The sequence below is a fragment of the Populus nigra genome, chromosome 13 (assembly GCF_951802175.1).
Source record: "Populus nigra chromosome 13, ddPopNigr1.1, whole genome shotgun sequence".
NCBI classification, from domain to species: domain Eukaryota; kingdom Viridiplantae; phylum Streptophyta; class Magnoliopsida; order Malpighiales; family Salicaceae; genus Populus; species Populus nigra.
In genome coordinates this window covers 7,637,367-7,709,455 of record NC_084864.1, presented here as the reverse complement: position 1 = coordinate 7,709,455, position 72,089 = coordinate 7,637,367, and the positions used below count along the sequence as shown (strand labels likewise).

Below are 72,089 nucleotides of genomic sequence, written 5' to 3'. Positions count from 1 at the left end.
TATATATATATATATATATATATTCCTTTGGGTGTTTACATTCTCCCCTCCTAAATATGAATTTCGTCCTCGAAATTTAAGAAGTTTTCACACTCCATACCTGGTAGATCAAATAAAGTGGGGTACTTTTTTCTCATCTCAGCCTCCCTCTCCCAAGTTTCCTCTTCTACTTGAGCATTTCGCCATAAGATTCTAACAATGGGGATCTTTTTGCTCCGCAACTCCTTCACTTCTTGATCTAGTATCCGTATGGGCCTCAATTCCAATGTTAAGTCTTCCTTGACCTCTACTGGGACCTGGGGTAGAACTCGGGCGGGGTCTACGTTAGCCTTCCTTAACAAGGAGACATGGAACACATCATGGACCCTGGCTAACTGTGGGGGCAATTCCACCTTGTAGGCTACTGGTCCAACTCGTTGTAAGATTTTGAAGGGTCCAATGAATCGGGGAGTTAACTTCCCTTTCAATCCAAATCGTAACAAGTTCTTCCATGGGGCTACCTTCAGGAACACCTGGTCCCCCGTACTGAACTCGAGAGGTCTTCTCCTCACATCGGCATACTTCTTCTGTCTATCCTGTGCGGCTTTGATACGATCCCTGATAATTCTCACTTTCTCCGTGGTGACTTGAACTAACTCTGCGCCATATAACTTCCGGTCCCCAATTTCTTCCCAACATAAAGGAGTTCTACACCTCCTACCATACAAAGCTTCATATGGGGCCATCCCTATTGTGGCTTGGTGACTATTGTTATAAGTGAACTCCACCAATGCCATGTGTTCCTCCCAGTTTCCTCCAAATGCTAGCACACATGCCCGTAATAGGTCTTCCAAGACTTGAATGACTCTTTCCGATTGGCCATCCGTTTGGGGGTGAAACGCAGTGCTCATGTCCAATCTTGTTCCCAAGGCATGTTGTATGCTCGGCCAAAGTCGAGAGGTGAACCTAGGATCTCGATCCGATACAATGGACACCGGAATCCCATGAAGTCGTACCACCTTATTTATGTAGATCTTGGCAAGCTTGTCCACCGAGTCGGTCATCTTTACAGGCAAGAATAGTGCGGATTTCGTCAACCGATCTACAATGACCCATATCGCATCATTTCCTTTTCTCCCCTTGGGAAATCCTGACACGAAATCCATGGTGATCATCTCCCACTTCCATTCTGGAATTTGTAATGGCTGTAATGGTCCCGCAGGCCTTTGGTGTTCAACCTTGACTTGTTGACATATCCCACACTTTGACACATACTCAGCTATTTCCCTTTTCATATTAGGCCACCAATATAGGTGTTTCAGGTCTCGGTACATTTTAGTGCTGCCAGGATGTATGGAGAATTTGGACTCATGTGCTTCTTGCAGAACCATACGTTTGACTGTTTCGTCATCAGGCACATACAACCGTTGTCCCATCATCAAGGATCCATCCTCCGCTACTCGGAATTTCATTTCTACCCCGGCCTCCACATTCTTCCTAATCTTGGATCCCACCTTGTCATGGAATTGGGCATGTAGTATCTGTTCTCGATACGTTGGTCGCACCAATAATTGGGCTACTAACCCACCTCTTGCATCAATTCCCAAATCTGCACCCAACTCTTTTAATTCTGCCAATTGTCGCTCCTTTCCTACTGTTAAGCTTCCCAAGGAGGCTTTATTTTTGCGACTGAGGGCATCTGCCACCACATTTGCTTTCCCCGGGTGGTATTCTATGGTGCAATCATAATCCTTAATGAGCTCTATCCACCTTCTTTGCCGCATGTTCAACTCCTTTTGCGACATCAGATACTTCAGGCTCTTATGATCAGTAAAAATTTGGGTTCGAGACCCATACAAATAGTGTCTCCATATCCTCAAGGCAAAAACTACAGCTGCCAACTCCAGGTCGTGCACCGGGTAGTTCACCTCATGAGTCTTTAGTTGCCTTGATGCATAGGCGATCACCTTCCCATGTTGCATCAGAACACACCCCAATCCCTTCCCCGAGGCATCACTATATACCACAAAACCCTCAGTCCCTGAGGGGAGAGTTAAGACTGGAGCAGTGGTGAGCCTCCTCTTCAATTCTTGGAAGCTAGCCTCACATTCTTCCGACCACACCCACTTCTTATCCTTCCTAGTTAGCTGGGTCAAAGGGGTTGCAATCAGGGAAAAACCTTCGATAAATCTCCGATAGTATCCTGCAAGTCCCAGGAAACTACGTATTTCAGTGACTGAAGTCGGTCTTTCCCATTTCAAGACTGCTTCGACTTTTTGAGGGTCGACAAAAACACCTTCAGCTGAAATGACATGTCCCAAAAACGTCACCCTTTTCAGCCAAAATTCACATTTACTCAATTTTGCATATAACTGGTGATCTCTCAAGGTTTGTAAGGTTTGTCTCAAGTGTTCTTCGTGTTCCTTGAAAGAATTCGAGTACACCAGTATATCATCAATGAATACCACCACAAACTTATCCAGGTATGGTTGGAAAACCCGATTCATCAAATCCATGAAGAGAGCTGGGGCGTTCGTCAACCCGAATGGTAACACCAAAAATTCATAGTGTCCGTAACGAGTTCTAAATGCGGTCTTTGCTACATCCGCTTCTTTAATCTTCATCTGATAGTACCCTGATCTCAGATCTATCTTCGAGAATGCCCTCGCTCCCTTTAATTGGTCGAACAAATCATCTATCCGAGGTAACGGATACTTGTTTTTCATTGTTATTTTGTTCAACTGTCGATAGTCAATACAAAGCCTATGGGTTCCATCTTTCTTTCTTACAAATAGGACCGGTGCTCCCCAAGGAGAATTACTGGGTCGTATGAACCCCTTGTCTAATAATTCCTGTAATTGAGTCTTTAACTCGTTCAGTTCTGCTGGAGCCATCCGATACGGTTGTTGGGCTATGGGTGGGACTCCAGGAAAAGTGTCTATAGACACCTCTACCTCTCGCTCCGGGGGTAGTCCTGGTAGTTCTTCTGGAAACACATCTGGGAAATCCTTCACCACAAGAATATCCTTCAATCGTGGACCTTCATCATCAGAGTTTAAGATGTATGCGAGGTATCCCATACATCCCTTTCTTAACAGTTTTTGGGCTGTTACCACCGATATTAGAGCATTCAGTTTGGGAAATCTCTCTCCTTCAAAAGTCATTTTCTCGCCCTTAGGTGTTTGGAAAGTAACAGTTTTAGCATAACAGTCTATTAGTGCCTTGTATTTACTCAACCAATCCATGCCTAGTATTATGTCAAAATCATGCAGCTCTAAGGGAATCAAGTCTACTTCTGTTTCATACCCGGATAAACTAACCCCCACATCCACATATACAATATTTGTTTCAACCATGTTTCCCATTGGAGTTCCAATTACAAACCCCTTCTCTACTATTTCTACTTCCTTTCTCAATTTAGTGATACTTCTCTTAGCAATGAACGAGTGGGAGGCACCCGGATCAAACAATACATGCATATTAAAATCATTCAACAGTAGTGTACCTGCCACCACATCCGATGCAGCCTTGGCCTCCTCCTGTGTCAGGTGGAAGACCCTCCCTGGGGTCCGATCATTTTGTGCCCTCGGCTTCCCTCGACTGGAGTTTGCCCCTGATTGAGAAGATCTCACTGGCCTATTAACGGTGACTGACTGCTGGTGGCTCTGACTGGGCTGTCTATAGCTCTGTACTTGTCCGGTGTTCCTTTTGGGGCAGTCCCTCTTGTAATGACCTTTCCCACCACAGTAATGACACCCTTGGCTAAGATACTGGCAGTTCCTCCACCTATGACCCTCTCCTCTGCACACAAAGCATCGCCCAGGGGAAACTGAGCAGTCCCCAGGGTGTTTTTGTCCACATTTTTCACAAAAAGGATAGTCAACTCCCCTGCGGTCACCGGTCCCAGTTGAAGAGTTTGCCCTCAAGTGAGACTGTCCCGCCATCATTCTCCCACTTGACTGTTGGTGAGGCGGTAATATCAAACTCCCCTTCTTTCCGTGCTGCTCAAACACTCCACTTTTTCCTTTCTTCGGGTGCAGTGGTCTGCCGCTGAAATAGTCCCCATCTCTCTTTTTGCTTATACTCTGATACCCCCCTTGGCTTTCTCCAATACATGCCTCCAGAGCTTGTGCAGCCTCAATCAACTCCCTCACCGATTTAAATCGCAAGGCGATCAATCCTTGTCTCAAATCCTGTCGTAAACCATCTCTCAACTTTTCAATCATATGTTCCTCTGTCGGCACATAATGTGGGGCGAACAATGAGAGGTCATGGAATCTCCTTTCGTACTCCAATACTGACATATCACCCTGTCTTAATGCCAAGAACTCTTGTTCTTTCACCTTGCGATGATACTTGGAATAAAACTGATTCTCAAACTCTGTCTTGAAATCACTCCAAGTTAGGGTCTCAGTCGCACGCCTCAGCTGAACTGTTTCCCACCATGTCATGGCCCTATCAGATAGTAACTGGGATGCACAATTTACCCTCAAACCCTCGGGTATGCTTATTTGAATCATTGTCTTTTCTACCTTCCTGATCCATCTTCCAGCTATCTCTGCATCTTGTTCCCCCATATACGGTTCACAGCCCATTTCCCTCATACTCTTGACTAGTCGCACCAGTGGTACCACATTATCCATGGTCATGCTGGTCGTAGGGGCTGCTGGTGGATTCTGAGTGGTAGGGGTTGTTTGTGCTGCTGAATTAGCCATGCCTTCCATCACTGCTTTAACTATTTGTACAAGGAGTCCTGCATCTACATATTGTGGGGGCACACTAGTTGGAACAGTAGATGGCTGTGCTTCTGGTCTTTCTCGCTACTCCATTGCGACTGAGGGTGTTCCCTCTGTCTGATGAGGCCTCGGGCCTTCTCCTGCCATCGTATCTTCCCCCTGCAAGGTTTCGGGCGGTATTATCGGAGCATGAGATGCCGTATCATCTAGATCTTCGTCTTGCCAACCTTGGGCACCTCGGTTCATGCCCCTCCTTTCTAAGGAGGGTGGCTCAGTTTGTGTCCCTTGTCGGGTGCGTACCATCCTGAAATTCATCGCAACAACACATTTATTAATGATCCTCAGGATCCATACCAAGGGCTCTGATACCAACTGTAACAACTCGGATTTCTAAGCCCAACAATAGTAATTTTTTTTTTTTTTTATATATTTAATACACCTGGTGCCGGTAATCAAAGAACTTGAATCCTTACATCATCAAAATACAACCCATACAATCAACAGTTCATTCAAAAGCGAATCTTACACAAACACATAATATTAGTGTTGCATGATTTGAAATTCATATTAAAAATATATATACATGGACATGAGTTTGCATTCTTATACTACTAATAGCCATCACAAAATTTTAAACAAAAAGGGTCTAATAAAAGTTATACATTCAGAACATTGATCCCTACAAAATACATTGTGAGTTCGAATGCATCTACTTAATTCTTTGCAAAAGTAGGTTCCCATGTATCGGGTATCCTAGACATCTTGTTGGTGTGACGTCCCTGCAGCAGTACAAAACATTTAAGAGAAAACAAATACTTAATAATAATAATAATATTGGTAACTAACGGCCTAGCAATTAAATAAGCATTAACATTTATAATTTCTTCATGTATTTGATGTAACAATTAGTAGTACATATAGATACACAAGTTCGAAATCATCCCTTTTTAACCCGGCCATCCATTCGGACGCCATTAGCCAAAGCTAATCACTCTTTTGTCCCCGCCATCCGTTCGGATGCCATTAGCCGAAGCTAATCACTCTTTTGTCCCGGCCATCCGTTCGGATGCCATTAGCCGAAGCTAATCACTCTTTTGTCCCGGCCATCCATTCGGATGCCATTAGCCGAAGCTAATCACTCTTTGTCCCGGCCATCCGTTTGGATGCCATTAGCCGAAGCTAATCACTCTTTTATCAACAATTAAGCGTTCGACAATTTAATATCGGTTCTAACAATATGGTAGTACTCAAGTTAAAATGTTCTAAGGATCAACGTATGAAAAAGAAAGGTGCAAGTCACCTACCTGTTCCACCTGTGGGTCGTTCCTGTCTTGATGATGGTCCAATCCCGACTGCACCACCTGAGACATCAATGGTCACAAATCAGCACAGTTGTATTTATTTTATTTTTGAATCACATTCATCATCACACTTATTTCAATAGTTCACATGTTCACATTAAAGTGTTCCCTATTTTACACCATCATATCATGAAATTGTTATTAGCATTTAAGTCATTCCTGCCTAGGAGGCTTATTGTAGGAATCGGCAGCGAGAACCGGTTCGCTGCGGGCTGCCCAATTCGGCAACGAGAACTGGTTCGCTGCGGGCTGCCAGTTCGGCAGCAAGAACTGCACCGCTGTTGGCGCCACAGTTTCGCTGCACAACGCACAACTCGGCAGCGGATATCACTTCGCTGCAGGAGGTTCAGCTGCGGCAGCGAAACAGAATTTCGCTGCGCAACACACAACTCGGCAGCGAATATTAATTCGCTGCAGCAGGTTCAGTTGCGGCAGCGAAACAGAATTTCGCTGCGCAACCCATAATCGGGAGCATCAATTTCAGCACAATCATCACAGTAGAACACCTTAATTCCAGCAACAAACATCACAGCAGAACACATTAATTCCAGCAACAATCATCACAGCAGAACACATTAATTCCAGCAATAACATCACAGCAGAACACATTAATTCCAGCAACAACATCACAGCAGAACACATTAATTCCAGCAACAATCATCACAGCAGAACACATTAATTCCCCCTAGTTAAAGCCGACCCTCTACCATGATTTGTTAGATGTTCTGAAATTGACTTTATTTCACTTTTGTTTGCTTGTTCTCTTGGTTAATTTCAGCTTCCTTCACAGCTGGCTTAGGTCTTAGATCAATTCTTTTCTTAGGGTTTTTTTTTTTTCTTCTTCTTTATTTTCGTTTTTTGATCTTACGGGGGAGAGGAAGAGAGTTTCATGACCCATACCTTCTGAATTTAACTAAGTTTGAGGAAGGTTTGACACTATTCAGCTGCTGGTTCTCCTTCTTCTTTTTTTTTTTTTCCGGCTCTCCTTTGCCTCTCCTCTATGCAGCTGCCCACTCCTCTCTCAAGGTCTCATCTCTCCCTCACAAGTTCACAAAGTAATCTCTACTGGTCTGATTTACGTTTCTGTTGTGAAAGGGGAAGGGAAGAACGGCATGCAGCTGCTGAATTTGGAAGGAGATGGGTCATTCTCTCTCCCCTCTTTGTATTTATACTACCCATCCAATGAAATGGGTTGTTTGGGGGTTGGTTTAGGTGTGTCCTTATCCTTGTTTGGTTTATCTAAAACCAGTTTTACCCCTCCCTCCCAGCTCTGCGTCACTGTTCATTGAGAAATCGGTAGCGAAAACTGCATCGCTGCCGATTTCTGCATCGGCAGCAAAAACTGCATCGCTGCCGATTTCTGCATCGGCAGCAAAAACTGTGTCGCTGCCGAAACTGTGTCGCTGCCGATTTCTGCATCGGCAGCAAAAACTGTGTCGCTGCCGAAACTGTGTCGCTGCCGATTTCTGCATCGGCAGCAAAAACTGTGTCGCTGCCGATCCAGAATCGGCAGCGGAACTGCGTCGCTGCCGATCCAGAATCGGCAGCGGAACTGCGTCGCTGCCGATCCAGAATCGGCAGCGGAACTGCGTCGCTGCCGATTTCTGCATCAGCAGCGAAAACTGCATCCATCATCATCCCTCTCTCTCTAAATATATATTTATATATATATATATATATATATATATATATATATATATATATATATTTTCCTTTGGGTGTTTACAGATGTGCATCACTATTGATAAAACTAATGTTCATAATCCTTACCAGCACCCATTAAAGAAATGCTAATAAGAGCATCGCACAGTCACAGTATAAAGAGACATAAAAAGTCTAAAAACAAACTATCATTGCCAGCAAAACATGTAACAGCCTTATTAGCAGCCTAGGAAAGCACGGAAAAGATCTAGGAAAATATAACAGGCATGGATGGAAGGATAGTGGCAGAATCCTAGATTGTTATCCCAATCAATGGTGGCCAAAGTTTGACTTTCTGAACTAAAATAAAATTATGCCTCATGATAGAACAACTAATTCAAAAGAAATTCTGGAGCATTGTGGGAGAAGCTTTGTAAAGATAAAGATAAGCTTATATGTTAGAAGAAGAAAAAAACAAATATAAAATTCAGGATCCTTCTTCTTTCGTAATAAGATGTGGACCATTATTTACACTCCATACCTCAGAAAAGAAAAAGAAGTAGGTTATGAAGTATTACCGGGATGTGATTGTCGGAATTATCAACACAATCTCAACAAAAGCAGATAAAACATGATGCCCTGCACCTTCCTGTTGAATAACAACAATCATTAGAATACAAACTTAAAACGGTGACATTGAGAAACTACCTCAATCTCATAGATATTCAAACCATGTAGCTTACATGGAACATACCTATGCTCGACCAAATCATAAGCCTGCCGGAAATTTCTCACTTCAAATCACTGCAAAAGGATGTGCTTTTACAATTGTCAATATTGGCAACAGAATGATCTATACTCTTGTCATGGTATATAAGAATTTTCATCAAACAAGCAAAGGTTAGTGTTTCTATTATCAAATGAAACTACTTTCTATTATCAATTGAAACTACTTGCCGAAGTTCGGACCTTGTAAACCTTACTAAATCCTCCTTGCCCAAGAAGGTTTAAAAGGGCATATTGATGATTTAAAATCTGAAAATTATTAAAACTTGAATCATCCTCATCTCGTATCCTTTTCAATTCACGTATAAGACGTCCCTCTTCCAGTTTATAGCCGTCTCTCTCATGCAAAATTGTCTCTTCCTCCTACAGATAATCAACAATTCAATAACAAGGGATGCATGTATAATGGAGCACTTGCAACTTTTGCAATACTTGCAAAATGCAGCATCTCCATAAAGAATGACTTACACGCTACACGTTCACTAGACAAGATTTAGAAATCTCATCCTGGATGAGAAAATCTTCTTCATGTGCTCCAGATTCTGCATTTGTACCATCACCTTTGCCTTCATAGTAACAAAAACTAATGTTAATACTCAAAATGTATCTTAATAAATCACAAATAGCAGATAGACATTGTAAAAGCATGAGGAATAATTCGTTTCTTTTTATTTACTCATTTTTCAGTGACAAGTAATATTATTTTTCTAGGGTTTGAGGCCAAGACACATCAGTGCAACATCAATCTATCACCTCTAGTGCAACAAGTGGCAATAATAAACGATAATAAACTATTTTCTTCCAAAAAGTCACCCACCTCAATTAGCAACAAATATACAGAAACTTTTGGGGCAATGTATTACCATACACCCATTAGCATATAGGCATGCATGACAGCAAGCAAGAGGCCTATCAGAAAGCAGATCATAAATATGGAAGTAGCTTGGAAGGCCACAAAAGCTTCATGTGAAACAGAACAAATACCTGTTAAGGATAAGTACAGTTGCTTCTCACAAGGTTGAGATATCTTACCTCGATGCGATCTGTTCTAAATTTAATAAGCTCCTCTTTAAGATCTTTTATTTCTTAGTTCAGCTGGGATAGTTCATGTTTTTCCTGTGGTGTTAAGTGATCAATGAGCTCTGTGCCCACCTCACCTTGTTTCGTGGTCACAGTGGCTTTAAGCTCACTATTTGATTAGTGACATCTACAAGAGATTTTTCCTATAAATAGGACCCAACGACAGAGGAATAAGAACACTTGTGGTCTTAGCTTATCAAATTCAACAATAAGTTCACTTTTCTTTTTCACCATGATCTACAAAAGCAGAAAAGTCTAGTCAAACTATGCCCTTTCAATAAGCCTGACCAAAATAGAAAGAGAAAAGGATACATGCTTCTTGTAGCTTGTTTCTCTATGCTTTATGACTATTGAATCCTTCATGAGACTAGAAAATAACGATTTCAGCTCTGCAGCTCTCAACGTAGGCATTTCGCTCTTTGAAGTCTGCATTCAGCCTATAATTTTCTTCCTGAAGTAGATGACTTATTTAAAATCAAAAAATCAGAATATAAAGGAAATGGCAAGAGAGGCACGAGGACTTGCAACAATAGAGTTAAGAAGTTCAATTGCATACTCATACCAAGTAGCAAAACATACTTATCTAATTTCAATTAATCCATACATTTACACATAAACCTTGAAGACAGCTCATCATAAAACTAGAAATTTTCAAAGGGGTCTTGTTTTTAGTATAATGGTGGGCATCTACTAGTTACTGCTATAGACCTTGAATAAATCCCGAACATTTGTAGCTAGTACAACATCTGGAAAAGGTAAAAAACTTATCATCGAAGTGTCCAGTTAATGTGGAAAATAAAAATCAATTATTTCTCATAACAAGATGGTTCCGGTTCCTTGGACTAAAACGAAAAATCACCCAACAACAAGTGAAGGAAAGAAAACCTAGAAATCCACAAAAGCTTCCTTGAATCTACGACGAAAGTAGAAGAGTTCATATCCACAAGAGTAAGGAAACCTGTATAAATTGCAAAAAATCAAATTTCACTCGACTATGTGTGTCCATTCAGGTCCCCCAAATCCTCCACTAGGTCAAATCAAAGAAGGTATAAAATCCCCTAACATATTAATTTAAGTAACAAAATACACAAATAATTCTTAAATAATGATGTTTTAATTACTTATTTGCAAATTCTCCATCTACTAGACTGTGTTTTATTATTACCGACCATGTTAGCTGTATAAATTAGTTTATTGACAGTAGAGGACAAAAACCTAAAGTGAGGCCCTTTCAGCTGAAATTATAGCTTAGGTAGTAATATGTAGAAAATTTTAGTTGAGGAGATACCTTACATTTTAGCATAGCATCATCCTGAAAGCAAAGCACATGTTAAATAAAAGCATTCAACATTTTTTATCCCCAAAAAATAATTAGCATTTTTCTCTTTGCTACAGTTTGATACCTTGGCTTGGATATGTTCTGAAATTCTCTCTAGCACGTCTTTCACATCAGGCTCAAGCTCAGTCTATTTTTTTATGGCTTATGTTTATCGTTGAAGTAAAGATACATAAATCATAATCTCACATTAAAAACAATAAGTACAACAGAAGACATTTAACCATTAAAATCCAGTACCGTAGTACCTTGTCACTTGCCTCAAGTTCAGCTTGCCGTGTCTGAAGTTCCTCCTGTTTCCTAGTGAGATTTACATGTTGATCTAGTGCCTCCTTGTTTACATGGCTGAACTGTTGAAATGCTCATTGCACCAATGAAGCATTTTATGCAACTCTTTCAAACTCCTCTTATACCTATAAGTTCCAATAAAACAGAGCATGTCATTTTTGAAAAGATGAATGCTTAAGTGGAACCATGTAAACATGACCTATCTCAGTAAGTATCGAGTACATGTGGGGGAAGACCAAAACATCATCTTCTAGGATTTCAGCAAGGATAACGGCTGGAAAATCAGACAGGATAAATTAATTTAAAACATTGATTACAAGCCATAATAGTTTAATAATACATTAAAAGACAAGAACAAAAAACTGAAGCTTAGACTAGTCATTTATCACATAAAGAAACAATAAAGCATATTCACAGTTCAGAGTTGTGTTGTGACTTCAGCATTGAGTCTATCCATCCTGTCAGAAACACCTGGAAGAACAGCTAGTCAAAAAAATATTTTTATAGTGAAATATTAAAATCAAGTTTCTAAAAACAACTCAAAGCACACTTTAGAGTTAGTGTTATGACTTCAGCCAATGAGTTAACATCATTTAGTTCCTTCCCCTACAATTAAGAACCATGTAACATCTCAGATTTAGCAAAGGATATTAGGGCTTCCAAATTTTGTTTTTGTTATTTCAGATTAGTTGTGAAATTAGTCTCTAGCTCTCTGTTTTCTCATTTTAGTCTGTGATGGAAACTGCACAATCATGAGATTTCTTACCTCAATGTGATTTGTTCTACATAATTATGTTCATAAACTTCAACTTTGAGCATCGATAATCATAAAAGCCCCCCCGTCATAACGACTTTCTTCCTTACTTAATCACCTGATCATTAGTAACTTGTTAAGGCATCATAAACATGTAGAAGGATCATCATGTATAAGGCATCATAAACATGTTCTTACCTCAAGAACATGTCGGTCAAATAATTTAAGTTACATACAAATATCATATCAAAGAAAAAGTGTTTTACTTCGCAAATCATATAAATTTCCTAGTAGCATTGTGGTTGGGGTGGACACCAGAAGCGTACATGCAGGTACTTTATAGCTTACATTTATTGTTGGTACCAATCAACCAAAATTATCAAATTAAAACTTTTTCTCAGAACTATCCATCCTTGGATTCCAAAAGCAATAACTACAGAGCTTCTCACACCAAAAACTTTCAACCCAAATTTGCACACCAAGCTAATGAAAACATCAGCAATCAATTAACAAAACACGTAGAGAAATAACCTTCTAGAACAAAATAACACAAGTAATTACTCATGTCCATAAACTTCAACTTTGAGCATCGATAGTCATAAAAACCCCCCGTCATATCAACTTTCTTCCTTACTTAATCACCTGATCATTAGTAACTTGTTAAGGCATCATAAACATGTATAAGAATCATCATGTAAAAAATAACATATAAGATTTTTATCCTAACCATCCACAGTTATGCAGTCCAAACCATTAGTTTGTGGACACATCCAAATCTCAACAGATTACAGCTTAGGTAAATACTTAGGAGAATAAGAAGAATAATCAACGATATATGCATGCAGACCATTACAGGAGTCATATCAACTTCATCAGCAATTTAGCTCATGCAAATTTTCAAAAAGCACACACATTTATAGACAAGTCCTTGGGTATAAACAATGCTCCACTAGCATTCAAGAACATGCCAGTCAAATAATTTAAGTTACTTACAAATATCACATCAAGTAAAAAGTGTTTTGCTTCGCAGATCATATAAATTTCCTAGTAGCATTGTGGTTGGGGGTGCACACCAGAAACGTATATGCAGGTACTTTATAACGTACTTTTATTGTTGGTACCACTCAACCACAATTATCAAATAAAAACTCTCACAACTATCCATTCTTGGATTCCAAAAGCAATCACTACAAAGCTTCTCATGCCAAAAACTTTCAACCCAAATTTGCACACCAAGCTAATGAAAACATCAACAATCAATTAACAAAACATGTTGAGAAATGACCATCTGGAACAAAATAGCAGAAGTAATTACTCAGTTTTCACTTGTGTAGACCAACATACAAATTATTAACAACTCGACTCGAACCAATGTTTTTGTTGGATCTCCTATTTCAGTTAGAACAAGCACGGTGGAGAACTAACCTGCGCTAGTCGTGGGGAAAAATTGGGAGAAAACTTCAACTTTTTTAATAAAGGGACCACATCAGAACCATGTGGATAGATAAGTTACACGAGGAGACTTGTATACAAATTATGAACAGCAAAACTTGAATCAATGTTTCTACTAGATCAATACTATTTCAATTAGATCAAGCATGGTGGACTATCCTATGCAAATACTGGGGTAAAATTGGGAGAAACTTCAACTTTTTTAATAAAGGTACCACATCAAAACCATATAGATAAGTTACACACGGATACTTTATCCTTACCTGTTTAGTGGGATAAAAGTGGCTTGTCCCCATTTCAAAGCATTAAGGTGCATAATTATCTGAGTACATCATTCAAACGATAAAGTGACCATGGCAGAAGGTCAAGAAACTGCTACTGATTATGCCATATCGTCTAGCAGATTGGGAACACAACTCTAAGAGAGAATACTTAACACAATCTAATAGACTAGGTAAATTACTTGCGAGATGTCACGGGTTGTTATAGGAATGATGCAAGAAGTCAAGTGAGGATTACTTGAACTAATCTAAGAAGCCGAGCAGACAAAGAACCTAGTATAAATGGTTAAAGAAAAATCTACAGTGTTTAGGTCAAAATGTGCAACCATATGGAGAAGCTTTCTATTAAGATGTCTTAACAATTGAAAAGGCTAGAGCACACAACATTCAGATCAATAATCATGGTTGCTATCCGAGTACATAAGTGACTAAAAGTGTTGTAACAAACTGAGCTATGAGGAATAGAAGCAGAAGAGCTGAATGGGGTTACTACAGGTAAACAGTGGTGGAACGGTACGAATGGCACTCAGGTCACCAGCTGATCCCAAACTCATCATTTGGCCTTAACTACTCAAATGCACTCAGGTCATATATTCTCTCAAGATAAAAATCAAATAAATCAATGGTTGCATGTAGAAAGTGACTCAATGAAAATGTAAATGAAACAACACAATTGTGCAGAAATCATCCATCATAAAGGCATCTCTTATAGAAATTAACTAGTTACATGACCCGCGCGATGCCGCGGGTCAATGGTTTTTGCATAAAAAATATCAAAAAAAATTAAGATCTAAAAGTATTAGGTCTTTTTGCAAAGGTATACCCAAGAGTCTTGGGCGTGGCTGCAACGCCTGACCCAAGACAAATATTTATAATATTAATAATAACATTAAACTTGCATGACCCAAGTTTAAGTGGGTCTGACTGCAATACCAGACCCAATAGTCTTGGATGTGGGTCTGGCTGTTCGTGTCATAAAAGTGTGATAATTAAATAGATTAATTAAAAAGAAAAAAAACAAAGAAAAAAAACCAAAATGAAGTAAAAAATTAATGAAGAAAAAGAAAAAAATCTGAATTAACAGGGTTAACCCTTCAAACCAGGTTAACCCGTCAAACCTTGGATTCGTGTCGTAAAAGTTTGATAACTAAATAGAAAAAAAATTGACGAGGTAACTCGTCAAACCCGGGATCCGTGTCATGAAAGTTTGATAACTAAATAGAAAAAAATTGAACATTAACAAACTAAACTAAATGAAAAAAATTAACTAAAAAGGAAAAAAACAAACAAAAAAGCATCAGCCTTTTCACTGTGGACTCCAGTGTGCACTCCATAGTTAAAGGCATAAAAACAGCAAAAAAACAAAAAGAAAAAATAAAAGCATCGGTCGATAACTAAATAGAAAAAATTTTAATATTGATAAACTAAATTAAATAAAAAGAAACAATCCACAAGAAAAAAAACTTATAAGAAGAAAAAAACTAATGAAGAAAGAAACAAATCTAAATTAACTGGGTTAACCCGTGAAACCTAAAATCCGTGTCATGAAAGTCTGATAAATAAATAGAGAAAAAATTAATATCAACAAACTAAATAAAAAAATTAATTAAAAAGAAAAAAAAAGCATCAGCCTTTTTTCACCGTGGGCTGCACTGTGCAGTCTACAGTGAAAGGAATAAAAAAAAGCAAAAAAAAAAACTAAAGGCTTCAGCCTTTTCATTGTGGACTGCATACAATATTAAAAGATGAAATCAAAAGAACAAAACTAATGAGGAAAAAGAAAAAAAATCCGATTCAACCGGGTTAACGTGTCAAACCTGGAATTCGTGTCATGAAAGTGTAATAACTAAATAGAAAAAAAAAATTTATTATTAATGAAATAAATTAAAAAGGAAGATTAATTAAAAAGGAAAAAAGCAAAGAAAAAAAACATACAGGAAGAAAAAAACTAACGAAGAAAAATAAAAAAAATCTGAATAAATTGGGTTAACCCGTCAAACCTGAAATCTATGTCATGAAAGTCTGATAATTAAATAAAAAATATTTAATATTAACAAACTAAATAAAAAAAAGATGAGGAAAAATAAAAAAATCTGAATCAACCGGGTTAACCCGCCAAATCAGGTTAACCTGTCAAACCTCAAATTCATGTCATGAAAGTGTTATAACTAAATATAAAAAGATTTATTATTAATGAAAAAAATTAAAAAAATATTAATTAAAAAGGAAAAAGCAAAGAGAAAAAAAACATACAAGAAGAAAAAAACTAATAAAAAAAATTAAAAAAAAACTGAATAAACTGGATTAACCCGTCAAACCCGGGATCCGTGTCATGAAAATCTGATAACTAAATAAAAATAATTAACATTAACAAACTAAACTAAACAAAAAAAGTTCATCAAAAGAAAAAACCACAAAGAAAAAAGCAAAAAAAAAAAAAAACCATAGACATGGAAAACGAAAAAAAAAACCAAAAAAAATAAAAACAGAAAAAGAAGAAAGAAAAAGAAGAAGACTGCTCAGTGTTTCACTATGGACTTCCACAGTGAAACACTGAGCAGTTTTAGTTTATTGTTAATTCATCTGACAAGGCAGATAGGGAACCCATTCAACCCACCATGCATATTTAAGTAGCAAAACAGTCATTGCATGAACAGAATGGAAACCAGTTTTGTTAAAAATAAAGGCAGTCACCAAATCAATCATATTCTCAACTGCTTTCTCCAGTAGGTGTAGTCAAGTTGCAGCAGCAACAATTTTATCCTGATTGAATAATGCTCATAATCCTTACCAGCATCCATTACAGAAACGCTAATAAAGGTATTGCACAGTCACAGTATGTAGAGAGACATCAAAATTTAAAAACAAACTATCATTGCTAGCAAAACACGTAACAGCCTTATTGGCAGCCTAGGAAAGCACGAAAAAGATCTGGGAAAAAATTATGGGCAGCAGCATTTGTTAACACAACACATGGGCATAAAGGGCAAATATGTGAATGATGTGCATCACTATTGATAAAACTAATGTTCATAATCCTTACCAGCACCCATTAAAGAAATGCTAATAAGAGCATCGCACAGTCACAGTATAAAGAGACATCAAAAGTCTAAAAACAAACTATCATTGCCAGCAAAACATGTAACAGCCTTATTAGCAGCCTAGGAAAGCACGGAAAAGATCTAGGAAAATATAACAGGCATGGATGGAAGGATAGTGGCAGAATCCTAGATTGTTATCCCAATCAATGGTGGCCAAAGTTTGACTTTCTGAACTAAAATAAAATTATGCCTCATGATAGAACAACTAATTCAAAAGAAATTCTGGAGCATTGTGGGAGAAGCTTTGTAAAGATAAAGATAAGCTTATATGTTAGAAGAAGAAAAAAACAAATATAAAATTCAGGATCCTTCTTCTTTCTTAATAAGATGTGGACCATTATTTACACTCCATACCTCAGAAAAGAAAAAGAAGTAGGTTATGAAGTATTACCGGGATGTGATTGTCGGAATTATCAACACAATCTCAACAAAAGCAGATAAAACATGATGCCCTGCACCTTCCTGTTGAATAACAACAATCATTAGAATACAAACTTAAAACGGTGACATTGAGAAACTACCTCAATCTCATAGATATTCAAACCATGTAGCTTACATGGAACATACCTATGCTCGACCAAATCATAAGCCTGCCGGAAATTTCTCACTTCAAATCACTGCAAAAGGATGTGCTTTTACAATTGTCAATATTGGCAACAGAATGATCTATACTCTTGTCATGGTATATAAGAATTTTCATCAAACAAGCAAAGGTTAGTGTTTCTATTATCAAATGAAACTACTTTCTATTATCAATTGAAACTACTTGCCGAAGTTCGGACCTTGTAAACCTCACTAAATCCTCCTTGCCCAAGAAGGTTTAAAAGGGCATATTGATGATTTAAAATCTGAAAATTATTAAAACTTGAATCATCCTCATCTCGTATCCTTTTCAATTCACGTATAAGACGTCCCTCTTCCAGTTTATAGCCGTCTCTCTCATGCAAAATTGTCTCTTCCTCCTACAGATAATCAACAATTCAATAACAAGGGATGCATGTATAATGGAGCACTTGCAACTTTTGCAATACTTGCAAAATGCAGCATCTCCATAAAGAATGACTTACACGCTACACGTTCACTAGACAAGATTTAGAAATCTCATCCTGGATGAGAAAATCTTCTTCATGTGCTCCAGATTCTGCATTTGTACCATCACCTTTGCCTTCATAGTAACAAAAACTAATGTTAATACTCAAAATGTATCTTAATAAATCACAAATAGCAGATAGACATTGTAAAAGCATGAGGAATAATTCGTTTCTTTTTATTTACTCATTTTTCAGTGACAAGTAATATTATTTTTCTAGGGTTTGAGGCCAAGACACATCAGTGCAACATCAATCTATCACCTCTAGTGCAACAGGTGGCAATAATAAACGATAATAAACTATTTTCTTCCAAAAAGTCACCCACCTCAATTAGCAACAAATATACAGAAACTTTTGGGGCAATGTATTACCATACACCCATTAGCATATAGGCATGCATGACAGCAAGCAAGAGGCCTATCAGAAAGCAGATCATAAATATGGAAGTAGCTTGGAAGGCCACAAAAGCTTCATGTGAAACAGAACAAATACCTGTTAAGGATAAGTACAGTTGCTTCTCACAAGGTTGAGATATCTTACCTCGATGCGATCTGTTCTAAATTTAATAAGCTCCTCTTTAAGATCTTTTATTTCTTAGTTCAGCTGGGATAGTTCATGTTTTTCCTGTGGTGTTAAGTGATCAATGAGCTCTGTGCCCACCTCACCTTGTTTCGTGGTCACAGTGGCTTTAAGCTCACTATTTGATTAGTGACATCTACAAGAGATTTTTCCTATAAATAGGACCCAACGACAGAGGAATAAGAACACTTGTGGTCTTAGCTTATCAAATTCAACAATAAGTTCACTTTTCTTTTTCACCATGATCTACAAAAGCAGAAAAGTCTAGTCAAACTATGCCCTTTCAATAAGCCTGACCAAAATAGAAAGAGAAAAGGATACATGCTTCTTGTAGCTTGTTTCTCTATGCTTTATGACTATTGAATCCTTCATGAGACTAGAAAATAACGATTTCAGCTCTGCAGCTCTCAACGTAGGCATTTCGCTCTTTGAAGTCTGCATTCAGCCTATAATTTTCTTCCTGAAGTAGATGACTTATTTAAAATCAAAAAATCAGAATATAAAGGAAATGGCAAGAGAGGCACGAGGACTTGCAACAATAGAGTTAAGAAGTTCAATTGCATACTCATACCAAGTAGCAAAACATACTTATCTAATTTCAATTAATCCATACATTTACACATAAACCTTGAAGACAGCTCATCATAAAACTAGAAATTTTCAAAGGGGTCTTGTTTTTAGTATAATGGTGGGCATCTACTAGTTACTGCTATAGACCTTGAATAAATCCCGAACATTTGTAGCTAGTACAACATCTGGAAAAGGTAAAAAACTTATCATCGAAGTGTCCAGTTAATGTGGAAAATAAAAATCAATTATTTCTCATAACAAGATGGTTCCGGTTCCTTGGACTAAAACGAAAAATCACCCAACAACAAGTGAAGGAAAGAAAACCTAGAAATCCACAGAAGCTTCCTTGAATCTACGACGAAAGTAGAAGAGTTCATATCCACAAGAGTAAGGAAACCTGTATAAATTGCAAAAAATCAAATTTCACTCGACTATGTGTGTCCATTCAGGTCCCCCAAATCCTCCACTAGGTCAAATCAAAGAAGGTATAAAATCCCCTAACATATTAATTTAAGTAACAAAATACACAAATAATTCTTAAATAATGATGTTTTAATTACTTATTTGCAAATTCTCCATCTACTAGACTGTGTTTTATTATTACCGACCATGTTAGCTGTATAAATTAGTTTATTGACAGTAGAGGACAAAAACCTAAAGTGAGGCCCTTTCAGCTGAAATTATAGCTTAGGTAGTAATATGTAGAAAATTTTAGTTGAGGAGATACCTTACATTTTAGCATAGCATCATCCTGAAAGCAAAGCACATGTTAAATAAAAGCATTCAACATTTTTTATCCCCAAAAAATAATTAGCATTTTTCTCTTTGCTACAGTTTGATACCTTGGCTTGGATATGTTCTGAAATTCTCTCTAGCACGTCTTTCACATCAGGCTCAAGCTCAGTCTATTTTTTTATGGCTTATGTTTATCGTTGAAGTAAAGATACATAAATCATAATCTCACATTAAAAACAATAAGTACAACAGAAGACATTTAACCATTAAAATCCAGTACCGTAGTACCTTGTCACTTGCCTCAAGTTCAGCTTGCCGTGTCTGAAGTTCCTCCTGTTTCCTAGTGAGATTTACATGTTGATCTAGTGCCTCCTTGTTTACATGGCTGAACTGTTGAAATGCTCATTGCACCAATGAAGCATTTTATGCAACTCTTTCAAACTCCTCTTATACCTATAAGTTCCAATAAAACAGAGCATGTCATTTTTGAAAAGATGAATGCTTAAGTGGAACCATGTAAACATGACCTATCTCAGTAAGTATCGAGTACATGTGGGGGAAGACCAAAACATCATCTTCTAGGATTTCAGCAAGGATAACGGCTGGAAAATCAGACAGGATAAATTAATTTAAAACATTGATTACAAGCCATAATAGTTTAATAATACATTAAAAGACAAGAACAAAAAACTGAAGCTTAGACTAGTCATTTATCACATAAAGAAACAATAAAGCATATTCACAGTTCAGAGTTGTGTTGTGACTTCAGCATTGAGTCTATCCATCCTGTCAGAAACACCTGGAAGAACAGCTAGTCAAAAAAATATTTTTATAGTGAAATATTAAAATCAAGTTTCTAAAAACAACTCAAAGCACACTTTAGAGTTAGTGTTATGACTTCAGCCAATGAGTTAACATCATTTAGTTCCTTCCCCTACAATTAAGAACCATGTAACATCTCAGATTTAGCAAAGGATATTAGGGCTTCCAAATTTTGTTTTTGTTATTTCAGATTAGTTGTGAAATTAGTCTCTAGCTCTCTGTTTTCTCATTTTAGTCTGTGATGGAAACTGCACAATCATGAGATTTCTTACCTCAATGTGATTTGTTCTACATAATTATGTTCATAAACTTCAACTTTGAGCATCGATAATCATAAAAGCCCCCCCGTCATAACGACTTTCTTCCTTACTTAATCACCTGATCATTAGTAACTTGTTAAGGCATCATAAACATGTAGAAGGATCATCATGTATAAGGCATCATAAACATGTTCTTACCTCAAGAACATGTCGGTCAAATAATTTAAGTTACATACAAATATCATATCAAAGAAAAAGTGTTTTACTTCGCAAATCATATAAATTTCCTAGTAGCATTGTGGTTGGGGTGGACACCAGAAGCGTACATGCAGGTACTTTATAGCTTACATTTATTGTTGGTACCAATCAACCAAAATTATCAAATTAAAACTTTTTCTCAGAACTATCCATCCTTGGATTCCAAAAGCAATAACTACAGAGCTTCTCACACCAAAAACTTTCAACCCAAATTTGCACACCAAGCTAATGAAAACATCAGCAATCAATTAACAAAACACGTAGAGAAATAACCTTCTAGAACAAAATAACACAAGTAATTACTCATGTCCATAAACTTCAACTTTGAGCATCGATAGTCATAAAAACCCCCCGTCATATCAACTTTCTTCCTTACTTAATCACCTGATCATTAGTAACTTGTTAAGGCATCATAAACATGTATAAGAATCATCATGTAAAAAATGACATATAAGATTTTTATCCTAACCATCCACAGTTATGCAGTCCAAACCATTAGTTTGTGGACACATCCAAATCTCAACAGATTACAGCTTAGGTAAATACTTAGGAGAATAAGAAGAATAATCAACGATATATGCATGCAGACCATTACAGGAGTCATATCAACTTCATCAGCAATTTAGCTCATGCAAATTTTCAAAAAGCACACACATTTATAGACAAGTCCTTGGGTATAAACAATGCTCCACTAGCATTCAAGAACATGCCAGTCAAATAATTTAAGTTACTTACAAATATCACATCAAGTAAAAAGTGTTTTGCTTCGCAGATCATATAAATTTCCTAGTAGCATTGTGGTTGGGGGTGCACACCAGAAACGTATATGCAGGTACTTTATAACGTACTTTTATTGTTGGTACCACTCAACCACAATTATCAAATAAAAACTCTCACAACTATCCATTCTTGGATTCCAAAAGCAATCACTACAAAGCTTCTCATGCCAAAAACTTTCAACCCAAATTTGCACACCAAGCTAATGAAAACATCAACAATCAATTAACAAAACATGTTGAGAAATGACCATCTGGAACAAAATAGCAGAAGTAATTACTCAGTTTTCACTTGTGTAGACCAACATACAAATTATTAACAACTCGACTCGAACCAATGTTTTTGTTGGATCTCCTATTTCAGTTAGAACAAGCACGGTGGAGAACTAACCTGCGCTAGTCGTGGGGAAAAATTGGGAGAAAACTTCAACTTTTTTAATAAAGGGACCACATCAGAACCATGTGGATAGATAAGTTACACGAGGAGACTTGTATACAAATTATGAACAGCAAAACTTGAATCAATGTTTCTACTAGATCAATACTATTTCAATTAGATCAAGCATGGTGGACTATCCTATGCAAATACTGGGGTAAAATTGGGAGAAACTTCAACTTTTTTAATAAAGGTACCACATCAAAACCATATAGATAAGTTACACACGGATACTTTATCCTTACCTGTTTAGTGGGATAAAAGTGGCTTGTCCCCATTTCAAAGCATTAAGGTGCATAATTATCTGAGTACATCATTCAAACGATAAAGTGACCATGGCAGAAGGTCAAGAAACTGCTACTGATTATGCCATATCGTCTAGCAGATTGGGAACACAACTCTAAGAGAGAATACTTAACACAATCTAATAGACTAGGTAAATTACTTGCGAGATGTCACGGGTTGTTATAGGAATGATGCAAGAAGTCAAGTGAGGATTACTTGAACTAATCTAAGAAGCCGAGCAGACAAAGAACCTAGTATAAATGGTTAAAGAAAAATCTACAGTGTTTAGGTCAAAATGTGCAACCATATGGAGAAGCTTTCTATTAAGATGTCTTAACAATTGAAAAGGCTAGAGCACACAACATTCAGATCAATAATCATGGTTGCTATCCGAGTACATAAGTGACTAAAAGTGTTGTAACAAACTGAGCTATGAGGAATAGAAGCAGAAGAGCTGAATGGGGTTACTACAGGTAAACAGTGGTGGAACGGTACGAATGGCACTCAGGTCACCAGCTGATCCCAAACTCATCATTTGGCCTTAACTACTCAAATGCACTCAGGTCATATATTCTCTCAAGATAAAAATCAAATAAATCAATGGTTGCATGTAGAAAGTGACTCAATGAAAATGTAAATGAAACAACACAATTGTGCAGAAATCATCCATCATAAAGGCATCTCTTATAGAAATTAACTAGTTACATGACCCGCGCGATGCCGCGGGTCAATGGTTTTTGCATAAAAAATATCAAAAAAAATTAAGATCTAAAAGTATTAGGTCTTTTTGCAAAGGTATACCCAAGAGTCTTGGGCGTGGCTGCAACGCCTGACCCAAGACAAATATTTATAATATTAATAATAACATTAAACTTGCATGACCCAAGTTTAAGTGGGTCTGACAGCAATACCAGACCCAATAGTCTTGGATGTGGGTCTGGCTGTTCGTGTCATAAAAGTGTGATAATTAAATAGATTAATTAAAAAGAAAAAAAACCAAAATGAAGTAAAAAATTAATGAAGAAAAAGAAAAAAATCTGAATTAACAGGGTTAACCCTTCAAACCAGGTTAACCCGTCAAACCTTGGATTCGTGTCGTAAAAGTTTGATAACTAAATAGAAAAAAAAATTGACGAGGTAACTCGTCAAACCCGGGATCCGTGTCATGAAAGTTTGATAACTAAATAGAAAAAAATTGAACATTAACAAACTAAACTAAATGAAAAAAATTAACTAAAAAGAAAAAAAACAAACAAAAAAGCATCAGCCTTTTCACTGTGGACTCCAGTGTGCACTCCATAGTTAAAGGCATAAAAACAGCAAAAAAACAAAAAGAAAAAATAAAAGCATCGGTCGATAACTAAATAGAAAAAATTTTAATATTGATAAACTAAATTAAATAAAAAAATATTAAATAAAAAGAAACAATCCACAAGAAAAAAAACTTATAAGAAGAAAAAAACTAATGAAGAAAGAGAAACAAATCTAAATTAACTGGGTTAACCCGTGAAACCTGAAATCCGTGTCATGAAAGTCTGATAAATAAATAGAGAAAAAATTAATATCAACAAACTAAATAAAAAAATTAATTAAAAAGAAAAAAAAAGCATCAGCCTTTTTTCACCGTGGGCTGCACTGTGCAGTCTACAGTGAAAGGAATAAAAAAAAGCAAAAAAAAAAACTAAAGGCTTCAGCCTTTTCATTGTGGACTGCATACAATATTAAAAGATGAAATCAAAAGAACAAAACTAATGAGGAAAAAGAAAAAAAATCCGATTCAACCGGGTTAACGTGTCAAACCTGGAATTCGTGTCATGAAAGTGTAATAACTAAATAGAAAAAAAAATTTATTATTAATGAAATAAATTAAAAAGGAAGATTAATTAAAAAGGAAAAAAGCAAAGAAAAAAAACATACAGGAAGAAAAAAACTAACGAAGAAAAATAAAAAAAATCTGAATAAATTGGGTTAACCCGTCAAACCTGAAATCTATGTCATGAAAGTCTGATAATTAAATAGAAAATATTTAATATTAACAAACTAAATAAAAAAAAGATGAGGAAAAATAAAAAAATCTGAATCAACCGGGTTAACCCGCCAAATCAGGTTAACCTGTCAAACCTCAAATTCATGTCATGAAAGTGTTATAACTAAATATAAAAAGATTTATTATTAATGAAAAAAATTAAAAAAAGATTAATTAAAAAGGAAAAAGCAAAGAGAAAAAAAACATACAAGAAGAAAAAAACTAATAAAAAAAAATTAAAAAAAAACTGAATAAACTGGATTAACCCGTCAAACCCGGGATCCGTGTCATGAAAATCTGATAACTAAATAAAAATAATTAACATTAACAAACTAAATTAAACAAAAAAAGTTCATCAAAAGAAAAAACCACAAAGAAAAAAGCAAAAAAAAAAAAACCATAGACATGGAAAACGAAAAAAAAAAACCAAAAAAAATAAAAACAGAAAAAGAAGAAAGAAAAAGAAGAAGACTGCTCAGTGTTTCACTATGGACTTCCACAGTGAAACACTGAGCAGTTTTAGTTTATTGTTAATTCATCTGACAAGGCAGATAGGGAACCCATTCAACCCACCATGCATATTTAAGTAGCAAAACAGTCATTGCATGAACAGAATGGAAACCAGTTTTGTTAAAAATAAAGGCACTCACCAAATCAATCATATTCTCAACTGCTTTCTCCAGTAGGTGTAGTCAAGTTGCAGCAGCAACAATTTTATCCTGATTGAATAATGCTCATAATCCTTACCAGCATCCATTACAGAAACGCTAATAAAGGTATTGCACAGTCACAGTATGTAGAGAGACATCAAAATTTAAAAACAAACTATCATTGCTAGCAAAACACGTAACAGCCTTATTGGCAGCCTAGGAAAGCACGAAAAAGATCTGGGAAAAAATTATGGGCAGCAGCATTTGTTAACACAACACATGGGCATAAAGGGCAAATAGTTACATGACCCGCGCGATGCCGCGGGTCAATGGTTTTTGCATAAAAAATATCAAAAAAAATTAAGATCTAAAAGTATTAGGTCTTTTTGCAAAGGTATACCCAAGAGTCTTGGGCGTGGCTGCAACGCCTGACCCAAGACAAATATTTATAATATTAATAATAACATTAAACTTGCATGACCCAAGTTTAAGTGTGTCTGACTGCAATACCAGACCCAATAGTCTTGGATGTGGGTCTGGCTGTTCGTGTCATAAAAGTGTGATAATTAAATAGATTAATTAAAAAGAAAAAAAACAAAGAAAAAAAACCAAAATGAAGTAAAAAATTAATGAAGAAAAAGAAAAAAATCTGAATTAACAGGGTTAACCCTTCAAACCAGGTTAACCCGTCAAACCTTGGATTCGTGTCGTAAAAGTTTGATAACTAAATAGAAAAAAAAATTGACGAGGTAACTCGTCAAACCCGGGATCCGTGTCATGAAAGTTTGATAACTAAATAGAAAAAAATTGAACATTAACAAACTAAACTAAATGAAAAAAATTAACTAAAAAGAAAAAAAACAAACAAAAAAGCATCAGCCTTTTCACTGTGGACTCCAGTGTGCACTCCATAGTTAAAGGCATAAAAACAGCAAAAAAACAAAAAGAAAAAATAAAAGCATCGGTCGATAACTAAATAGAAAAAATTTTAATATTGATAAACTAAATTAAATAAAAAAATATTAAATAAAAAGAAACAATCCACAAGAAAAAAAACTTATAAGAAGAAAAAAACTAATGAAGAAAGAGAAACAAATCTAAATTAACTGGGTTAACCCGTGAAACCTGAAATCCGTGTCATGAAAGTCTGATAAATAAATAGAGAAAAAATTAATATCAACAAACTAAATAAAAAAATTAATTAAAAAGAAAAAAAAAGCATCAGCCTTTTTTCACCGTGGGCTGCACTGTGCAGTCTACAGTGAAAGGAATAAAAAAAAGCAAAAAAAAAAACTAAAGGCTTCAGCCTTTTCATTGTGGACTGCATACAATATTAAAAGATGAAATCAAAAGAACAAAACTAATGAGGAAAAAGAAAAAAAATCCGATTCAACCGGGTTAACGTGTCAAACCTGGAATTCGTGTCATGAAAGTGTAATAACTAAATAGAAAAAAAAATTTATTATTAATGAAATAAATTAAAAAGGAAGATTAATTAAAAAGGAAAAAAGCAAAGAAAAAAAACATACAGGAAGAAAAAAACTAACGAAGAAAAATAAAAAAAATCTGAATAAATTGGGTTAACCCGTCAAACCTGAAATCTATGTCATGAAAGTCTGATAATTAAATAGAAAATATTTAATATTAACAAACTAAATAAAAAAAAGATGAGGAAAAATAAAAAAATCTGAATCAACCGGGTTAACCCGCCAAATCAGGTTAACCTGTCAAACCTCAAATTCATGTCATGAAAGTGTTATAACTAAATATAAAAAGATTTATTATTAATGAAAAAAATTAAAAAAATATTAATTAAAAAGGAAAAAGCAAAGAGAAAAAAAACATACAAGAAGAAAAAAACTAATAAAAAAAAATTAAAAAAAAACTGAATAAACTGGATTAACCCGTCAAACCCGGGATCCGTGTCATGAAAATCTGATAACTAAATAAAAATAATTAACATTAACAAACTAAATTAAACAAAAAAAGTTCATCAAAAGAAAAAACCACAGAAAAAAGCAAAAAAAAAAAAACCATAGACATGGAAAACGAAAAAAAAAACCAAAAAAAATAAAAACAGAAAAAGAAGAAAGAAAAAGAAGAAGACTGCTCAGTGTTTCACTATGGACTTCCACAGTGAAACACTGAGCAGTTTTAGTTTATTGTTAATTCATCTGACAAGGCAGATAGGGAACCCATTCAACCCACCATGCATATTTAAGTAGCAAAACAGTCATTGCATGAACAGAATGGAAACCAGTTTTGTTAAAAATAAAGGCACTCACCAAATCAATCATATTCTCAACTGCTTTCTCCAGTAGGTGTAGTCAAGTTGCAGCAGCAACAATTTTATCCTGATTGAATAATGCTCATAATCCTTACCAGCATCCATTACAGAAACGCTAATAAAGGTATTGCACAGTCACAGTATGTAGAGAGACATCAAAATTTAAAAACAAACTATCATTGCTAGCAAAACACGTAACAGCCTTATTGGCAGCCTAGGAAAGCACGAAAAAGATCTGGGAAAAAATTATGGGCAGCAGCATTTGTTAACACAACACATGGGCATAAAGGGCAAATATGTGAATGATGTGCATCACTATTGATAAAACTAATGTTCATAATCCTTACCAGCACCCATTAAAGAAATGCTAATAAGAGCATCGCACAGTCACAGTATAAAGAGACATCAAAAGTCTAAAAACAAACTATCATTGCCAGCAAAACATGTAACAGCCTTATTAGCAGCCTAGGAAAGCACGGAAAAGATCTAGGAAAATATAACAGGCATGGATGGAAGGATAGTGGCAGAATCCTAGATTGTTATCCCAATCAATGGTGGCCAAAGTTTGACTTTCTGAACTAAAATAAAATTATGCCTCATGATAGAACAACTAATTCAAAAGAAATTCTGGAGCATTGTGGGAGAAGCTTTGTAAAGATAAAGATAAGCTTATATGTTAGAAGAAGAAAAAAACAAATATAAAATTCAGGATCCTTCTTCTTTCTTAATAAGATGTGGACCATTATTTACACTCCATACCTCAGAAAAGAAAAAGAAGTAGGTTATGAAGTATTACCGGGATGTGATTGTCGGAATTATCAACACAATCTCAACAAAAGCAGATAAAACATGATGCCCTGCACCTTCCTGTTGAATAACAACAATCATTAGAATACAAACTTAAAACGGTGACATTGAGAAACTACCTCAATCTCATAGATATTCAAACCATGTAGCTTACATGGAACATACCTATGCTCGACCAAATCATAAGCCTGCCGGAAATTTCTCACTTCAAATCACTGCAAAAGGATGTGCTTTTACAATTGTCAATATTGGCAACAGAATGATCTATACTCTTGTCATGGTATATAAGAATTTTCATCAAACAAGCAAAGGTTAGTGTTTCTATTATCAAATGAAACTACTTTCTATTATCAATTGAAACTACTTGCCGAAGTTCGGACCTTGTAAACCTCACTAAATCCTCCTTGCCCAAGAAGGTTTAAAAGGGCATATTGATGATTTAAAATCTGAAAATTATTAAAACTTGAATCATCCTCATCTCGTATCCTTTTCAATTCACGTATAAGACGTCCCTCTTCCAGTTTATAGCCGTCTCTCTCATGCAAAATTGTCTCTTCCTCCTACAGATAATCAACAATTCAATAACAAGGGATGCATGTATAATGGAGCACTTGCAACTTTTGCAATACTTGCAAAATGCAGCATCTCCATAAAGAATGACTTACACGCTACACGTTCACTAGACAAGATTTAGAAATCTCATCCTGGATGAGAAAATCTTCTTCATGTGCTCCAGATTCTGCATTTGTACCATCACCTTTGCCTTCATAGTAACAAAAACTAATGTTAATACTCAAAATGTATCTTAATAAATCACAAATAGCAGATAGACATTGTAAAAGCATGAGGAATAATTCGTTTCTTTTTATTTACTCATTTTTCAGTGACAAGTAATATTATTTTTCTAGGGTTTGAGGCCAAGACACATCAGTGCAACATCAATCTATCACCTCTAGTGCAACAGGTGGCAATAATAAACGATAATAAACTATTTTCTTCCAAAAAGTCACCCACCTCAATTAGCAACAAATATACAGAAACTTTTGGGGCAATGTATTACCATACACCCATTAGCATATAGGCATGCATGACAGCAAGCAAGAGGCCTATCAGAAAGCAGATCATAAATATGGAAGTAGCTTGGAAGGCCACAAAAGCTTCATGTGAAACAGAACAAATACCTGTTAAGGATAAGTACAGTTGCTTCTCACAAGGTTGAGATATCTTACCTCGATGCGATCTGTTCTAAATTTAATAAGCTCCTCTTTAAGATCTTTTATTTCTTAGTTCAGCTGGGATAGTTCATGTTTTTCCTGTGGTGTTAAGTGATCAATGAGCTCTGTGCCCACCTCACCTTGTTTCGTGGTCACAGTGGCTTTAAGCTCACTATTTGATTAGTGACATCTACAAGAGATTTTTCCTATAAATAGGACCCAACGACAGAGGAATAAGAACACTTGTGGTCTTAGCTTATCAAATTCAACAATAAGTTCACTTTTCTTTTTCACCATGATCTACAAAAGCAGAAAAGTCTAGTCAAACTATGCCCTTTCAATAAGCCTGACCAAAATAGAAAGAGAAAAGGATACATGCTTCTTGTAGCTTGTTTCTCTATGCTTTATGACTATTGAATCCTTCATGAGACTAGAAAATAACGATTTCAGCTCTGCAGCTCTCAACGTAGGCATTTCGCTCTTTGAAGTCTGCATTCAGCCTATAATTTTCTTCCTGAAGTAGATGACTTATTTAAAATCAAAAAATCAGAATATAAAGGAAATGGCAAGAGAGGCACGAGGACTTGCAACAATAGAGTTAAGAAGTTCAATTGCATACTCATACCAAGTAGCAAAACATACTTATCTAATTTCAATTAATCCATACATTTACACATAAACCTTGAAGACAGCTCATCATAAAACTAGAAATTTTCAAAGGGGTCTTGTTTTTAGTATAATGGTGGGCATCTACTAGTTACTGCTATAGACCTTGAATAAATCCCGAACATTTGTAGCTAGTACAACATCTGGAAAAGGTAAAAAACTTATCATCGAAGTGTCCAGTTAATGTGGAAAATAAAAATCAATTATTTCTCATAACAAGATGGTTCCGGTTCCTTGGACTAAAACGAAAAATCACCCAACAACAAGTGAAGGAAAGAAAACCTAGAAATCCACAAAAGCTTCCTTGAATCTACGACGAAAGTAGAAGAGTTCATATCCACAAGAGTAAGGAAACCTGTATAAATTGCAAAAAATCAAATTTCACTCGACTATGTGTGTCCATTCAGGTCCCCCAAATCCTCCACTAGGTCAAATCAAAGAAGGTATAAAATCCCCTAACATATTAATTTAAGTAACAAAATACACAAATAATTCTTAAATAATGATGTTTTAATTACTTATTTGCAAATTCTCCATCTACTAGACTGTGTTTTATTATTACCGACCATGTTAGCTGTATAAATTAGTTTATTGACAGTAGAGGACAAAAACCTAAAGTGAGGCCCTTTCAGCTGAAATTATAGCTTAGGTAGTAATATGTAGAAAATTTTAGTTGAGGAGATACCTTACATTTTAGCATAGCATCATCCTGAAAGCAAAGCACATGTTAAATAAAAGCATTCAACATTTTTTATCCCCAAAAAATAATTAGCATTTTTCTCTTTGCTACAGTTTGATACCTTGGCTTGGATATGTTCTGAAATTCTCTCTAGCACGTCTTTCACATCAGGCTCAAGCTCAGTCTATTTTTTTATGGCTTATGTTTATCGTTGAAGTAAAGATACATAAATCATAATCTCACATTAAAAACAATAAGTACAACAGAAGACATTTAACCATTAAAATCCAGTACCGTAGTACCTTGTCACTTGCCTCAAGTTCAGCTTGCCGTGTCTGAAGTTCCTCCTGTTTCCTAGTGAGATTTACATGTTGATCTAGTGCCTCCTTGTTTACATGGCTGAACTGTTGAAATGCTCATTGCACCAATGAAGCATTTTATGCAACTCTTTCAAACTCCTCTTATACCTATAAGTTCCAATAAAACAGAGCATGTCATTTTTGAAAAGATGAATGCTTAAGTGGAACCATGTAAACATGACCTATCTCAGTAAGTATCGAGTACATGTGGGGGAAGACCAAAACATCATCTTCTAGGATTTCAGCAAGGATAACGGCTGGAAAATCAGACAGGATAAATTAATTTAAAACATTGATTACAAGCCATAATAGTTTAATAATACATTAAAAGACAAGAACAAAAAACTGAAGCTTAGACTAGTCATTTATCACATAAAGAAACAATAAAGCATATTCACAGTTCAGAGTTGTGTTGTGACTTCAGCATTGAGTCTATCCATCCTGTCAGAAACACCTGGAAGAACAGCTAGTCAAAAAAATATTTTTATAGTGAAATATTAAAATCAAGTTTCTAAAAACAACTCAAAGCACACTTTAGAGTTAGTGTTATGACTTCAGCCAATGAGTTAACATCATTTAGTTCCTTCCCCTACAATTAAGAACCATGTAACATCTCAGATTTAGCAAAGGATATTAGGGCTTCCAAATTTTGTTTTTGTTATTTCAGATTAGTTGTGAAATTAGTCTCTAGCTCTCTGTTTTCTCATTTTAGTCTGTGATGGAAACTGCACAATCATGAGATTTCTTACCTCAATGTGATTTGTTCTACATAATTATGTTCATAAACTTCAACTTTGAGCATCGATAATCATAAAAGCCCCCCCGTCATAACGACTTTCTTCCTTACTTAATCACCTGATCATTAGTAACTTGTTAAGGCATCATAAACATGTAGAAGGATCATCATGTATAAGGCATCATAAACATGTTCTTACCTCAAGAACATGTCGGTCAAATAATTTAAGTTACATACAAATATCATATCAAAGAAAAAGTGTTTTACTTCGCAAATCATATAAATTTCCTAGTAGCATTGTGGTTGGGGTGGACACCAGAAGCGTACATGCAGGTACTTTATAGCTTACATTTATTGTTGGTACCAATCAACCAAAATTATCAAATTAAAACTTTTTCTCAGAACTATCCATCCTTGGATTCCAAAAGCAATAACTACAGAGCTTCTCACACCAAAAACTTTCAACCCAAATTTGCACACCAAGCTAATGAAAACATCAGCAATCAATTAACAAAACACGTAGAGAAATAACCTTCTAGAACAAAATAACACAAGTAATTACTCATGTCCATAAACTTCAACTTTGAGCATCGATAGTCATAAAAACCCCCCGTCATATCAACTTTCTTCCTTAATCACCTGATCATTAGTAACTTGTTAAGGCATCATAAACATGTATAAGAATCATCATGTAAAAAATAACATATAAGATTTTTATCCTAACCATCCACAGTTATGCAGTCCAAACCATTAGTTTGTGGACACATCCAAATCTCAACAGATTACAGCTTAGGTAAATACTTAGGAGAATAAGAAGAATAATCAACGATATATGCATGCAGACCATTACAGGAGTCATATCAACTTCATCAACAATTTAGCTCATGCAAATTTTCAAAAAGCACACACATTTATAGACAAGTCCTTGGGTATAAACAATGCTCCACTAGCATTCAAGAACATGCCAGTCAAATAATTTAAGTTACTTACAAATATCACATCAAGTAAAAAGTGTTTTGCTTCGCAGATCATATAAATTTCCTAGTAGCATTGTGGTTGGGGGTGCACACCAGAAACGTATATGCAGGTACTTTATAACGTACTTTTATTGTTGGTACCACTCAACCACAATTATCAAATAAAAACTCTCACAACTATCCATTCTTGGATTCCAAAAGCAATCACTACAAAGCTTCTCATGCCAAAAACTTTCAACCCAAATTTGCACACCAAGCTAATGAAAACATCAACAATCAATTAACAAAACATGTTGAGAAATGACCATCTGGAACAAAATAGCATAAGTAATTACTCAGTTTTCACTTGTGTAGACCAACATACAAATTATTAACAACTCGACTCGAACCAATGTTTTTGTTGGATCTCCTATTTCAGTTAGAACAAGCACGGTGGAGAACTAACCTGCGCTAGTCGTGGGGAAAAATTGGGAGAAAACTTCAACTTTTTTAATAAAGGGACCACATCAGAACCATGTGGATAGATAAGTTACACGAGGAGACTTGTATACAAATTATAAACAGCAAAACTTGAATCAATGTTTCTACTAGATCAATACTATTTCAATTAGATCAAGCATGGTGGACTATCCTATGCAAATACTGGGGTAAAATTGGGAGAAACTTCAACTTTTTTAATAAAGGTACCACATCAAAACCATATAGATAAGTTACACACGGATACTTTATCCTTACCTGTTTAGTGGGATAAAAGTGGCTTGTCCCCATTTCAAAGCATTAAGGTGCATAATTATCTGAGTACATCATTCAAACGATAAAGTGACCATGGCAGAAGGTCAAGAAACTGCTACTGATTATGCCATATCGTCTAGCAGATTGGGAACACAACTCTAAGAGAGAATACTTAACACAATCTAATAGACTAGGTAAATTACTTGCGAGATGTCACGGGTTGTTATAGGAATGATGCAAGAAGTCAAGTGAGGATTACTTGAACTAATCTAAGAAGCCGAGCAGACAAAGAACCTAGTATAAATGGTTAAAGAAAAATCTACAGTGTTTAGGTCAAAATGTGCAACCATATGGAGAAGCTTTCTATTAAGATGTCTTAACAATTGAAAAGGCTAGAGCACACAACATTCAGATCAATAATCATGGTTGCTATCCGAGTACATAAGTGACTAAAAGTGTTGTAACAAACTGAGCTATGAGGAATAGAAGCAGAAGAGCTGAATGGGGTTACTACAGGTAAACAGTGGTGGAACGGTACGAATGGCACTCAGGTCACCAGCTGATCCCAAACTCATCATTTGGCCTTAACTACTCAAATGCACTCAGGTCATATATTCTCTCAAGATAAAAATCAAATAAATCAATGGTTGCATGTAGAAAGTGACTCAATGAAAATGTAAATGAAACAACACAATTGTGCAGAAATCATCCATCATAAAGGCATCTCTTATAGAAATTAACTAGTTACATGACCCGCGCGATGCCGCGGGTCAATGGTTTTTGCATAAAAAATATCAAAAAAAATTAAGATCTAAAAGTATTAGGTCTTTTTGCAAAGGTATACCCAAGAGTCTTGGGCGTGGCTGCAACGCCTGACCCAAGACAAATATTTATAATATTAATAATAACATTAAACTTGCATGACCCAAGTTTAAGTGGGTCTGACTGCAATACCAGACCCAATAGTCTTGGATGTGGGTCTGGCTGTTCGTGTCATAAAAGTGTGATAATTAAATAGATTAATTAAAAAGAAAAAAAACAAAGAAAAAAAACCAAAATGAAGTAAAAAATTAATGAAGAAAAAGAAAAAAATCTGAATTAACAGGGTTAACCCTTCAAACCAGGTTAACCCGTCAAACCTTGGATTCGTGTCGTAAAAGTTTGATAACTAAATAGAAAAAAAAATTGACGAGGTAACTCGTCAAACCCGGGATCCGTGTCATGAAAGTTTGATAACTAAATAGAAAAAAATTGAACATTAACAAACTAAACTAAATGAAAAAAATTAACTAAAAAGAAAAAAAACAAACAAAAAAGCATCAGCCTTTTCACTGTGGACTCCAGTGTGCACTCCATAGTTAAAGGCATAAAAACAGCAAAAAAACAAAAAGAAAAAATAAAAGCATCGGTCGATAACTAAATAGAAAAAATTTTAATATTGATAAACTAAATTAAATAAAAAAATATTAAATAAAAAGAAACAATCCACAAGAAAAAAAACTTATAAGAAGAAAAAAACTAATGAAGAAAGAGAAACAAATCTAAATTAACTGGGTTAACCCGTGAAACCTGAAATCCGTGTCATGAAAGTCTGATAAATAAATAGAGAAAAAATTAATATCAACAAACTAAATAAAAAAATTAATTAAAAAGAAAAAAAAAGCATCAGCCTTTTTTCACCGTGGGCTGCACTGTGCAGTCTACAGTGAAAGGAATAAAAAAAAGCAAAAAAAAAAACTAAAGGCTTCAGCCTTTTCATTGTGGACTGCATACAATATTAAAAGATGAAATCAAAAGAACAAAACTAATGAGGAAAAAGAAAAAAAATCCGATTCAACCGGGTTAACGTGTCAAACCTGGAATTCGTGTCATGAAAGTGTAATAACTAAATAGAAAAAAAGATTTATTATTAATGAAATAAATTAAAAAGGAAGATTAATTAAAAAGGAAAAAAGCAAAGAAAAAAAACATACAGGAAGAAAAAAACTAACGAAGAAAAATAAAAAAAATCTGAATAAATTGGGTTAACCCGTCAAACCTGAAATCTATGTCATGAAAGTCTGATAATTAAATAGAAAATATTTAATATTAACAAACTAAATAAAAAAAAGATGAGGAAAAATAAAAAAATCTGAATCAACCGGGTTAACCCGCCAAATCAGGTTAACCTGTCAAACCTCAAATTCATGTCATGAAAGTGTTATAACTAAATATAAAAAGATTTATTATTAATGAAAAAAATTAAAAAAAGATTAATTAAAAAGGAAAAAGCAAAGAGAAAAAAAACATACAAGAAGAAAAAAACTAATAAAAAAAAATTAAAAAAAAACTGAATAAACTGGATTAACCCGTCAAACCCGGGATCCGTGTCATGAAAATCTGATAACTAAATAAAAATAATTAACATTAACAAACTAAATTAAACAAAAAAAGTTCATCAAAAGAAAAAACCACAGAAAAAAGCAAAAAAAAAAAACCATAGACATGGAAAACAAAAAAAAAAACCAAAAAAAATAAAAACAGAAAAAGAAGAAAGAAAAAGAAGAAGACTGCTCAGTGTTTCACTATGGACTTCCACAGTGAAACACTGAGCAGTTTTAGTTTATTGTTAATTCATCTGACAAGGCAGATAGGGAACCCATTCAACCCACCATGCATATTTAAGTAGCAAAACAGTCATTGCATGAACAGAATGGAAACCAGTTTTGTTAAAAATAAAGGCAGTCACCAAATCAATCATATTCTCAACTGCTTTCTCCAGTAGGTGTAGTCAAGTTGCAGCAGCAACAATTTTATCCTGATTGAATAATGCTCATAATCCTTACCAGCATCCATTACAGAAACGCTAATAAAGGTATTGCACAGTCACAGTATGTAGAGAGACATCAAAATTTAAAAACAAACTATCATTGCTAGCAAAACACGTAACAGCCTTATTGGCAGCCTAGGAAAGCACGAAAAAGATCTGGGAAAAAATTATGAGCAGCAGCATTTGTTAACACAACACATGAGCATAAAGGGCAAATATGTGAATGATGTGCATCACTATTGATAAAACTAATGTTCATAATCCTTACCAGCACCCATTAAAGAAATGCTAATAAGAGCATCGCACAGTCACAGTATAAAGAGACATCAAAAGTCTAAAAACAAACTATCATTGCCAGCAAAACATGTAACAGCCTTATTAGCAAGAGCAATATTATGGCCACACAAAGAGTGTGTCTTGAGTTATGTTTCATGCGTGTTCTTGTTTCATCATCTTAGAAAAAAAAATGAAAAGTTATATGGAAGTCATAATAAACATAATCATGGATGCTAAGGCCCTTACTATTTATGCTAAGAGAAAAGATTATGCAATAGGTGTCTCACAGTAAGTTAAAGCTTCCATCCATTTTACCTAAGAAAAGCATCATAAGAAAATTTTTAAGGTCAGTCAAACTCCAAGTATTTAAAGGTAACAAAGTACCCAAAAGAGACGTATTAAAAATATTTAACATGAATGTATGGTATGACTGGTCTATTGTATTCTTGAGAGGAGTTACATCTTGTTGTGTGGATTAAATATTCTATGCACTTTCAACATTTGGCAAAACTAACTGAGGATACCTTAATTATTCATATTAAGAATGTGGTTGATAGAGTAAGTCTAGGAGTACAACATAAATGTTTGGCAACAAAATAGAGCTATGCTGCACAACAAGATAATATATATACCTTTCCCCATCACTATTGGTCAGTACATAACCCCTCAAATTAGCAGCCATCGACAGTCTAGACAACACGAAATCAATTAGTTAGAGATCAAATCATGACAGAATCATAACTTAGGATCATTGAATGACTCGAAACTTATCAAAAGGTGAGTTAACAACATGATTAATACTAAGGGTGGCAGAAAGATAAATCTACACAAGCCCAAAGCAGCTTTAAGGACCTCCTTTACCCAACGAATCTAATGCTTGAATGAAATGGGAGATTCAATGATCAGCAACGTAAAACCATTTTTCCTTCTCATAGTTATCAACCAGTACAAGGGTATAAAATTAGATTTACTTCTAATAAATCTACACAAGACCAAAGCAGCTTCTTGGACCTCATCTGCCCAGCAAATCTATTGCTTGAATGAAATGGGATGTTCAGTGACTAAAAATTTAAAAACATTTTTATTTCTCATAGCTATCAGCCAATGTGAGGGCAGAAAATTGGTAGAAAATTTCATGTATGTTTCTATATTTTATGTTTGTTTCTATTTCTAATCTAGCAATATATCACAAAAACATTTTAATTTTTCTATCTATCAATAGCATATTTTTAATGCCAAGCAGAAAGAGCACTTAATTGAATCTTTGTGCTTAACCTTTTATCTGCAGAGCAACCATAGATCCCATAGCATTTTTAATCGCAGGAAAAAATAGCTTGTTTTAAATGTAAATTCACTTGGAAATTTTCCATGCTTGTAACAACATTGCTGAAATCATGGATACACCATGTTATAAGACCATCATCAGAACTTAAAAGCTAATCTTTCCAACACCATCATCAAATAAGGTGCAGCTTTAAGATGACTAACCTGGATGTGATCTTTTGCCACAGAAAGCTTGAGTTCTTCAACGTCTTTTCCATCATGATCGTCATTAGGGTACAGAAGAATCAATTACCATTTACGAGAGTTGTTGTAGCCATAAATATACAGGAATGAAAGATTGTAAAGTATTGCACCTTTACAAACCAAAAGCACATTCAACCAATTAAGCACTTCCAGAAAAGATGCTTAAAAAACAACTTTTAAGGAAAAACAACGATCACCTAATAAAAGAAAAAACAAGCAATTATTTCTAAGATTATCCAATCAAACATCAGAAGGATGAGGTAGGTTTGGTATATATGAATACAATAGATCTTTCATGCCAAATGAGGCATCTATAAGAGATTAACACAGAGATGTGCATCGTAGATTGTAAAAGATGTGGTGAGCGATCGAAAGATGACAGAATACACGCCGACTACAAATCCACACCAACACAACAAAGAAAATAAAAATATTCGTGAACAACCAATATGGAAGCATAAAAATAAATCTTTTTTGGATGAACAACCAAAACAGTAATGAAATAAGTAGCCAATTATAAACAGCCTAATAAAAAAATTAATCAAAATGGTTGATCTATGTGATAAAAATATTCACAAAGTGTCATGTGCACTTTCGAATAAGAAAAGAGTAATCAGGTTTCCTTTCACCTTTTGAGGGTTGGGAGGGATGAAGAAAATAGAGAGAAAAAAATTGTACAGAGCACCTCTTACAAGGTTTCCAATTTCATGCATGGATGGAAGGATAATGGCAGAATCTTAGATTGCTATCCCAATCGATGGTGGCCATAGTTTGACTTTCTGAACTACTCAAAGAAAATTATGCCTCGCGACAGAACAACTAATTCAAAAGAAATTCTGGAGCATAGTGGGAGAAGATTTGTAAAGATAAAAATAAGCTTATATGTTAGAAGAAGAAAAAAACGAATATAAAAATCAGGATCCTTCTCCTTTCGTAATAAGATGTGGACCATTATTTACACTTCATACCTCAGAAAAGAAAAGGAAGTAGGTTATGAAGTATTACCGAGATGCCATTGTCAGAATTATCAACACAATATCAATGAAAGCAGATAAAACTTGATGTCCTGCACCTCCCTGTTAAATAACAGCAATCATTAGAATACAAACTTAAAAAGGTGACATTGGAAATACCTCAATCTCATAGATCGGAAATGAGATAGTGTATGATGAAACATACATCGAGTAGTTAATGCTTGTCATAATTGCATAGGTTGTGGAAGAGATCACTCAATACAAAACGAATGGCTACTAAAGAAACATATTGTAAGCTCATAACAAAATTTTGATATCAATTAACTCCAATAAAAGTTTATTGAAAGGACACCAACAAAAATAAATCAAGGACATGATCACTCACAATGAAAAAAAATATTCTTGTCAGGTCTGTTATCTCCAACTGCAGAAGACAGTTGTAAGAGAAAGCAAAGGGTAGCCCACTTAAAATGGATCAAGCCAAAGTCAAATAAATTGACGAAACAAAGAAAGCACAAAAAAAATTAATAAATTAACCAAGATCCAATCAATTCCTGAAACAAGGAACTACAATAAAGAAATGCATCCCCCATCCCCGTCTTGATCCTCGCTCCCCCACTTTTAACTCCCATAAGGTGCTCTTTTCAGCCTCCCAACATCTTTGAACATATAACTCTCTATACAGTGTTAATATTTCCAGAATTTCATGATTTCAAAAGGATTACACACAAACACATGTATGATGACAAAGTGATGATATACATATTAAATGACCATACTTTTAATAAATGACAGATTTATGGAACTACCATGCTTTCTCGGCATGAATCTCGGTGCGCTAGATTACATGATGGACAATTTCTTACAGAAGATGCAGGAATTATACATTTCATGGGAAGTAGTTTCTGATACAGTTACATTTCTCTAGTAGTTTCCGATGACTTTGTACACTCTTTACTTCTTTAAGTATGTAAGATATGGATCTTGAGCAATGGTTAAAACATCTGGTCTCTCTGCTTGGTTATAGGTCAGACATTGACAAATCAAATCATGTAATCCATCAGATGCACGTACAAAAATCATCATCCACTGTTGCTGTGAGAATAAGACCTAAGAGAATATGCTGTGAAAACTACCAGACTCAAATCAAACTCACCTTCGCCTCATTTGAGATAATAGGCTTCGTAGGGAATTCAACCCTGCAAGCTTTTATAACTGTGTCTTCGCGTAGTATTCGTTCTTGAGTTTGGTCATGCCCAAAAGGGCGTCTGCCAAAGAGCATTTGGTAAAACAGAACTCCAATTGACTAAACATCAACTTGTATCCCAAGAAAGGCATTTTAAAGAAGGTTAAATAGATGAAGCTTAAGCAGTCAATTATATACGGTGATAACCAACTCTTTGGAATTCTCATGGAGACTCAATCATTGAACAGCAGGTGAGCAACGAGTCAGAGGACCATGAATCCCAAAAAATAAGGGACATTCTCATTTCAGTAAATGCATTTTATTCTCTTGGCTATGGTTGTGACTGAATGTCCTTAATGGGGAGAAAATATACCTTCAATGATATTAAAGGGGTCTTGCTGAGCTCAAAGCATGCTGGTGGAAAATACCTAAAATTACAAAAGAAAACGGAATCAGAATTTTGCCCATATAGCTAAACTAGAGAAGATTTATCGAGAGTAGGAAATATTTGTCTAGGAAACTGCAAGTGCATTTATTTCTTGAAGCAAAAGATCAAACATTTACAACATCCAAAATCACAGATGACAAACTTCAGTGTTACTTGCCAATAAGTTCCAGCTCCCTGAGATGTAAGTTCCATTCCCTAGGACCCAACATCTTTGAGATCAGAGCCAAAAGCCTTTAAGATCAGCACCAAATCCCCCAAAAACAGCAAGCCAAAACCAAGACAAAAGGAAAGAAAAAGAAGGCTGATAAGTCACGCCATCATTGCAAGGCAAATAAAGACACAAAAGCAATCCCACCTTACCCTAACAACTCAGTTCTTGGTGGCTTCGATGGAGAAAGAGAAGAGGAGTGCAGGAAAACAAGGAGAGAGAGACACAAAAAATTCACATAAACAAAGGAGAAGATGAGCTTAACCCAATAGCTAGCAGCCCCAATCCCAGCCCCAGCAAATGAAACCCAAACCAAAAAACATAATGTCCTATGCCGAATGAAGGGAAATTAACACAAGAAAAAAAATATAAGCATGCTCCTTGCCCAAGCCCACCAACATAAGCTGAATAGAAGGGGGGGAAAGCCAGCCAAAAAGAGCTGAGCAAGAGGTAAAAAAGCCAGCCAAGAAGCAGTTTGCATTGTTCCATTGAATAGGAAGTTGTCAAGATATACATTGGATTCACCAATCCTTTTACTTTTTTTGTTATTTCTTCAACGCATCATGCATGTTATACAATCCAAAACTTGCAGCCTGGATTATCTAATTTGGTGGTCTTTTTTATCAATATCTTTTATCTCTACTTTTATCACTCACAAAGAACACCAAGAGAGATCGTTCAAGCACATTCAGGACAAGCTTAAAAAGATGTGAGTATACCCGATAACACCCACACTACCAAGTCTTAAGGAATCTTGGTGAACTTTAATCCTGGCTTGTCTCTATTCTTTTGAAACAGATATCAGCAGATCCGATATGATTTTGGTTCTCTACATCAAGAAGAAGACGAGCATTAGATATGGTCACAAATCTGCTAATGAAAAACTTGTTACACTGCTGAATGAGTGGATACCCTGCCTATTGTTGGTTGCACAATGAAGAGAACTAAGCAAGCAGGTTAAATGCCTGAAAAAAAAAATGCCAGTATCAAGATTCCAGCTAAAGCCATATGCAAATGCTATTAACTAACAAGTTGAAATCAAGTCTTAAGGAATCTTGGTGAACTTTAATCCTGGCTTGTCTCTATTCTTTTGAAACAGATATCAGCAGATCCGATATGATTTTGGTTCTCTGCATCAAGAAGAAGACGAGCATTAGATATGGTCACAAATCTGCTAATGAAAAACTTGTTACACTGCTGAATGAGTGGATACCCTGCCTATTGTTGGTTGCACAATGAAGAGAACTAAGCAAGCAGGTTAAATGCCTGAAAAAAAAAATGCCAGTATCAAGATTCCAGCTAAAGCCATATGCAAATGCTATTAACTGACAAGTTGAAATCAAGTAAATCAACAGGCCCAGAACTCTTCACCGATGACATGCAAGAACGCATGCCTTAAATGCCATTGCCTTCAAGCTAAAACAAAGTTAAATGTTTTGTTCTTTCCAAGTTTCATCAACTCTATAAGCTTCCTGCACCATTTATACATTCCTTTATTGGGAGGCCATATTTAATCTCCTCCTCAACATTACATTTCCCACTTTAGAATATCCAATTATTAGTAAGGGTGCAAAATAAGAGACCAAAAACTCAACCCTTTTGCTAAGTATCATATGGCATCATAGCATGCAATGAAACTTGAAACATTTGGGTAATTTTATTGCCATATACTACTTAATGAGAAAGTGACTCAATGAAAATGTTAATGAACCAACATTACCTGCTTTATATACATCCTGAAATTACAGAATCATCCGCCTTCTATCAAAGAGATTAAAGAGCAGCACCATTAGCGGAGTTTTCTTACTGTTAGAGACAGAAAAAAAAATAATTTAAATTTTCAAAATAAAAAAAAAAGGGATTAGCATGCCTATCTCTGTACGATCCAAAATCTGAAATTATTCCATGCTTTTTTAAGCAGGAAATTAAAAATAAATAAATAACAGTTTCCAAGATTAAAAAATAAATGCTTAAAAAAACTAACTGCTAACTAGGGTTTCAACTTCCAGAAATTTACAGAATATACAAAAATCGGAGTCTCAAACCCTAAGTTCTAAGTAACAAATACAGGCACTAAAACCACGGCGTGGCGGAGCAAGATTAGCAAGAAAACTTACGAAATTGTCACTCCATCGACTAGAAAGGGGTTTGGCTTGAAGAAGAAGAAGATGAGGAGGACTGGGTTTGAGCGGGCGAGCGGGCGAGTTAATGGTTTAGGTGTTGGGTGGGTGCGCAGGTTAAGGCCGTTGAGCAGAGTGCTCCAGCGGTGTGTTTTAGCGCTGGGCTTGCGGTGTGTCTCTATCAGATGCTTTGACATGTCTTCCTCTTCCACTAAGTTCTTGACCGTTGTCGCTGCATAATATGATCCAAGAAATCCTTCCTCTTCGCTACATACTTCTACTTTGTCTCCACCGTGGAACTCCAGTGTTGTTACAGAATTTAACAGGCAAAGAAAAGAGGAACTTGAAAGATCAAGGAATTATTTCGTGTACTGTAAATCAAAATCAATGAAGTGGAAGTGTAACAGACGGGTTGTTTTTTAACGTTACTATTTTCCTGCAGGGAAAAGGATTGTGATGTCGATTTGATATTTCTAGGCTGTTAACGGATAGTTTTCTTTCTTGTTCCTCGAGTACTAATGGGATCCCCATGAATCTAACACCCGTATTATTATAATATGTGATAAAAATATTTTCATTTTAATACACGGGTCTTCTTTTCATGTCATTTTGAAGGAAAAAGTTTTACTCATAGTTATTAAATTTAATTTGAGATTCATGTCGATAGAAATAAATTTATAAATCAATAAATCAATTTAAGTTTATAATAAAATGATATTATTTTAATAAAAAATTAAAAATAAAATTCATTGAAATTTATAATATTAGCATATCTCATTTTAGTGTTCATATATATTCAAAAAAAAAAACCCTATATAGATTAGATTTGAGCTGATTTTTTGAATGATGTTAGGTTTGATAACTATGATTTTAAATAAGAGATTACTCAGGTAATGTCATGAGAATTTATATGCTTTAAGGATTGAATTGATAATTGAAATTTGTTTTATAAAATATTTATTTCTTAATAATGTGTATATTAATTCATTAAAGAAAAATAGCAGATAAATTATTATAGTTTAATTTAAACGATTGATCTCCGAGGAAAACTTCTCTTGAAAAACTTCTTAGGTATGGATGGTTATTGAATTATTTATCTCATGATTTGCTATCATTTTTTTTATAAGAAAATTCAAGAACATTATAATTCTGATTTACTTTCTTATTGAATATTCTATACCAATGGTGTTGTTTCTGACTAAATATCATCATCATCACATTTTTTTGTTGTTATTGATATCCACAACCATTATGCCCCCTAATGTTTCAAGATTCCTCAACCTCTACACGAAGGAGATGATTCTAGATTGCCGTCGTGCAACGTTACTAGGGGAGTTAATTTTTTTTAATAAACAATATTAGAGATAATTAAGAATTTTGACAATCAAGTTAAATTTTGATTGATTTAATATCACAATAAAAAATGAGGTAACAAAAAAATTAATATATAAAAATATTAAAGACATTCAATGTAATTAAAAAAATAATTACGATTTTAAAAAGGTTAAATAAGCTAAAAACTAACTTAAAAGGGGTTTCAATTGAAAAAAAAAATTAAAAAATATTTTATTAAAATATATAAAAAGGTAATAGTTGAAAAAAAAACAAAAAAAAAGTAATTACAAAAAGGAAAAACGATCTGAAAACATAAAAAAAATTTAAAAAAAAAACAATTTTAAAATTTAAGGGAACGCGGTGTCCCAAACATGCTTTTAATGGATGTGGTCTTCACTTTTAATAATGTCTAAAAAAGTAGATTGAATCTCATAAAAACTTCTTAACGTGATTAATTTTGAGTTTTTGAATTGATTATAATGTGTTTTGTTGTTAGAAATAGGGGTATAAAGGTTGATAAAATAATTTTTTTATATATTTTTAAGTGAAAAAAAAAGTTAAGATTTGGGTTTTTAGATCTAAAATATTGTTCAGATAATATTACTGAACAATATTATCAGATCACCAAAACAAAACTATTGTCCAAATAATTTACAAAAAAAAATGGCAAACAAACCAACCTTTAAAGATAAGAAAAAGAATTGGCGGTGTTATCTAATTATGCTATCATTTTCATATATGAAAATGTTGTTTCTATATGATTTTTTTCAAACTTATTATATATTTACATTAAAATAATTTATTTATTTATTTATTTTATTTAAACTTGCTTTTAAAATTATGAGAATTTTTTATAAAACAAGTTTTGATAAAAATATTAAAAATAATGCATTAATAAGGAAAAAAGTTTTTAACTAAACAAATACTTTTTTATCCTTATTTTAAGTCGTTTAATTTTTTTTTGAATATTAATTTTGATCACTTTTAATTTTTATAAAATAAATATAGCTGAATAAAGATATGTTTTGAAAAACATGTGTTAATAAAAAAAAATAATTTATACTAATAAATATAGCTGAATAAACATGTGTTATTAGAGATAATTAAAAATTTTGACAATCAAGTTAAATTTTGATTAATTTAATATCACAATAAAAAAATGAGATAACAACAAAAAATAAAAAAATAATTTTAAAGACATTCAATGTAATTAAAAAAAATAGTTACGATTTAAAAAAGATTAAATAATCTAAAAACTAACATAAGAGGGGTATTAATTAAAAAACAAAATTAAAACATATTTTATAAAAAGATATATAAAAGGTATTAGTTGAAAAAAAACATCAAGAAAGGAAAATCCCAGGCGCATGGGCCTTTAAGCCCAAGCCAGCGCGCTTGGGCCTGCTATTGTTTTCAGGTCATCTGTTCTTTTTCTTAAAAAAAAAAAAAGAATTGACAGATGACACATCGCTCGTTATGGTAGACGACATGTTATTTGTTAGCCCAAAATCCAACAATTATTTTGATAGCTGGAAATTTGGGTTTATGGGTTTGTTTTACCAAACAAAACTTGTTTTGCAACCATTTCAACCACAAAACACCGTACAAACATCTTTAAAACATCAAGAAAACCAACCTATCAACCTAATTAAAAAAAGGTCCAAACCACTAAAACAAACTGGAAAAAATATTGCATCATTAACCTAGATCTAGTTTTTAGGTTATATTGAGGCTTAAAACAACCACTATAAAACTCTCCTCACCTTGTGAAACTCGTTGACATCAATTTTAATATTTTTTGTGGTTGGGATCGTTGCTAACGAAGATCTCTTTCTTTCTTTCTCTCTCTTATAGAATCTAACGACTCCTCTCTCCCCTCCAATGAAAAAATTGCTGAAAAAAAAGAAAATAATTTTTCATACCAAGATGTATTTTTAAAAAAATTAAAGGGACCATGTAAACCCTCGTAAATAAATAAATAAATAAAAACAAACATAGGATCGAAGTAATGAGGTCTCAATGAGTAATGAAGATTCGGTATGAAATAAATGAATAAATAGTAGGAATGATAATAAATGTGTCATGTGAGAGAGAGAATGATCTCCATAAATAAATTTAAAGGTATCGTTGAAGTTGAAATGAAAGTCATGATTTTTAGTTTAAAACTCGTAACGTTGGTGAAACCAGTGACGAGTTTCATTGGATAAAAGAATAAGAAAAATGAGAAGATATGTAAACCCGGATAAAAAAAACTTATTTCGACAAATTAGTGATAAATGTGGTAATATTGAATTTATAGAGATAAATAAAGGGGAAATGTCACGAGAATCTAAGTAAATAAAATAATGCATGAAATGTGTGTTAATGGGAAAAAAATGAAGATGTAGAATAAGCATGTACAATGAATGATGTGTTGTTGAGGTTTTACATGATTATGATATGATTGAGAAATGAGTATAACTATACAGGATGATTGTCGTTAATTTGGGACCTCTAGGTATAAGGGAAACTCTACTGAAATTTCAGAGGGAATTTCAGCAAGTCTCAGATAAGTTCGATGGAAGAAAAAAAATACCCTTTTTTTTTAATTTAAGGCTCAAAGCTCTTGTACGAATGTATTAAATTACAGGGTGTTACAAACCAACCACCTTACAGCAAAAAAAGATTTGGGGGGGGGGGGAACAAATTTGAAAGTGTCACCTATGTTAATCACATTTTTTACTTTAGTCCCCTATCTTTTAATTCAACTCTCCCTCAAATAATGAACATGCAATTAGATGCTAATTTGAATTTAAAAGAACTCAATTGTGCAAAGAAATTTTTTTGGGGTGCCAAAGCATTAAATGAAAAATTTTGAAAAACATTACTGCTCCGATCCAAAATGTTTTCAACTACAATGAAAACACCACAAGACTTAATTTTGGTTAATATGCATTAATTTTAAGCTCTTATATTTTCATATGTAAGATTTAATTGTTGGAAACCACTAAATTCCCGGTATTCTTAGCTTAACATGTGAGAATAAGTGCATGTTGTTTTATTCAAATTTTTAGTTTTTTTTATTCAATTTGTTCTCCCTTTTGTCATTGTTATATAATTCACAAAATTAATATTGGTGATTAAGTGCTGATATAAAGCTCATTAAGTGTTTGTTTTTGTAGTGGAACATGCTTTTCAAATGAAAAAAATATCAAATTGATGCATTTTAAGTGTTTTTAATGATTCTAATGTGTTGACACAACAACTAAAAAAAATATGAAAATGTTTTTTGGATACATTTCAATTGAATTACATTAAGAAAGCATGGGAAAATTACAAACCTTTATAGCCTATACAAAACTCCAAGTTAGTCCAATTATGCTTTTGAAAAATTTTAAAATTTTTGACCCCGGCCCGAGTCTGACAGACCTAAGCGCGTGGGTCTAGCTTGGTTGCGAGACCCAAGCGCTTAGGTCTAGATCCAAGCATCATGGGTTTGACAAACACGCCTGATTTGACAAACAACAAACAAAGAGGACAATTGTGCACGTTAGTTATTAGGAGAGAGAAAAGAAAGAAAAAACACAAACAATCGATCACCGGCGGCAACCCAACTAGTATCTGTCTACACACGCCACACCACGTGGAAGAGGGCACGACTGCACATCTAGTGAGACGGTGGATGGCCAGATTTGGCCACCGGGAGGCATAACACGCACCTTTTTAATAGCGCAAGTGCCACCCTTTCCCCGAGAAAGAAAAAGGAGGCCAAAGAAATATCTTGCAAAAAGATGAGAAATTGAAAGTGAAACTATTATTACAATCCACAAAAAAAAATCTCTTAATCTACAGTGATTTCCCCACACCATTTAACTTTTAATATAATAGTCACTATTTAAAAAAGATTAAATAAGCCAAAACAAAATAACATAAGAGGGGTATTAATTAAAAAACAAACTTAAAAAATATTTTAAAAAGACAAAAAAGATATTAATTGAAAAAAACAAAGAAAATTACCAAGAAAGGAAAAACTTAAGCGCATGAGCCTTGAAGCCCAGACACGTGCTCTTGGGCTTGCCATTTTTTTTCCAGGTCATCTGTATTTTTTTTTGAAAAAGAAAGAATTGGCAGACAACATGTCACTCGTTGTGGCAGAGGGCGTGTTGCGTGTCAGCTCAAAATTCAACCACTATTATGGTGGCTAAAAAAATCAGGTTTGCGAGTTTTTTTACCAAAAAACTCATTTTTCACCAAAACACCTATTTTTCAACCATTTCAACCACAAAACACCCTTAAAACACCAAGAAACCAACCTATCAACCTAATAAACCCAAAAAGGTCTAGACCTCTAAAAAAAACCATAAAAAATATTGCATCTTGGACCTAGATTTGATTTTTTTTAAGCTACATTAAGACTTAATACACCACTGTAAGAACACCCTTAAAACACCAAGAAACCAACCTATCAACCTAATAAACCCAAAAAGGTCTAGACCTCTAAAAAAAACCATAAAAAATATTGCATCTTGGACCTAGATCTGATTTTTTTAAGCTACATTAAGACTTAATACACCACTGTAAGACTTCCCTCACCTAGTGGAACCAGTTTAACCTTGATGTTAGATTCTAGAGGTGTTTAAATCATTGGCCCGCATGCATAACACAGGTCAAATCATATTTTTTTAATGCAAAAAAATGGATAGACATTGCTAATGTGTTTTCTAGTACAAAAAGATTTAAACTACACGAGGGTTTGTATGAGGAAAAAATAATTATTTTTTCTATTTGCTACTAACATTTATTTCGGGTATAAACAATGTCTTTAAAAAGTGTTCAACAAAGAAGAAAAGAATTGTGGAGGAAAGACATGATAGAATGGAAGCTATTATGGAAGTGTTAATGGATAAGTTTGATAAAATGATTAGTGATTAGTAGACAAGGAGTTCCTGGTTGTAAGGAAAAGAAAGTTGAAATGCCTACCATTAGGGCTACAATGAATGATGAGAGTGTGGGCGATAATTATGAAGAAAAGAAATAGAAGTTCTTAAAGCCTGATGATTAGAAAGTTGCTATGAAATTGGTAAAGAAGCAACAAAGAGAGAACCCCTTTCATACTGGATGTCATATTAGTAATAAGATATGTAATATGATTATTGATAGTGAAAGTTGTACTAACGTTGCGAGTACTATTCTTATTAAAAAATTAGATTTGAACATTATTGAGAATGACAGACCTTATAAGCTTCGATGATTAAATGAATGTGGTGAAGTTATGATTATTAAATAGGTTTTGATTACTTTTTCAATTGGAAAGTATAAGGATGAGGTTTTGTGTGATGCGGTTCTCATGTATGCTAGTCATTTATTATTAGGGAGACCTTGATAATTTGACAGAAAGGCAAAGCATGATGGATTTAAAAATAAGTATTCTCTTGAGAAGGATGAAAGGGCATACACACTTGCATCATTGTCACCTAGACATGTTTATGAAGACCAATTAAAGCTGAAAAGAGAAAGCAAAACCGAGGAGACAAATAAACCATATGAGGTAATGTGTAACAACCTCAAAAGTTCAATCAATATATTCATTTAACTTCCACATAAAGGGTAAATGGAGCAAAAAAAATTTTTTTGAGGTCCCAAGTTATCGACAATTTATCCTACACATAATTATAATCGCATCCCACCCATAATAACATCTATAATTGGAATAAATCAATCATTTAATTCATTCGAGAATATACTCAGGACAAATCTTCATTCTCAATCTCCATCTCATATCACATACATAAGTTAGTAATTAAGAGAACCATCCAAGCACTGAAATTTCATATACAAGCACAACACAGTTTAGCATTTTGAACATAAGCTAGTACACTATAATTTCCCAAGCATAGATTAATACATTAATATTCCAAAAACAAAATAATATAAGGAGTATATTATTCTATTCAGGTTACATGTTTACTGCATAATAAAATTACATGAAAAATCCCCAAGTTCCTAACTTATACAAAAAGGGAGAAGGAACCTAAATTCTACTCCTGACAAGAATGGAAGGGACCTGCAAAACATAAATTTTCCATATAATTAAAAATAACTAAAATACAAACAATTCATGGAAGAAAATTTATACAGCACATCTACCTACTTAAGTCATATGCAATTCAATATACCACCACCAACCCCTTTTGAGGATTATCCAATTTATTTCCTTTAACTACTTCTCCCCACGTTAGAAAGACTACTACCGACACTAATGACCTCCATTGGTGTCTTAGTTGCCCATCTTGTGGTCAACTAATAATATTCATAAAAATGCCGACACTAACATGACCGTTGATGTCATTAACTATTTTTGGACCGAAATAGTTAATCAATGTTCTATGTTACCTTGGGAGGTCCTTGGGTATGCCAATGTCAAGGATTCTTGATTTATTACTTAAAAGTACATTTTTATCAAGGTTTTATATCATCATTTTGTACTTGAAGTATCAATAACTCCTTAACTAGAGCATGCTTTATAATAACATGTCTAATAATATAAGATACCTTTAAGGAATTAAGGTTAATCCCATGTTTTTCTTGTTTTTAGAAATTCATTCTCAATCTTTTGATATCTTGTACCTTTTTTGTACCATTTCTTAGTCTTGAGCATGTTTTTGAATTGTACCCCCTTTGAACACACCTACAATCTATATAAAAAAAATTTCTAAGTTGAACACACTTGGACCCTTATCCTAAGATTAAAAAGAGGAAGGTGACATTAAAGGGACTAGGATCTTAAAGCTTGCATAACCAATTCTCAACTAAATGAGAAATTTACTCTCATATATTAGACTACAAAGGGAAACCTGGTAGCCTCATTAGAGTTTCAAGTAACCTATTATGGTTGAACTTGAGCCCATAAAAAAATTCTATTATTGATGACGAAGTTGGGTTAGCTAGATTACCCATTCATATATAGATGAAACTTGAGCTCACAATAACTTATTATGGTTGAACTTGAGCCCACAATAAGCTCACAAAGGATTAAACTGAAAGAATAAGGGAAAGTAACAAACTTGAAAAAAAAAATCTATGATTATATCAAAAAGATTTAAAAAATTAAGGGACTAATTGAGAGAAAGGAGGAAAGTATACGTTAGAAAAACTTGTCACCTTTAGGCAGCGTTTAGGTTGTCCTTTGTGCTTTAATTGGTGGTGTCTTTGATGACGTTGAAATCGTTGAGATGTCCTCTTCCCTATAAGGTGGTGCATGTGGCAATAGGAAATCATGTATGGCTTCGACAACCTATTTTTCTTTTCTTTCTCTTTCTCTTTTTTCTTTCTCATTGCCTCAGTTTGCATGACTAAATTATTCATTTCTCCCTTTCAGATCTCAACGTTTTCCTATTCTTCAATTCTAGTTACTTGACTCTTAATATTTAGAAAAATAAAGAATTCAAATAATATCTTACAAAATTGAGTACCAGCTTAATGCTGGGATATTTTTCAATACTGTGATAACTAAATAAAAGCTAAATTAAAATAAATTATCAACTTTAAATCCTAATAAACATAAAATATAAGGACTAAATTAAAAATAAAAAAAATCAATAACAAGAAAAAGGGCCAAAACATTAAAAAAAAAAACTACAAAACACTTTGGATTACTATTATAATCCATAATGTTTTATGGGTACGGGGGAACAGTGTTTTTCCCACACCCTTTAGTTTTAGTTGGAGATAGCATATATAAGCATATTAACCTTGTTGTTAGACTCCAGTGGTGTTTAGATTGTTGTCCCGGTAGCATAGCACATGCCAAATCATTTTTTTTAGTTCAAAAAATGGATAGACGTTGCTAACGTATTTTTTAATAGAAAAATATTTAAACTAAACAAGGATTAACCCGATGTGATTTAATTCACTTGGTAAGTCCAAAGGCAGTTGGACAACTAGCAAAAACAACAACAAAAATAAATATTCATAAAACCAAGCCCTAATAAAATAGCATGACATTTATATGAGACTATTTTAACTTCATAAAAAGCAAAACAAAATAAATAAATAAATAACCAACATTGAAAAGTGAAATTAAATCAAGAAAAAAACAAAGTATAAAAAAGGGCTTAGACGTGCATGCCTAGGTGGCCTAGCATGCACGTCTAAGCCTTAATAAAAAAAGCTTAGGTGTACAGGCCTACCAAGTTAGGCCCACATGTTTGGGCCTTCAATACTATTATTTTTTAAGGGGCAAAGGGTTATTGGAAAGTTCGAGCAAGGATGTGTTTCACTTAAAAATTATTTTTTAAACCATTTTTCACGTATGCAACACCCTAAAAACCTAAATAAACCCATTTATGCCTTTAAATAACCTAAAAAGGTCCAAAGATGAAAAAAATCAATTTGAAACTCAAAACCTTTTTTATGGTAGATCTACTCTCTCAAGCAATTTGAAGATGAAGTAGAACTCTATTAGAACTTTTCTCATCAAATATAATCTATTTACACCAAGATCGACAACTTTAGTAGTTTGAATCGGTGTTAACCAATTTTCTCTCTCTACGATCAAAATCTAATAACTTTCTCACTCGTAGCTCAAAATAGAGATTGAAAAAAAAAAAGAGAAATGAAGTTTTTAATAAAATGAGAATTTTTGAAAAACTAAATGAACTGAAAATGGGTAAGTTGTGAAGTTAGAGGATTAAGGTCAACTTTATGGGTTAATTTTGAAGCGACCACTTTGTTTCTCTATTGTTTTTTAGTTTGGTATCTTGTCTTTCAGCTTTACCCTTGCTTAAAAAATTAGAAGCAACTGGCTTTCAATTTGACCACAAAAGGATCGAGTTGAAGAGAAAAAAGTTTGATGATCGATTTTTTTAAGAAGAAGATGACACTTTAGATTCTTGTAAAAAATGTCCATAAGTTTTAGTTTATTTTGTAATTTATAATGGCCTAAGATTTACACCCACAACCATTCGGCCCATAATATATAATAGAATAAAATTTATGCTACCCGCGCGATGTCATGAGAAACTTTTTAAATTGTGAATCAACTAAGTTTGCATTAAAAGACAATTATAATGTGAAAAAAAGGCATAAAAAGAACTACACAAAAAAAAATCAGGAACGTAAAGAAAAAAAGATGAAAGGCATAGAGATGCGAGTGTACATGCAAAAAGGTTTGTTTCAAGACTTAAAAAAGAAAGAGTTCTTAAAAAGTAACATTGTCATATATCTAATATGATCAATGATTTAACAAATAAAAACAAAAGGTGAGGTAGGCAGTAACAAATTGCAAGAACTATTAAAAAATATGATAACTAAATAAAAAAATTAACATTAACAAGCTAAATTAAACAAAAAAATTTCATTCAAAGAAAAAAACACAGAAAAAAGCAAAAAATAAAAAACCATAAAGACATAGAAAACGAAAAAAAAAGAAAAAGAAAAAAAACCAGAAAAAAAAATAAAAACAGAAAAAGAAGAAAGAAAGAGAAGAAGACTGCTCAGTGTTTCACTATGGACTTCCACAGTGAAACACTGAGCAGTTTTAGTTTATTGTTAATTCATCTGACAAGGCAGATAGGGAACCCATTCAACCCACCATGCATATTTAAGTAGCAAAACAGTCATTGCATGAACAGAATGGAAACCAGTTTTGTTAAAAATAAAGGCAGTCACCAAATCAATCATATTCTCAACTGCTTTCTCCAGTAGGTGTAGTCAAGTTGCAGCAGCAACAATTTTATCCTGATTGAATAATGCTCATAATCCTTACCAGCATCCATTACAGAAACGCTAATAAAGGTATTACACAGTCACAGTATGTAGAGAGACATCAAAATTTAAAAACAAACTATCATTGCTAGCAAAACACGTAACAGCCTTATTGGCAGCCTAGGAAAGCACGAAAAAGATCTGGGAAAAAATTATGGGCAGCAGCATTTGTTAACACAACACATGGGCATAAAGGGCAAATATGTGAATGATGTGCATCACTATTGATAAAACTAATGTTCATAATCCTTACCAGCACCCATTAAAGAAATGCTAATAAGAGCATCGCACAGTCACAGTATAAAGAGACATCAAAAGTCTAAAAACAAACTATCATTGCCAGCAAAACATGTAACAGCCTTATTAGCAGCCTAGGAAAGCACGGAAAAGATCTAGGAAAATATAACAGGCATGGATGGAAGGATAGTGGCAGAATCCTAGATTGTTATCCCAATCAATGGTGGCCAAAGTTTGACTTTCTGAACTAAAATAAAATTATGCCTCATGATAGAACAACTAATTCAAAAGAAATTCTGGAGCATTGTGGGAGAAGCTTTGTAAAGATAAAGATAAGCTTATATGTTAGAAGAAGAAGAAAACAAATATAAAATTCAGGATCCTTCTTCTTTCGTAATAAGATGTGGACCATTATTTACACTCCATACCTCAGAAAAGAAAAAGAAGTAGGTTATGAAGTATTACCGGGATGTGATTGTCGGAATTATCAACACAATCTCAACAAAAGCAGATAAAACATGATGCCCTGCACCTTCCTGTTGAATAACAACAATCATTAGAATACAAACTTAAAACGGTGACATTGAGAAACTACCTCAATCTCATAGATATTCAAACCATGTAGCTTACATGGAACATACCTATGCTCGACCAAATCATAAGCCTGCCGGAAATTTCTCACTTCAAATCACTGCAAAAGGATGTGCTTTTACAATTGTCAATATTGGCAACAGAATGATCTATACTCTTGTCATGGTATATAAGAATTTTCATCAAACAAGCAAAGGTTAGTGTTTCTATTATCAAATGAAACTACTTTCTATTATCAATTGAAACTACTTGCCGAAGTTCGGACCTTGTAAACCTCACTAAATCCTCCTTGCCCAAGAAGGTTTAAAAGGGCATATTGATGATTTAAAATCTGAAAATTATTAAAACTTGAATCATCCTCATCTCGTATCCTTTTCAATTCACGTATAAGACGTCCCTCTTCCAGTTTATAGCCGTCTCTCTCATGCAAAATTGTCTCTTCCTCCTACAGATAATCAACAATTCAATAACAAGGGATGCATGTATAATGGAGCACTTGCAACTTTTGCAATACTTGCAAAATGCAGCATCTCCATAAAGAATGACTTACACGCTACACGTTCACTAGACAAGATTTAGAAATCTCATCCTGGATGAGAAAATCTTCTTCATGTGCTCCAGATTCTGCATTTGTACCATCACCTTTGCCTTCATAGTAACAAAAACTAATGTTAATACTCAAAATGTATCTTAATAAATCACAAATAGCAGATAGACATTGTAAAAGCATGAGGAATAATTCGTTTCTTTTTATTTACTCATTTTTCAGTGACAAGTAATATTATTTTTCTAGGGTTTGAGGCCAAGACACATCAGTGCAACATCAATCTATCACCTCTAGTGCAACAGGTGGCAATAATAAACGATAATAAACTATTTTCTTCCAAAAAGTCACCCACCTCAATTAGCAACAAATATACAGAAACTTTTGGGGCAATGTATTACCATACACCCATTAGCATATAGGCATGCATGACAGCAAGCAAGAGGCCTATCAGAAAGCAGATCATAAATATGGAAGTAGCTTGGAAGGCCACAAAAGCTTCATGTGAAACAGAACAAATACCTGTTAAGGATAAGTACAGTTGCTTCTCACAAGGTTGAGATATCTTACCTCGATGCGATCTGTTCTAAATTTAATAAGCTCCTCTTTAAGATCTTTTATTTCTTAGTTCAGCTGGGATAGTTCATGTTTTTCCTGTGGTGTTAAGTGATCAATGAGCTCTGTGCCCACCTCACCTTGTTTCGTGGTCACAGTGGCTTTAAGCTCACTATTTGATTAGTGACATCTACAAGAGATTTTTCCTATAAATAGGACCCAACGACAGAGGAATAAGAACACTTGTGGTCTTAGCTTATCAAATTCAACAATAAGTTCACTTTTCTTTTTCACCATGATCTACAAAAGCAGAAAAGTCTAGTCAAACTATGCCCTTTCAATAAGCCTGACCAAAATAGAAAGAGAAAAGGATACATGCTTCTTGTAGCTTGTTTCTCTATGCTTTATGACTATTGAATCCTTCATGAGACTAGAAAATAACGATTTCAGCTCTGCAGCTCTCAACGTAGGCATTTCGCTCTTTGAAGTCTGCATTCAGCCTATAATTTTCTTCCTGAAGTAGATGACTTATTTAAAATCAAAAAATCAGAATATAAAGGAAATGGCAAGAGAGGCACGAGGACTTGCAACAATAGAGTTAAGAAGTTCAATTGCATACTCATACCAAGTAGCAAAACATACTTATCTAATTTCAATTAATCCATACATTTACACATAAACCTTGAAGACAGCTCATCATAAAACTAGAAATTTTCAAAGGGGTCTTGTTTTTAGTATAATGGTGGGCATCTACTAGTTACTGCTATAGACCTTGAATAAATCCCGAACATTTGTAGCTAGTACAACATCTGGAAAAGGTAAAAAACTTATCATCGAAGTGTCCAGTTAATGTGGAAAATAAAAATCAATTATTTCTCATAACAAGATGGTTCCGGTTCCTTGGACTAAAACGAAAAATCACCCAACAACAAGTGAAGGAAAGAAAACCTAGAAATCCACAAAAGCTTCCTTGAATCTACGACGAAAGTAGAAGAGTTCATATCCACAAGAGTAAGGAAACCTGTATAAATTGCAAAAAATCAAATTTCACTCGACTATGTGTGTCCATTCAGGTCCCCCAAATCCTCCACTAGGTCAAATCAAAGAAGGTATAAAATCCCCTAACATATTAATTTAAGTAACAAAATACACAAATAATTCTTAAATAATGATGTTTTAATTACTTATTTGCAAATTCTCCATCTACTAGACTGTGTTTTATTATTACCGACCATGTTAGCTGTATAAATTAGTTTATTGACAGTAGAGGACAAAAACCTAAAGTGAGGCCCTTTCAGCTGAAATTATAGCTTAGGTAGTAATATGTAGAAAATTTTAGTTGAGGAGATACCTTACATTTTAGCATAGCATCATCCTGAAAGCAAAGCACATGTTAAATAAAAGCATTCAACATTTTTTATCCCCAAAAAATAATTAGCATTTTTCTCTTTGCTACAGTTTGATACCTTGGCTTGGATATGTTCTGAAATTCTCTCTAGCACGTCTTTCACATCAGGCTCAAGCTCAGTCTATTTTTTTATGGCTTATGTTTATCGTTGAAGTAAAGATACATAAATCATAATCTCACATTAAAAACAATAAGTACAACAGAAGACATTTAACCATTAAAATCCAGTACCGTAGTACCTTGTCACTTGCCTCAAGTTCAGCTTGCCGTGTCTGAAGTTCCTCCTGTTTCCTAGTGAGATTTACATGTTGATCTAGTGCCTCCTTGTTTACATGGCTGAACTGTTGAAATGCTCATTGCACCAATGAAGCATTTTATGCAACTCTTTCAAACTCCTCTTATACCTATAAGTTCCAATAAAACAGAGCATGTCATTTTTGAAAAGATGAATGCTTAAGTGGAACCATGTAAACATGACCTATCTCAGTAAGTATCGAGTACATGTGGGGGAAGACCAAAACATCATCTTCTAGGATTTCAGCAAGGATAACGGCTGGAAAATCAGACAGGATAAATTAATTTAAAACATTGATTACAAGCCATAATAGTTTAATAATACATTAAAAGACAAGAACAAAAAACTGAAGCTTAGACTAGTCATTTATCACATAAAGAAACAATAAAGCATATTCACAGTTCAGAGTTGTGTTGTGACTTCAGCATTGAGTCTATCCATCCTGTCAGAAACACCTGGAAGAACAGCTAGTCAAAAAAATATTTTTATAGTGAAATATTAAAATCAAGTTTCTAAAAACAACTCAAAGCACACTTTAGAGTTAGTGTTATGACTTCAGCCAATGAGTTAACATCATTTAGTTCCTTCCCCTACAATTAAGAACCATGTAACATCTCAGATTTAGCAAAGGATATTAGGGCTTCCAAATTTTGTTTTTGTTATTTCAGATTAGTTGTGAAATTAGTCTCTAGCTCTCTGTTTTCTCATTTTAGTCTGTGATGGAAACTGCACAATCATGAGATTTCTTACCTCAATGTGATTTGTTCTACATAATTATGTTCATAAACTTCAACTTTGAGCATCGATAATCATAAAAGCCCCCCCGTCATAACGACTTTCTTCCTTACTTAATCACCTGATCATTAGTAACTTGTTAAGGCATCATAAACATGTAGAAGGATCATCATGTATAAGGCATCATAAACATGTTCTTACCTCAAGAACATGTCGGTCAAATAATTTAAGTTACATACAAATATCATATCAAAGAAAAAGTGTTTTACTTCGCAAATCATATAAATTTCCTAGTAGCATTGTGGTTGGGGTGGACACCAGAAGCGTACATGCAGGTACTTTATAGCTTACATTTATTGTTGGTACCAATCAACCAAAATTATCAAATTAAAACTTTTTCTCAGAACTATCCATCCTTGGATTCCAAAAGCAATAACTACAGAGCTTCTCACACCAAAAACTTTCAACCCAAATTTGCACACCAAGCTAATAAAAACATCAGCAATCAATTAACAAAACACGTAGAGAAATAACCTTCTAGAACAAAATAACACAAGTAATTACTCATGTCCATAAACTTCAACTTTGAGCATCGATAGTCATAAAAACCCCCCGTCATATCAACTTTCTTCCTTACTTAATCACCTGATCATTAGTAACTTGTTAAGGCATCATAAACATGTATAAGAATCATCATGTAAAAAATAACATATAAGATTTTTATCCTAACCATCCACAGTTATGCAGTCCAAACCATTAGTTTGTGGACACATCCAAATCTCAACAGATTACAGCTTAGGTAAATACTTAGGAGAATAAGAAGAATAATCAACGATATATGCATGCAGACCATTACAGGAGTCATATCAACTTCATCAACAATTTAGCTCATGCAAATTTTCAAAAAGCACACACATTTATAGACAAGTCCTTGGGTATAAACAATGCTCCACTAGCATTCAAGAACATGCCAGTCAAATAATTTAAGTTACTTACAAATATCACATCAAGTAAAAAGTGTTTTGCTTCGCAGATCATATAAATTTCCTAGTAGCATTGTGGTTGGGGGTGCACACCAGAAACGTATATGCAGGTACTTTATAACGTACTTTTATTGTTGGTACCACTCAACCACAATTATCAAATAAAAACTCTCACAACTATCCATTCTTGGATTCCAAAAGCAATCACTACAAAGCTTCTCATGCCAAAAACTTTCAACCCAAATTTGCACACCAAGCTAATGAAAACATCAACAATCAATTAACAAAACATGTTGAGAAATGACCATCTGGAACAAAATAGCATAAGTAATTACTCAGTTTTCACTTGTGTAGACCAACATACAAATTATTAACAACTCGACTCGAACCAATGTTTTTGTTGGATCTCCTATTTCAGTTAGAACAAGCACGGTGGAGAACTAACCTGCGCTAGTCGTGGGGAAAAATTGGGAGAAAACTTCAACTTTTTTAATAAAGGGACCACATCAGAACCATGTGGATAGATAAGTTACACGAGGAGACTTGTATACAAATTATGAACAGCAAAACTTGAATCAATGTTTCTACTAGATCAATACTATTTCAATTAGATCAAGCATGGTGGACTATCCTATGCAAATACTGGGGTAAAATTGGGAGAAACTTCAACTTTTTTAATAAAGGTACCACATCAAAACCATATAGATAAGTTACACACGGATACTTTATCCTTACCTGTTTAGTGGGATAAAAGTGGCTTGTCCCCATTTCAAAGCATTAAGGTGCATAATTATCTGAGTACATCATTCAAACGATAAAGTGACCATGGCAGAAGGTCAAGAAACTGCTACTGATTATGCCATATCGTCTAGCAGATTGGGAACACAACTCTAAGAGAGAATACTTAACACAATCTAATAGACTAGGTAAATTACTTGCGAGATGTCACGGGTTGTTATAGGAATGATGCAAGAAGTCAAGTGAGGATTACTTGAACTAATCTAAGAAGCCGAGCAGACAAAGAACCTAGTATAAATGGTTAAAGAAAAATCTACAGTGTTTAGGTCAAAATGTGCAACCATATGGAGAAGCTTTCTATTAAGATGTCTTAACAATTGAAAAGGCTAGAGCACACAACATTCAGATCAATAATCATGGTTGCTATCCGAGTACATAAGTGACTAAAAGTGTTGTAACAAACTGAGCTATGAGGAATAGAAGCAGAAGAGCTGAATGGGGTTACTACAGGTAAACAGTGGTGGAACGGTACGAATGGCACTCAGGTCACCAGCTGATCCCAAACTCATCATTTGGCCTTAACTACTCAAATGCACTCAGGTCATATATTCTCTCAAGATAAAAATCAAATAAATCAATGGTTGCATGTAGAAAGTGACTCAATGAAAATGTAAATGAAACAACACAATTGTGCAGAAATCATCCATCATAAAGGCATCTCTTATAGAAATTAACTAGTTACATGACCCGCGCGATGCCGCGGGTCAATGGTTTTTGCATAAAAAATATCAAAAAAAATTAAGATCTAAAAGTATTAGGTCTTTTTGCAAAGGTATACCCAAGAGTCTTGGGCGTGGCTGCAACGCCTGACCCAAGACAAATATTTATAATATTAATAATAACATTAAACTTGCATGACCCAAGTTTAAGTGGGTCTGACTGCAATACCAGACCCAATAGTCTTGGATGTGGGTCTGGCTGTTCGTGTCATAAAAGTGTGATAATTAAATAGATTAATTAAAAAGAAAAAAAACAAAGAAAAAAAACCAAAATGAAGTAAAAAATTAATGAAGAAAAAGAAAAAAATCTGAATTAACAGGGTTAACCCTTCAAACCAGGTTAACCCGTCAAACCTTGGATTCGTGTCGTAAAAGTTTGATAACTAAATAGAAAAAAAATTGACGAGGTAACTCGTCAAACCCGGGATCCGTGTCATGAAAGTTTGATAACTAAATAGAAAAAAATTGAACATTAACAAACTAAACTAAATGAAAAAAATTAACTAAAAAGGAAAAAAACAAACAAAAAAGCATCAGCCTTTTCACTGTGGACTCCAGTGTGCACTCCATAGTTAAAGGCATAAAAACAGCAAAAAAACAAAAAGAAAAAATAAAAGCATCGGTCGATAACTAAATAGAAAAAATTTTAATATTGATAAACTAAATTAAATAAAAAGAAACAATCCACAAGAAAAAAAACTTATAAGAAGAAAAAAACTAATGAAGAAAGAAACAAATCTAAATTAACTGGGTTAACCCGTGAAACCTGAAATCCGTGTCATGAAAGTCTGATAAATAAATAGAGAAAAAATTAATATCAACAAACTAAATAAAAAAATTAATTAAAAAGAAAAAAAAAGCATCAGCCTTTTTTCACCGTGGGCTGCACTGTGCAGTCTACAGTGAAAGGAATAAAAAAAAGCAAAAAAAAAAACTAAAGGCTTCAGCCTTTTCATTGTGGACTGCATACAATATTAAAAGATGAAATCAAAAGAACAAAACTAATGAGGAAAAAGAAAAAAAATCCGATTCAACCGGGTTAACGTGTCAAACCTGGAATTCGTGTCATGAAAGTGTAATAACTAAATAGAAAAAAAAAATTTATTATTAATGAAATAAATTAAAAAGGAAGATTAATTAAAAAGGAAAAAAGCAAAGAAAAAAAACATACAGGAAGAAAAAAACTAACGAAGAAAAATAAAAAAAATCTGAATAAATTGGGTTAACCCGTCAAACCTGAAATCTATGTCATGAAAGTCTGATAATTAAATAAAAAATATTTAATATTAACAAACTAAATAAAAAAAAGATGAGGAAAAATAAAAAAATCTGAATCAACCGGGTTAACCCGCCAAATCAGGTTAACCTGTCAAACCTCAAATTCATGTCATGAAAGTGTTATAACTAAATATAAAAAGATTTATTATTAATGAAAAAAATTAAAAAAAGATTAATTAAAAAGGAAAAAGCAAAGAGAAAAAAAACATACAAGAAGAAAAAAACTAATAAAAAAAATTAAAAAAAAACTGAATAAACTGGATTAACCCGTCAAACCCGGGATCCGTGTCATGAAAATCTGATAACTAAATAAAAATAATTAACATTAACAAACTAAATTAAACAAAAAAAGTTCATCAAAAGAAAAAACCACAGAAAAAAGCAAAAAAAAAAAACCATAGACATGGAAAACGAAAAAAAAAAACCAAAAAAAATAAAAACAGAAAAAGAAGAAAGAAAAAGAAGAAGACTGCTCAGTGTTTCACTATGGACTTCCACAGTGAAACACTGAGCAGTTTTAGTTTATTGTTAATTCATCTGACAAGGCAGATAGGGAACCCATTCAACCCACCATGCATATTTAAGTAGCAAAACAGTCATTGCATGAACAGAATGGAAACCAGTTTTGTTAAAAATAAAGGCAGTCACCAAATCAATCATATTCTCAACTGCTTTCTCCAGTAGGTGTAGTCAAGTTGCAGCAGCAACAATTTTATCCTGATTGAATAATGCTCATAATCCTTACCAGCATCCATTACAGAAACGCTAATAAAGGTATTGCACAGTCACAGTATGTAGAGAGACATCAAAATTTAAAAACAAACTATCATTGCTAGCAAAACACGTAACAGCCTTATTGGCAGCCTAGGAAAGCACGAAAAAGATCTGGGAAAAAATTATGGGCAGCAGCATTTGTTAACACAACACATGGGCATAAAGGGCAAATATGTGAATGATGTGCATCACTATTGATAAAACTAATGTTCATAATCCTTACCAGCACCCATTAAAGAAATGCTAATAAGAGCATCGCACAGTCACAGTATAAAGAGACATCAAAAGTCTAAAAACAAACTATCATTGCCAGCAAAACATGTAACAGCCTTATTAGCAGCCTAGGAAAGCACGGAAAAGATCTAGGAAAATATAACAGGCATGGATGGAAGGATAGTGGCAGAATCCTAGATTGTTATCCCAATCAATGGTGGCCAAAGTTTGACTTTCTGAACTAAAATAAAATTATGCCTCATGATAGAACAACTAATTCAAAAGAAATTCTGGAGCATTGTGGGAGAAGCTTTGTAAAGATAAAGATAAGCTTATATGTTAGAAGAAGAAGAAAACAAATATAAAATTCAGGATCCTTCTTCTTTCGTAATAAGATGTGGACCATTATTTACACTCCATACCTCAGAAAAGAAAAAGAAGTAGGTTATGAAGTATTACCGGGATGTGATTGTCGGAATTATCAACACAATCTCAACAAAAGCAGATAAAACATGATGCCCTGCACCTTCCTGTTGAATAACAACAATCATTAGAATACAAACTTAAAACGGTGACATTGAGAAACTACCTCAATCTCATAGATATTCAAACCATGTAGCTTACATGGAACATACCTATGCTCGACCAAATCATAAGCCTGCCGGAAATTTCTCACTTCAAATCACTGCAAAAGGATGTGCTTTTACAATTGTCAATATTGGCAACAGAATGATCTATACTCTTGTCATGGTATATAAGAATTTTCATCAAACAAGCAAAGGTTAGTGTTTCTATTATCAAATGAAACTACTTTCTATTATCAATTGAAACTACTTGCCGAAGTTCGGACCTTGTAAACCTCACTAAATCCTCCTTGCCCAAGAAGGTTTAAAAGGGCATATTGATGATTTAAAATCTGAAAATTATTAAAACTTGAATCATCCTCATCTCGTATCCTTTTCAATTCACGTATAAGACGTCCCTCTTCCAGTTTATAGCCGTCTCTCTCATGCAAAATTGTCTCTTCCTCCTACAGATAATCAACAATTCAATAACAAGGGATGCATGTATAATGGAGCACTTGCAACTTTTGCAATACTTGCAAAATGCAGCATCTCCATAAAGAATGACTTACACGCTACACGTTCACTAGACAAGATTTAGAAATCTCATCCTGGATGAGAAAATCTTCTTCATGTGCTCCAGATTCTGCATTTGTACCATCACCTTTGCCTTCATAGTAACAAAAACTAATGTTAATACTCAAAATGTATCTTAATAAATCACAAATAGCAGATAGACATTGTAAAAGCATGAGGAATAATTCGTTTCTTTTTATTTACTCATTTTTCAGTGACAAGTAATATTATTTTTCTAGGGTTTGAGGCCAAGACACATCAGTGCAACATCAATCTATCACCTCTAGTGCAACAGGTGGCAATAATAAACGATAATAAACTATTTTCTTCCAAAAAGTCACCCACCTCAATTAGCAACAAATATACAGAAACTTTTGGGGCAATGTATTACCATACACCCATTAGCATATAGGCATGCATGACAGCAAGCAAGAGGCCTATCAGAAAGCAGATCATAAATATGGAAGTAGCTTGGAAGGCCACAAAAGCTTCATGTGAAACAGAACAAATACCTGTTAAGGATAAGTACAGTTGCTTCTCACAAGGTTGAGATATCTTACCTCGATGCGATCTGTTCTAAATTTAATAAGCTCCTCTTTAAGATCTTTTATTTCTTAGTTCAGCTGGGATAGTTCATGTTTTTCCTGTGGTGTTAAGTGATCAATGAGCTCTGTGCCCACCTCACCTTGTTTCGTGGTCACAGTGGCTTTAAGCTCACTATTTGATTAGTGACATCTACAAGAGATTTTTCCTATAAATAGGACCCAACGACAGAGGAATAAGAACACTTGTGGTCTTAGCTTATCAAATTCAACAATAAGTTCACTTTTCTTTTTCACCATGATCTACAAAAGCAGAAAAGTCTAGTCAAACTATGCCCTTTCAATAAGCCTGACCAAAATAGAAAGAGAAAAGGATACATGCTTCTTGTAGCTTGTTTCTCTATGCTTTATGACTATTGAATCCTTCATGAGACTAGAAAATAACGATTTCAGCTCTGCAGCTCTCAACGTAGGCATTTCGCTCTTTGAAGTCTGCATTCAGCCTATAATTTTCTTCCTGAAGTAGATGACTTATTTAAAATCAAAAAATCAGAATATAAAGGAAATGGCAAGAGAGGCACGAGGACTTGCAACAATAGAGTTAAGAAGTTCAATTGCATACTCATACCAAGTAGCAAAACATACTTATCTAATTTCAATTAATCCATACATTTACACATAAACCTTGAAGACAGCTCATCATAAAACTAGAAATTTTCAAAGGGGTCTTGTTTTTAGTATAATGGTGGGCATCTACTAGTTACTGCTATAGACCTTGAATAAATCCCGAACATTTGTAGCTAGTACAACATCTGGAAAAGGTAAAAAACTTATCATCGAAGTGTCCAGTTAATGTGGAAAATAAAAATCAATTATTTCTCATAACAAGATGGTTCCGGTTCCTTGGACTAAAACGAAAAATCACCCAACAACAAGTGAAGGAAAGAAAACCTAGAAATCCACAAAAGCTTCCTTGAATCTACGACGAAAGTAGAAGAGTTCATATCCACAAGAGTAAGGAAACCTGTATAAATTGCAAAAAATCAAATTTCACTCGACTATGTGTGTCCATTCAGGTCCCCCAAATCCTCCACTAGGTCAAATCAAAGAAGGTATAAAATCCCCTAACATATTAATTTAAGTAACAAAATACACAAATAATTCTTAAATAATGATGTTTTAATTACTTATTTGCAAATTCTCCATCTACTAGACTGTGTTTTATTATTACCGACCATGTTAGCTGTATAAATTAGTTTATTGACAGTAGAGGACAAAAACCTAAAGTGAGGCCCTTTCAGCTGAAATTATAGCTTAGGTAGTAATATGTAGAAAATTTTAGTTGAGGAGATACCTTACATTTTAGCATAGCATCATCCTGAAAGCAAAGCACATGTTAAATAAAAGCATTCAACATTTTTTATCCCCAAAAAATAATTAGCATTTTTCTCTTTGCTACAGTTTGATACCTTGGCTTGGATATGTTCTGAAATTCTCTCTAGCACGTCTTTCACATCAGGCTCAAGCTCAGTCTATTTTTTTATGGCTTATGTTTATCGTTGAAGTAAAGATACATAAATCATAATCTCACATTAAAAACAATAAGTACAACAGAAGACATTTAACCATTAAAATCCAGTACCGTAGTACCTTGTCACTTGCCTCAAGTTCAGCTTGCCGTGTCTGAAGTTCCTCCTGTTTCCTAGTGAGATTTACATGTTGATCTAGTGCCTCCTTGTTTACATGGCTGAACTGTTGAAATGCTCATTGCACCAATGAAGCATTTTATGCAACTCTTTCAAACTCCTCTTATACCTATAAGTTCCAATAAAACAGAGCATGTCATTTTTGAAAAGATGAATGCTTAAGTGGAACCATGTAAACATGACCTATCTCAGTAAGTATCGAGTACATGTGGGGGAAGACCAAAACATCATCTTCTAGGATTTCAGCAAGGATAACGGCTGGAAAATCAGACAGGATAAATTAATTTAAAACATTGATTACAAGCCATAATAGTTTAATAATACATTAAAAGACAAGAACAAAAAACTGAAGCTTAGACTAGTCATTTATCACATAAAGAAACAATAAAGCATATTCACAGTTCAGAGTTGTGTTGTGACTTCAGCATTGAGTCTATCCATCCTGTCAGAAACACCTGGAAGAACAGCTAGTCAAAAAAATATTTTTATAGTGAAATATTAAAATCAAGTTTCTAAAAACAACTCAAAGCACACTTTAGAGTTAGTGTTATGACTTCAGCCAATGAGTTAACATCATTTAGTTCCTTCCCCTACAATTAAGAACCATGTAACATCTCAGATTTAGCAAAGGATATTAGGGCTTCCAAATTTTGTTTTTGTTATTTCAGATTAGTTGTGAAATTAGTCTCTAGCTCTCTGTTTTCTCATTTTAGTCTGTGATGGAAACTGCACAATCATGAGATTTCTTACCTCAATGTGATTTGTTCTACATAATTATGTTCATAAACTTCAACTTTGAGCATCGATAATCATAAAAGCCCCCCCGTCATAACGACTTTCTTCCTTACTTAATCACCTGATCATTAGTAACTTGTTAAGGCATCATAAACATGTAGAAGGATCATCATGTATAAGGCATCATAAACATGTTCTTACCTCAAGAACATGTCGGTCAAATAATTTAAGTTACATACAAATATCATATCAAAGAAAAAGTGTTTTACTTCGCAAATCATATAAATTTCCTAGTAGCATTGTGGTTGGGGTGGACACCAGAAGCGTACATGCAGGTACTTTATAGCTTACATTTATTGTTGGTACCAATCAACCAAAATTATCAAATTAAAACTTTTTCTCAGAACTATCCATCCTTGGATTCCAAAAGCAATAACTACAGAGCTTCTCACACCAAAAACTTTCAACCCAAATTTGCACACCAAGCTAATGAAAACATCAGCAATCAATTAACAAAACACGTAGAGAAATAACCTTCTAGAACAAAATAACACAAGTAATTACTCATGTCCATAAACTTCAACTTTGAGCATCGATAGTCATAAAAACCCCCCGTCATATCAACTTTCTTCCTTACTTAATCACCTGATCATTAGTAACTTGTTAAGGCATCATAAACATGTATAAGAATCATCATGTAAAAAATAACATATAAGATTTTTATCCTAACCATCCACAGTTATGCAGTCCAAACCATTAGTTTGTGGACACATCCAAATCTCAACAGATTACAGCTTAGGTAAATACTTAGGAGAATAAGAAGAATAATCAACGATATATGCATGCAGACCATTACAGGAGTCATATCAACTTCATCAACAATTTAGCTCATGCAAATTTTCAAAAAGCACACACATTTATAGACAAGTCCTTGGGTATAAACAATGCTCCACTAGCATTCAAGAACATGCCAGTCAAATAATTTAAGTTACTTACAAATATCACATCAAGTAAAAAGTGTTTTGCTTCGCAGATCATATAAATTTCCTAGTAGCATTGTGGTTGGGGGTGCACACCAGAAACGTATATGCAGGTACTTTATAACGTACTTTTATTGTTGGTACCACTCAACCACAATTATCAAATAAAAACTCTCACAACTATCCATTCTTGGATTCCAAAAGCAATCACTACAAAGCTTCTCATGCCAAAAACTTTCAACCCAAATTTGCACACCAAGCTAATGAAAACATCAACAATCAATTAACAAAACATGTTGAGAAATGACCATCTGGAACAAAATAGCATAAGTAATTACTCAGTTTTCACTTGTGTAGACCAACATACAAATTATTAACAACTCGACTCGAACCAATGTTTTTGTTGGATCTCCTATTTCAGTTAGAACAAGCACGGTGGAGAACTAACCTGCGCTAGTCGTGGGGAAAAATTGGGAGAAAACTTCAACTTTTTTAATAAAGGGACCACATCAGAACCATGTGGATAGATAAGTTACACGAGGAGACTTGTATACAAATTATGAACAGCAAAACTTGAATCAATGTTTCTACTAGATCAATACTATTTCAATTAGATCAAGCATGGTGGACTATCCTATGCAAATACTGGGGTAAAATTGGGAGAAACTTCAACTTTTTTAATAAAGGTACCACATCAAAACCATATAGATAAGTTACACACGGATACTTTATCCTTACCTGTTTAGTGGGATAAAAGTGGCTTGTCCCCATTTCAAAGCATTAAGGTGCATAATTATCTGAGTACATCATTCAAACGATAAAGTGACCATGGCAGAAGGTCAAGAAACTGCTACTGATTATGCCATATCGTCTAGCAGATTGGGAACACAACTCTAAGAGAGAATACTTAACACAATCTAATAGACTAGGTAAATTACTTGCGAGATGTCACGGGTTGTTATAGGAATGATGCAAGAAGTCAAGTGAGGATTACTTGAACTAATCTAAGAAGCCGAGCAGACAAAGAACCTAGTATAAATGGTTAAAGAAAAATCTACAGTGTTTAGGTCAAAATGTGCAACCATATGGAGAAGCTTTCTATTAAGATGTCTTAACAATTGAAAAGGCTAGAGCACACAACATTCAGATCAATAATCATGGTTGCTATCCGAGTACATAAGTGACTAAAAGTGTTGTAACAAACTGAGCTATGAGGAATAGAAGCAGAAGAGCTGAATGGGGTTACTACAGGTAAACAGTGGTGGAACGGTACGAATGGCACTCAGGTCACCAGCTGATCCCAAACTCATCATTTGGCCTTAACTACTCAAATGCACTCAGGTCATATATTCTCTCAAGATAAAAATCAAATAAATCAATGGTTGCATGTAGAAAGTGACTCAATGAAAATGTAAATGAAACAACACAATTGTGCAGAAATCATCCATCATAAAGGCATCTCTTATAGAAATTAACTAGTTACATGACCCGCGCGATGCCGCGGGTCAATGGTTTTTGCATAAAAAATATCAAAAAAAATTAAGATCTAAAAGTATTAGGTCTTTTTGCAAAGGTATACCCAAGAGTCTTGGGCGTGGCTGCAACGCCTGACCCAAGACAAATATTTATAATATTAATAATAACATTAAACTTGCATGACCCAAGTTTAAGTGGGTCTGACTGCAATACCAGACCCAATAGTCTTGGATGTGGGTCTGGCTGTTCGTGTCATAAAAGTGTGATAATTAAATAGATTAATTAAAAAGAAAAAAAACAAAGAAAAAAAACCAAAATGAAGTAAAAAATTAATGAAGAAAAAGAAAAAAATCTGAATTAACAGGGTTAACCCTTCAAACCAGGTTAACCCGTCAAACCTTGGATTCGTGTCGTAAAAGTTTGATAACTAAATAGAAAAAAAAATTGACGAGGTAACTCGTCAAACCCGGGATCCGTGTCATGAAAGTTTGATAACTAAATAGAAAAAAATTGAACATTAACAAACTAAACTAAATGAAAAAAATTAACTAAAAAGGAAAAAAACAAACAAAAAAGCATCAGCCTTTTCACTGTGGACTCCAGTGTGCACTCCATAGTTAAAGGCATAAAAACAGCAAAAAAACAAAAAGAAAAAATAAAAGCATCGGTCGATAACTAAATAGAAAAAATTTTAATATTGATAAACTAAATTAAATAAAAAGAAACAATCCACAAGAAAAAAAACTTATAAGAAGAAAAAAACTAATGAAGAAAGAAACAAATCTAAATTAACTGGGTTAACCCGTGAAACCTGAAATCCGTGTCATGAAAGTCTGATAAATAAATAGAGAAAAAATTAATATCAACAAACTAAATAAAAAAATTAATTAAAAAGAAAAAAAAAGCATCAGCCTTTTTTCACCGTGGGCTGCACTGTGCAGTCTACAGTGAAAGGAATAAAAAAAAGCAAAAAAAAAAACTAAAGGCTTCAGCCTTTTCATTGTGGACTGCATACAATATTAAAAGATGAAATCAAAAGAACAAAACTAATGAGGAAAAAGAAAAAAAATCCGATTCAACCGGGTTAACGTGTCAAACCTGGAATTCGTGTCATGAAAGTGTAATAACTAAATAGAAAAAAAGATTTATTATTAATGAAATAAATTAAAAAGGAAGATTAATTAAAAAGGAAAAAAGCAAAGAAAAAAAACATACAGGAAGAAAAAAACTAACGAAGAAAAATAAAAAAAATCTGAATAAATTGGGTTAACCCGTCAAACCTGAAATCTATGTCATGAAAGTCTGATAATTAAATAGAAAATATTTAATATTAACAAACTAAATAAAAAAAAGATGAGGAAAAATAAAAAAATCTGAATCAACCGGGTTAACCCGCCAAATCAGGTTAACCTGTCAAACCTCAAATTCATGTCATGAAAGTGTTATAACTAAATATAAAAAGATTTATTATTAATGAAAAAAATTAAAAAAAGATTAATTAAAAAGGAAAAAGCAAAGAGAAAAAAAACATACAAGAAGAAAAAAACTAATAAAAAAAATTAAAAAAAAACTGAATAAACTGGATTAACCCGTCAAACCCGGGATCCGTGTCATGAAAATCTGATAACTAAATAAAAATAATTAACATTAACAAACTAAATTAAACAAAAAAAGTTCATCAAAAGAAAAAACCACAGAAAAAAGCAAAAAAAAAAAACCATAGACATGGAAAACGAAAAAAAAAAACCAAAAAAAATAAAAACAGAAAAAGAAGAAAGAAAAAGAAGAAGACTGCTCAGTGTTTCACTATGGACTTCCACAGTGAAACACTGAGCAGTTTTAGTTTATTGTTAATTCATCTGACAAGGCAGATAGGGAACCCATTCAACCCACCATGCATATTTAAGTAGCAAAACAGTCATTGCATGAACAGAATGGAAACCAGTTTTGTTAAAAATAAAGGCAGTCACCAAATCAATCATATTCTCAACTGCTTTCTCCAGTAGGTGTAGTC

The 72,089-nt window shown here is 34.1% G+C and overlaps 5 long non-coding RNA genes across 14 annotated transcripts in view; all 5 read right to left on the bottom strand.

The window, feature by feature from the left end:
• Window positions 1-8,793: 8,793 nt before the first annotated feature.
• On the bottom strand, window positions 8,794-9,304 carry LOC133670705 (uncharacterized). Its single transcript, XR_009834141.1, has 2 exons — window positions 8,972-9,304; window positions 8,794-8,866 (listed from the first exon to the last, which is right to left on the bottom strand). It is a non-coding gene; the product is annotated as an uncharacterized LOC133670705 (long non-coding RNA).
• A 7,638-nt stretch (window positions 9,305-16,942) lies between these two features.
• Window positions 16,943-21,535, bottom strand: LOC133670925 (uncharacterized). 3 transcript variants are annotated; one of them, XR_009834175.1, is made up of 3 exons: window positions 17,863-21,487; window positions 17,363-17,757; window positions 16,943-17,257 (listed from the first exon to the last, which is right to left on the bottom strand). It is a non-coding gene; the product is annotated as an uncharacterized LOC133670925 (long non-coding RNA). The 3 variants fall into 3 exon arrangements; XR_009834177.1 differs by having other exon boundaries at window positions 17,352-21,535; XR_009834176.1 differs by having other exon boundaries at window positions 17,363-21,535.
• A 6,587-nt stretch (window positions 21,536-28,122) lies between these two features.
• Window positions 28,123-43,842, bottom strand: LOC133671360 (uncharacterized). The gene is made up of 13 exons (XR_009834286.1): window positions 43,286-43,842; window positions 42,889-42,974; window positions 42,382-42,434; window positions 42,081-42,298; window positions 41,888-41,997; window positions 40,886-40,940; window positions 39,712-40,594; window positions 39,532-39,599; window positions 39,358-39,428; window positions 38,463-38,549; window positions 38,314-38,357; window positions 28,543-31,403; window positions 28,123-28,437 (listed from the first exon to the last, which is right to left on the bottom strand). It is a non-coding gene; the product is annotated as an uncharacterized LOC133671360 (long non-coding RNA).
• Window positions 43,843-50,485: 6,643 nt separating this feature from the next.
• Window positions 50,486-59,208, bottom strand: LOC133671361 (uncharacterized). 3 transcript variants are annotated; one of them, XR_009834287.1, is made up of 4 exons: window positions 55,746-59,208; window positions 55,246-55,640; window positions 55,070-55,140; window positions 50,486-50,666 (listed from the first exon to the last, which is right to left on the bottom strand). It is a non-coding gene; the product is annotated as an uncharacterized LOC133671361 (long non-coding RNA). The 3 variants fall into 3 exon arrangements; XR_009834289.1 differs by having other exon boundaries at window positions 55,235-59,208; XR_009834288.1 differs by having other exon boundaries at window positions 55,246-59,208.
• Window positions 59,209-63,857: 4,649 nt separating this feature from the next.
• The window catches only part of LOC133671611 (uncharacterized), a 15,745-nt gene continuing 7,513 nt past the window's right edge, over window positions 63,858-72,089 (bottom strand). For 3 of the 6 annotated variants that reach the window (XR_009834326.1, XR_009834328.1, XR_009834324.1), the window contains 2 exons: window positions 64,133-72,089; window positions 63,858-64,027 (listed from right to left, as the gene is read on the bottom strand). The exon at window positions 64,133-72,089 is cut by the window's right edge and continues 825 nt beyond it. This is a non-coding gene — a long non-coding RNA (uncharacterized LOC133671611). Of the gene's footprint in view, window positions 64,028-64,121 lie in introns of all 6 variants that reach the window. The other 3 variants (XR_009834329.1, XR_009834325.1, XR_009834327.1) reach the window with 3 other exon arrangements.